Source organism: Ictidomys tridecemlineatus, chromosome 5 (assembly GCF_052094955.1).
Source record: "Ictidomys tridecemlineatus isolate mIctTri1 chromosome 5, mIctTri1.hap1, whole genome shotgun sequence".
Classification (NCBI taxonomy): domain Eukaryota; kingdom Metazoa; phylum Chordata; class Mammalia; order Rodentia; family Sciuridae; genus Ictidomys; species Ictidomys tridecemlineatus.
Window position 1 is genome coordinate 46,995,556 of NC_135481.1, and position 60,948 is coordinate 47,056,503.

Below are 60,948 nucleotides of genomic sequence, written 5' to 3' on the forward strand. Positions count from 1 at the left end.
TTCACTGTGGTTTTGATTTGTCTTTGGCTGATGGTTAGTATTGTTAAGCATCTTTTCATATACTTGTTGGCCATTTGTATATATTTTCTCAAAAAATATCTATTCTTTTCAGAGATTTTAATTGGGTTACATGTTTTCTGTTTTTCACATATAGTTGCTTGTGTTCAGTACATACTTTAGATATTAACAACTTATCAGATGCAAAGCTTGAAAATATTTTCTTGAATTATATAGCTTATCTTTTCATATTGTTTCTTGATTCATTGTGAATTGCTGCTTAATTATATATAGTGTCAATAGTTTATTTCAATACTTTTTTGTCTGTATTTTGGTTCATAGCCATGAATATATTGCCAAGAATAATGTCAAGGAACTTTATTTACTCATAGGTGATTTTTTATTTCTGTTGTTATTAGTATTTAATGCATTTTGGTTGACTTTGGGGTATAGTGTAAGAAAAAATTTCACTTTCAACTTTTTTGCACGTGAATTTCTATGTCCCAACACCATTTATTGAAATAGAATACTTTCTTGTGCTCTTGTCTAAGATGAGTTGACTGTACACTCATGAGCTTATATCTGGGCTCTCCATTCTTATTATATTTGTTTATGGGCCTGTTTTTATGTCAGTACTGTGCTGTTCAGATTTCTAATGCTTTGGAATATAATTTGGAATCACAAAATGCAATGCTTCCACCTTTGCTCATTTTCAGGTTTGCTTTATTTATTCTGTCTTTTAGTGGTTCCATTCAATTTTAGGATTGTAAGTTGTCTATCTGTAAAAAATGTCACTGGAACTCTGAATGGGATTTTATTGAATCTGTAGATATGGGTGGGAGGTAGTGTGATATTTTAACAATATGATTTTTTCCAATTATGAATATAGGATAACTTCAAATTACTTGTGTTTTTTCCCATTTCCTTATACACTGCTTTATAGTTTATCATGTATTCATCTTTAACTTCCTTCCCTCATGACTGAACACAAACAAATATGTTACCATTTCTATTTTTGTATATACTTAGTTTATGTATGTTTTTAAAAAATGTTTTTCTTACAAAATAATAACAAACTAGTGGAAATTTAGACAATATATCAAACAATACTGAATGAAGATTTTCATCATTGAGTTGGATTCTTCCGTGCAAATTCAGCATCACATGTATATTTTCTGTGTTCAATGTACAAACTGTTATTGTGCTCTCTCCTCTGACAGTGGGGAGAGGTCTCTATTCTGGAAGTATTAGACAGAACTCTGACCTTGGTTAGGAATTTCTCCAAGTGCCATGTTTTTAACCTGTTTTTTGATAGTGTGATATTTACGGAGAATTAAAAAAATTGTCATAACAACTGTTTTTTAAGACAATTGTCTTTTGTCTGGGGAGGGGGTTGGTGGTAGAGGTGTTCAGGTGTTTTCATTTATGAATAAAAATGTATGTGTTTTTCTCTTATGCTTCTTTCATTTCAGTTATTGCTTTTGCTCATAAAACTTTGTTTACTATTTTCTTTCTTTTTTATTGTTCTTTTTAGGTATACATGAGGACTCATTTTGACATAAAAATAGAAGCACAGAATTTAATTTGCTCTAAATCAGTCTCCAGTATTTCCCCCAACCACCACCACAAAAAAAACACTTCTTTTTCTGTTTTCAGTTTTAATCAGACCATTCCTGTATTTTTTTCCTCAATGGATCATCAGAAAATAATCTCTAATGAATGTACAATTCATCAGAAATTCATTGCAAGATAACAAGATCAACCTTAAGGGAATTGTCCAGAGATTTTAGTTCTTACATTTGCTATTCATTGAGGTGGAAGTACAACATTTACTTTTTGTGTTATTCAGACGATTTGTGTTCCCTCTTTGGATACATAGGATTATATTTGTATGTCCTCTCTAGTCGCAAGTTGCTGCCACTAACTGACATTTTCTTGAAATTTTAAGGTATCCTGAATCACTATTCTTGCAAGTAGGATCAAAAGACAAGCATAAGAAAAGAAAATAATCTACCAAAAAATACATATTGACTCTTTCACTCCAATGTTCTTTTAGTGGTTCCATTCAATTTTAGGATTGTAAATTGTCTATTTGTAAAAAATGTCACTGGCTTTCACCATGGTAACCATGGCTATCATAAGACTTGTTAAAAAGATAAAACACAATTTTCTGTAGTTGCTATATTTTCTCTCATATACAAATGTGATATAGACAGAGGAATAAATGCATAGTTGGGAATAAGTCTGTGCGTATTCACAGAAGAGAAACTTCATAGAATTGTGTTTTATTAAGTAGAATTAGTAGTGCAATAGTATTCAAATGCTGTTACATTAATTCTCCAGAAATCAATAATGTGTAACATCAAATATTATAGATGACATGTTATAGTCCATTTACCTTAAGGAACAATTCATTGTGTTTCTGGAATGTGTAAACAGCTTTGGAATAACAAAGTTCTCTGAAATCCAGGTATTTAAGGGTAGAAAGATGCAAGTAAGATGTGGTATTGTGGACTTAAAGGCAACATTTTCCTCCTTTTTCAAAAGATATGGAAAATTATACATGTTTATTAGGAACCATGTGATAACTTCTTGATAAAATGAACTTCTACATACCTTTTGAAGGTGAGTCATTGAGTTTAATCAACATTTATAGAAAAATTCAACCCATCCAATTATTTTGCTGATACTATGTTAAAATATTATTGAATATTTGGTTATTATAATCTGGCTTTGTGTTTCTTGCCTTACTCTCTATGGATCCAGGAAGTTCATCTTAAAAAGAGATCCTACATTTCTCCCTTAGAATTCCCCAAATCTCTTCAGAGAGCCCTCATAGTTGTCTCCACTTCTTTGTTGTTTGGATTACAGATGACTGGATTCAACAGAGCTCAGAACTTCTTCACACTGATGCAGAAGGAGCATGGTACAGCAGACCCAAGCTGGCCAGTGTGAGGTGAGGCTGGAGTCCTCCATACTGTTGCTCTTTTTCCTCTTGAACATCCACCCACCTGTGAGCAGACTTCTATTCTCCTCACTTTCCAGGAAAGCCTTTCTGAAAAAGATGAAGTTTAATGATATGACTGTCTCTGTCCATGACCTGCTGCAACTGGAACTTACTGTACCAGAGGAGGCTTGCAAGTCCCTTGAGGGGCAAAGGCAAGGAGGAATGTTCTGGGTCTTAGTGGACCTGTCACATTCTAAAAGGGCCACTTATCATAGATTGAGCAAGAAAGGTGCATGAGTACAAATGACAATTCTTCCACATTTAAGTTTTCTTGACTTCTGCCTTAATTCCCCTGTTATATTCCATTTGTCTTTCTACAAATGCATTGTGTGAGTAAGCCTTTTTGAACAATCCCTGCAATTAGATGTTGTCTGCATTGCAGCTGTCTTTATACTCATGCAGAACAACAATTACCTGGTTATGGTGGAGGATGGCCCCTGTGCATAAACTCAGTTCTGGATCTCACCGTAATCAATTAATACAGATAACATGGGCAGAGTACTACTGTGCAGCAGAGGATGACTCAGTGTGTGTGTGTGTGTGTGTGTGTGTGTGTGTGAGTGTGTGTGTGAGTGTGTGTGTGTTTGTGTGTGTGTGTGTTGCATCAGAACATTCAGTAAGTACAATGACTAATGACACAGAAAAGAGAGATAAGATTGAAAGCCATGAATTCTCCACTTTATATGGATTAAAGTAAAGAGAAAAATAGGACCGAGAATGAACTTTGCTTAAAAAGCTGGCTTCTCTTTCCCTCTAGATCTGTTTCATAATCAGTAAAGCAAGGTGGTTGCATTTAGTCTCTGAGTTTCTTAGTAGGCCCCAAATTTAATGGGCTCTTGATATGGTTCTATTGTTCTCTTTTATGAATCTACACTTTTAGGCACATTTGGAGATTTTATTAATTATTTGCCTATTTGATTGAAATTTTGATGAAATTTTTTGTCAGATACAGTTTGTATGACAGATAGTTGAAAAATAAAGAGACAACATACAGAATGGGAAATATTTGTAAACTATGCATCTGACTATGAGGATTCATATCTATAATACATAAGAACTCAAAAACTCAACAGAAAAAAAATGAAACAAAACAAGTAAGTTGACTTTGAATGGGCAGTATATGCCAGCAACCTTGGGGCATGCCTGTTATCTCAGCAACTTGAAAGAAGAGTCAGGACAATGAGAATCAGAAGTTAAAGAACAGCCTGGACAACTTAGTGAGACTCTGTTACACACACACACACACACACACACACACACACACACACAAAATGTGGATAGATATTGTAGCTCTGTAGTATCTGTAGTTTGATGTTCCTGGATTTAATCATTAGAATCACCAATTAAAAAAATTACACAACTAGGCAATTGATCTAAATAGACATTTCTCAGTAAATAAAAGACATACAAAGGTTCAACATTACTAATCATAAGGAAAATGTAAATAAAACAACAATAAAATATTTTCTTGCTCCAGTAAATAGAAGAAGACTAAAGTTATCTAATGCTGTTGAGGATGTGTCAAAGAGAATCATTGTAAATTTTTGATGGAGATGCAAATTATTACAATTACTTTAGAAAATGAGTTGGAAATTTCTGAAAAAATGTTGAAAATACAAGTACCATATTGTTCAGTAATCGCATTCCTGGTTATATGTCCAAATGAAATAAAGTCAGTGTGTTGAAGAAACATCTGCATGCCAATGTTCATTGAAGCACTGTTACCTTGTGTTAGACCTTGTTTTATTAAATGTAACACCAAAATTACATCTGAAAAAATAAAAGTTAAGCAGATTATTCTAACTTCAACAAAATACAAAGCTTCAAAATACATAATTTAGAATATAAAGATAGCCCCCAGTTTGGGAGAAAATTTTTCAAGTTATGCATTACTAAAATTATGACAAGATATACATCATGTTATGAAGGTGGATATATCATAATTGCAATGATGAGAAGATGACTAAATTGAAAGTGGCTCAGAAGTTTAAAATATTTCTTCAAAGAGGACTCTTCAGTTTGCAAGAAATACATAAAATGGGGATCAGCACATCAGTCATTAGGGAAATGCCCATGAAAATCACAATAAAATGCCACTCTGCACTGACTGAGATGGCAAAAGTTAAAAAGACAGAAGAAAACTAGTGTTGGCAAAATACAGGGAAACAGAAATTCCTGTACATTGTGAAAATTGAGTTTTGAGAATAATTGGTCATAGTCTTTCTGAGAATGGTCAGACAATTCCTCAAAATGCTGCATAGAAAATTAACATAAAATCTAGTTATTTCATTCCAAAATACATGTTTTAAGGAAGTGAAAACATATGTTCCTATTCACAAAAAACTTGTTCATGCATTATTTATGACATCACTGAAGCAGACTCATTAAATGTCCATCAAAGGTGAGGGGAAAAGAAAAGTGGTTACATTGTCTTTGAATTGAATGTTATTCAATTACAAAAAGGGTTGGTTTGCAGCATGAGGAAAATTCCTGCTAAAAGTTTGAGTCACTAGTGTTCTTCAGAAGATTGGAAGAAGGCAAATCCAACAACTTCTGTAATAAAAACACTACCCTAGAATTTCTATGCAAATTTATAATATATTAATTTCACCTCAGGAAAAAAGTTTTAGGAAGAAATGTAAATGTAGGAAGATTGTCTACATGTGTGTATGTATGTATCTGAGAACACTGAAATTTTTGAGAGAAAAGTATTAACTAGTATTAACTCTGAAAGCCAGCAAGATAAGTTATCATTTTCCGTTGACTATAGTCTTTTACTTGGAAAAACTTTATTATTAACTTTTTATCTAATAAAATGAAGAAATGAATATAGTTAACTTTATAAACAGGTTTTAGAACTTGATTATGTTCCCACTCCCAATAAAGATATTTTTCTAGTTCTGTAAATACAAACAAAAAATCAAAGTGCTAATTATTTATTTGGGTACATAGCTTCTTCAATAACCTTTGCTATGGCTCTGTGGAAATTTCACAATTCTGAACAGTTTTCTCAGGGCCTCTTTCATCTCTTTATTTCGTAAACTATAGATCAAGGGGTTGAAGAGTGGAGTTAACATGGAGTAGAACAAAGTCACAATTTTCTGCATCCCTGCTGGATTTTCTGCTGTGGGGCTCACATACACAACCATGAGGGAGCCATAGAATAGGGATACTACAGCCAGATGGGAGCCACATGTGGAGAAAGCCTTTCTCTGGCCTTCTGCTGAAGGGACCCTGAGTACAGCTCTGATCACCAAGGTGTAGGAACTGCTAATATAGAGGAAGGTGGAGAAAATGAGGACTGAGTTATAGATGGCACAGATAATTTCAGTTCCAGGAGCTGGTTCACAGGACAGCTTTATAAGTGGTCCTGGGTCACATAGAAAGTGATCAATTTTATTTGCACAACAAAATGGGAGTTAAGAAACTAGGTAAACAGGCAAGAGGAAACACAAGAAGCCACACACCCAGCATCCAGCTCCCATTCTGAAGCAGTTTTGAACAGTTATGATGGTGGAATAGTGCAGGGGTTTGCAAATTGCAAGGTACCTGTCAAAGGCCATGACAGACAAGAAGAAAGTCTCAGTGGTGCCCATGGAGAAGAAGAAATAGAACTGCAGGAAGCATCCAGAGAAAGAAATGTCATGGCTCTCAGAGAGAAAATTGGCTAGCATATTGGGGACAGTAGAGTTGATATAACAGATCTCCAGGAAGGAAAAGTTGGCCAGCAGGATGTACATTGGCGTTTGTAGTCGATAGTCCCACCATACTGCACAGATAATGCACAGGTTTCCAATTAGGGTTGAGATGTATGTTCCAGAAAAGATTGAAAAAAGGAGGATCTGAATCTTCCAGGTGTAAGGGAAGCCCAAGAGGATGAAATTACTCACAGAGCTGGAACAATTATTTACATTCAAATTTGTATTTGTTCCTAAAGCTGCAAAGATAAAAGATTTCCATGTGAGAAGTGATCTTACATAATGTGACTTTTTAAGACAGATTTCTTGAGTGGGGTCACATTGATATTCCTTTCAAAAATAACAGGTTATTCATGCAGAGATATTTACATGATTTTTCAGATACTCATATAGTCCTACCCTAGACACACCAAACCCAATTTGAAAAGAGGAAGAGAGGGTCTGAAGTCAAAGGAAGTTTACCACCCATATGTTGGTTTTGACCAAAACAAAACAATACAAAACAGTAGATACAATTTTAGGTCAAGTGGTGAATGAAAGGAGAAAATAAATATACTAAAGAGATAAATCATTTTTTGTCACATACAATGATATTACATTGATTGATGTTCAATATTCTTTGCTCTATTTGTGAGAGGAATACTTGCTCCCACACTGATTTGAGGATAATATCTCAGTGTATCTATAGAATTAAAATATATGCATTGGATAATTCATTTTAGCTTTGCTGTGTTAAGTTAAAGATTTTCTTTCTCTGTACATTTCAGACTGCAATTTAATTAATAATTGAGGTGAAAAATATTGAATGATTAATAGAATTTTGACATTCATCTCATTGGTAAAAAATATATTTTCTTAAACTATTTTATATAATAAGTAAAAATATTATTTTTAACAAATATGGTTATGGTAACACATAACTTCATACATTGCAAAGATAATAAGAAGGAATGGATAAACAAATTAAATCTAAAAATTTCTTGCAGAAAAATGGGCATGTCTGCTATTTGTAGTTCAAAGAGTGGGAAGTCCCACAATGTCATTTCAGGTCTAATCATAAATATTATTTGCTAATATTTATCTTAATTTGTTCTCCAAATAATAATTAGAATTCTTTGTAATATCATAATCATCATAATTTAATCCTCTAAATAAAATTAATATAAATATATGAGATATATCATATTTTGTCAGCCTCTTGAATACTTTGTAATTGGAATGGAGGGTGAGTGATCAACTTTAATCTGGTTTGTATAGCAAAATGTAAATAGTCAATGCTGATAGTAGAGAGAATTAGTTTTCAAAGTGAGGTCCAGGAATGGTTCGTGTTCTTTGAGAGTCTTTCAGGGAAAATAGATCAAAATTATTATTATTTTACATCAAAATTAGTTTTATAATAATGTTAAAATAATATTTGGTTTTCCATTTTGCATTTTTTCTTTATTATTAAATTGGAGTTTTCAAGGCTAATGATACATGATATCACAAGAGACCAACCAGAGAAGTAGATATGATACAAAAATCTTTACTGTATTAAGACAAAAACAGTAATGATATTGGCAAAAAAGGTGTAAATTGAAACTCTTCTCAGTAATTTGGATGAAGTCACTTTTACATAAAATAGTCATCATTTTTCTCTATATATGCCTAATTAATTACTGCTGTTATTTTAAAATTAATTTATAAGCAAATATTCCCAAGGTTTAATTTCCAAATAATAAATATTATTGGCAATAACTCACATAAATGCAAGTTCTGTGGTGTCCTTGAGAGTTTTTAAGTTATAAGCATGTCCTAAAATCAAATATTGGATAACAACATTCCTAGAAAAATCTTACTCTCTAAAGAATAATTAAATGCTCTTCCTAGTCATCATAGCAAACAGTATCTGGGGTAAGAGTTTCATGTAGTCCTTTGCTTGTTTTCATTTTTCCTTTATTATTTTTTATTGACATTCCCTATTTCAGCAGTATTATAAATGGGTTTCATATGCAAATAGCAATTTTAGAAAGGTAATCTTTTGGAGATAAAGCATATGCCAATTTAAATTCCCCATTCAATATTTCAGAAAGTTAAGACTTTAACATACAAAAAATTAACCAACCAATAAAATAATAATATTATTCTAGTTGTATCATATTGCTTCATTTTAGTTTTACCATAGCGTAGAGACATGGAAGTTAAATGAAAATAAATTGACTCATTCTTAAAATATTCACCATGTGTCTATTAATTCCAACCCTGGAACTCAGAAATGTAGATTTTTTAAAAGTTTTTTAATAGTTCTGTAATTTGAAAAGCAATTTTTTTTCATATCAGGAATCAAACCCACAAGCATTTAACCACTAAGCCAAATCCCCAGCCCTTTTTGTATGTGGAAATAATTTTCCTGAACTAATTATTTTATCCAATTTTCAAAGCAACCATTTATAATGCAGACTGATGCTCTCCATGAGTGAAGAAGAGACTGCAATTCAATACCAGTCAATGAAGCCCTCGGCATTTCAATATTCTATTTGCTGATGATTTTGAATTTTCATTAACTCCACTTCGTTTTACATGTTTGAAGATCTGTCTCTATCCTTGTGCCCACATATTTCTATTTGCTTTATTGGTCTTTCTCTAAGGGTCATGTATAGTTTTGTTTGTACCATTCTATATTTTTTTGTCTTATATTTCGTTCAACTGTGACTCTATTTTCTCCAGATTTCAAACAGCATCTGCCTGGAATCTGTTTCTATAAATTATAATTAAAAAACTAAGAATATGTTAAAAGATTGGACTAATATCAATCAGTATCTCAATGCAGAAAAAGCTACTGATCATCTGAAAGATTTCTCCAAAAAAAAAAAAAAACTCAAACCACGTTCTGTAATAACATTGTCCTTCATAAAATCTCAACTCTATTCTATATGATGTTGTTCTTCCTTAATTTTACAGTTGAGATAAAAAAGTAAGATAGATACTGAAATCAAATATGAATAACTTACAAATATATGTAAAATTCATTATGTTCACAAAGGCTGTTCCTCTAAATTTGCAATCAAAATGTGAATAAAATGTCCTTGTTTATTAGTCCCTAAAATTATCAGAAAGTCAAGGGGTTCATGCAATGTTGTTTTATATTTTAGTAAAGGAAGATATGTCCACACTCATTTTAGGAGCCTTTCCATATTTAGGGTACAAACCCTGTCATATATAGTAGAATACAAAAGGTGATATGAGAAGAGCTTCAGCAAATTTAACTCTGAGATAAAACCATGGCTTTTATGTGGAAGAAGTGATGATCTTATAATTCACATACTATGTGGTAGAACATAAAACTAGAGTAGAGTGGAAGAAGGGCTGAAATCCGGTGGATTATACCTTACCTGAAAAGACAAGATGGGAATCATAGACACCTGTATGACTGAATGCCATCTTCCACTTCAGAGTTCAAATTCTGATCTCAGATCTCAGAGAAATAAAGTCATGCTTCAAGCATTACTGTGGGAACATGGGAACTGCTGTAGAGGCTTTTTGGAGAACATTATGAGATTAATAAATTAAGTATGAGGTGTTTGGGTCTGCTAATGTCCGTTGAAAAGACTACAGACAACTTGACAATTGAAAAGAGAATGATGATCTCCCATTGTCTAGGAAGAATGAAATGAACCAGTAAAATATGAACTGGTCATCTCTGGGGAGTGGCTCTGTAGAGAGGGAACTTACAACAGTATTTTTATGGAGCATGGTGTTATGTTCAGCACTTTCCTCAGCATGCTGACATATATCAAATATCTTTACTTACCTCTTATTCTTTTTCAAGGATTTTTCACGTAGCTTATGAAAAGAAATAGAATCAAATAAATTATTTGGCTGGGTGTAAGTTTGGTTTTAGTAGAAGGAAAGCACTCTTTTTCTGGTGAAAAAGGGAAAATTGTGATTCCAGCAATGAGATTTGTTGCCCAGCTTGGAAAAATGTCCACAAGTTGCAGGTTATCCGAGAGAGGTTACATTCCAGTGTACTACTCAACCTTATTAAAGACTCATTTCTATGTCATTTGGTGTTAATTACCTTGTATACACACCACTACAAGATGACCACTGTCTCTTTGGGACATGCTTTCATTAGCTGTTTTTTTAATGACAAATACATTTATGAAAATTTCCCAAGCATCTAAATATATAGTTAATATACAGATAATTCCTCAACTTATGATGAGGTTATACCCTGATAAGCCCACTATAAGTTGAAAACAAAGTAAAAAAAGCACAATATGCCAAGTCTACACAACATAGCTTACTCTAGCCTATTTCAAAATTTGCTCAGCACTCTTATATAACTCTACAATTGGGTAAAATTATCCAACAAAAGCCTGCTTTATTATAAAATGTTGAATATTTAATGTAATTATTTGAGTACTGCAAGAGATAAACAGAGTCACAGTACGTGTACTTTCATATGATGTCAAAGTTGGGTCAGGGAGTATTTGCATTTTAATGGGTCTGTAGTATAGCAATACTTTCCTACAGATTTATAGCAGTTTATTTAATAATTCCTTAATTGTTTAACTATTAGCTATGATTACCAGAGTTAAAATGTTTATAAATACATTAACTCATATCTCTTGTAGAATATCCCTAAATAGTAGAATTTGATCAAATAGGATTTATTTCTTTATTTTTTTACGTTATCCAACATTTTACCATTTTCAATAGCATATATGACTATAATTTTGGTTACTTATTACTAGAAAAATATAGGAAGATTTTAATAGATATAGAAGTAGCATTAAATAAAATTAATTCAGATAAAATTCAGAATGAACCAAAAACAAAAGGCAATTTCTGAATTTGTTAAATGCTTGCATTTTCAAAAACAATTGGCAAAATCATACTTCAGTAGTAAAACACATACAACAGAAATGCTTTTAATTAAATTAAAGAGAAATAAAAAAGTCACAATTACAATCAGTGTTTCTATTCCAAGTGATTCACTACCCTTAAAGAACTGGGTTCAATCCTCAACACCACATAAAAATAAAGAAATAAAATAAAGGTACAAAAAAATAGAAAGATTATATTTCCATGACCTGCAGACTTTGTAAAGTGAACGTAGCTTGTTGGTCAATCAAGTGGAGGACAATTTTTAAAATTCCACTTTTTGGGGGCTGGAGATGTGGCTCAATTGGTAGAGTGTTTGTCGGGTATATGCAGGGCGCTGGGTTCGATTCTCAGCACCACATAGATATAAGATAAAGATGTTGTGTCCACCGAAAACTAAGACGTAAATATTAAAAAAATTCTCTCTCTCTCTCCATCAAAAAAATTTCACTTTTTTTCAAAATGTATTTTATATGTCAATAATACATAAGACTTTTACATATTTATACAGTGTAGTGTGATATTGATTACTATATGTAATTATGGGATCACAATTACTAGCTCACTCATCATCTTAAACATTTATTATTTCTTTCAAAATCTCAGTTATTTTGAAATATGAATCTAATTATTGTCAACCATTTACCCTACCTTGGTATAGGAGATTAGAAGTTATTTCTACTATCTAATCACACTCCTGTACCCATTAATCATCCAAGCTCCATCCCCTTCTCCCCAATATTCTTCCCAGTCTCAGGTAATCACTGTTCTACTCTCTACATTTAGGGGATTATTTTTTTTAAGTTTCTACATGTAAGTGATAATATGCAGAGCCTGTCTTTCTGTGCATAACTTAATTCACATAACAGAATGTCTTTATTCATTTTCAGAGTGAATAATAATTCATTATGTATAAATATCACATTTTGAATTCCATTCATCTATTGATGGATCCCTAACTGACAACATTTCTTGGATAAAGTGAATAGTACTGCAATAAACATGGAAATAGAGACATGTCTTCAAGATACTGATTTTCTTTCTTTTGCTTTTTTTTTTTGAGAGAGAGAGAGAGAGAGAGAGAGAGAGAGAATTTTTTAATATTTATTTTTTAGTTTTCGGCGGACACAACATTTTTGTTTGTATGTGGTGCTGAGGATCGAACCCGGGCTGCATGCATGCCAGGCGAGCACGCTACCACTTGAGCCACATCCTCAGCCCCTACTGATTTTCTTTCTATTGAATATATACCCAGTAGTGGAATTGTTGTATCAAATTATCTATCTTGTTTCTTGAGAAATTTCTGTACTGATCTCCATAATAGCTATACTTATTTTTAGTCTCAGCAATAACATATGAGAATTCCCCTTTCTCTGCATCCTCACCAGCATTGTTTTTTGTCTTTGTGATAGTAGAAATTCTAATTTGAGTAAGACAATATCTCAGTTGAGACAATATCTGATATGTTTCTGATTTGCATTTTCCTATTGAGATGGCAATATGATTTTCATCTGTTATTTTTAATGTGTTGTAGTTCATTGGTTAATTTGCACATTCAGAGCCATCATTATATCTCAGGGATAGATTTTAGGTGACCATGTGTAGTTGAACTCAATTTGCTAGTATATTTTGAAGATATTTTCATATATATTCCTCAGAAATATTGGCCAATTGATCTCAAATTGAAACCTCCTATAATTTTGTGTCTTTTTACCAGTATCTTTTAAACTCCTTTTTTTCACCCAACTTCCCCAGCCTCTGGTAACCAAAATTCTACTATTTGTATGAGACCAATGTTTTCAGATTCTGCATATGAGTAAGATCAAGCAGTATTAATCTTTCTATACCTGGCTTATTTGACAAAACACAGTATCCTCTAGGTTTATCCAAGTTGCTGTGAACAACAAAATATCTTTTCTATTTTTATAACTGGAAGATATTCCATTGTGTATATGTAACACATTTTCTTTATACATTTATGTTTGATAGACACAAGTTGATTTTATCTCTTGGCTATTGTGAGTAGTGCTGCTATAAATGTGTGTGTGTGTGTGTGTGTGTGTATGAACGCAGCATTTGTGTGTGTGTGTGTGTGTGTGTATAGACACCTCTTTACATACTCATTTCCTTTATTTTAAATATATACCAGTTATTAGGCTTACTGAATGATGTGACAGTTCCATTTTTAATTTTTGAGGCACCATCATACTGTTTTTCATAATGGCTATACTAACTTACATCCCCACCAACAGTTTAAAATGATTTCTCCATATCTTCTCCACTAGTTTATCTTTTTTTTTCTTTTTGATAATAGTTATTTTAACAGGAGTGAGGTGATATCTTTTTGTCATTTAGATTTGAATCTTTCTGATGATTATCAATGTGTTACCTTCATATTAAAGTGATACAAAGTGTAATGGTGCTTTTAAAATACTAAAACATCATTTAAGTGTTCTCAATTTGACTATCTACTTACTTTTACCAGTAAGTTTTTAACTTTAAATTTTGTTACTCCTTTGAATAGACTGAGATACTATGCACTGTGTTACTTTGAACATAACCTGAATAACACAGTCATAAAAGATGTGAGGAGGTAAACACTGAAAAAAAAAACCTAAAAAACAAAAAACAAAACAAAAAACCTTAGAAGTTTTGTTTTCTAATCTGAATAGTCATGGCATTCATCATTTAGAAAATAATCATAATCATCATCTGCATAACTTATGTGGAACGAAGTATTAGGAACATTGGTGTTTTCCTTTTCCAAGTAATTCTTTTTGGTATTTTAATTTATTATTTGGTATACAAAGAGAGCTTTCTTGTGAGGATACATTAAAATGAGTAGTAAAATATCTTGTGATTTTCTCATGGAGACATCCATACACTTGTATTTCTAAACTTGAATGTACAACTTAAGAAATCTTTTATTCTAATCATTGACAAAATATAACTTTAAAAATTATATTACATATCTAATTATATTAGATATAACTCAAATATCATAAAAATTTCACATTAATCATGATATGTTCTATAGAAATATTGAACATTTTGATATTTTGAAAGCATATTGATCAACTACTTTAATGTTGTAATTCTCAATGAATCCAATAATCAGAAAAAAAGGAAAGTATTTTGGATGTCTTAGACATTCTCATTGGATCAAATAATCAGTAAAAAAAAAAAGGAAGCAATTTGGAGTAGACAATGGGCCACAAATCTCCTGATAATTTTTCTGAGAAACCAGTGGTCATTATCCTATTGAGCTATGGTAGATGCAAAGTATATAGATTTTTTAATGTTTTTTTTTTCTTTTGGTATCAGGAATTGAACTCAGGGACACTTAACCACTGATCCACAGCCCCAGCCCTTTTTTGTATTTAATTTAGATTTAGATTTGCAGGAGTAGTTGTGAAAGTAGATGCACCATCAGTATCACCATCTCAAGCCCAGCAATGAAATGGGAAAAGAAGATCTGGGACATGCAGCCTGCAAAGGAAATGGTCTTCTCCCTGAGAAAGTCTGCAATCATCTTTGGAGTGGTGTTTGAAGAAAGCCACATATCAACAAAAGGCAGGTTGGCCAGAAGGAAGTACATGGGGGAATGCAGATGAGTGTCATCATGATTAAGGTCATGATGACAACATTTCCAGACATTATCCTTTTCATTCTAATATATTGATGCTGAATTGTTTAGGGCCTCACTAAGTTGCTGAGGCTGACTTGGAACTCACAATACTCTTGCCTCAGTCTCTGGAGCTGCAGGGGTTACAGGCATAGGCTAACACTACTGGCTCATGTGTGTGGGCTTTGACAGCAAGTGATTGTGTGATCTGTTGTTTATCATTACCTGAATCCCACCACATTCTTCATAGTGTAAATTGAGATGCAAAAAATGGAATTTTATCATCAAGTAGAAATGGCACTCAAGAAATCAAGTTTTCTAACACCACATGAATAAAGAAATTGCATTAGCTGATGGAGCATCTACTTTTACAACTACTTCTGATTTTTTTCTCTCCTTCAGTGTACAACTCTGGCTACATGGAAAGTTCTTTTTTTATATATTTATTTTTTGGTTGTAGTTGGACACAATACCTTTATTTTACTTATTTATTTTTATGTGGTGCTGAGGATCAAACTCAGGACCTTTCATTTGCTAGGCGAGCGCTCTACCACTGAGCCACAATCCCAGCCCAGGAGAGTTCTTTATAACCAGTGGACTGGCAAGTAAAAATTTCAACCTGAATATACTGATGATTTTTCATGATAGCAAATTAGAAGAAGTAAAAAAGAAAGGTCTAATTTTTATAATGTCAATTAAATGAAGTATTCTGGTGAAATATTGGTATTGCTTAATATAACTATAGTCCTAAAGGGCAGTTATGAGGAGAAATTGTCCCACTAGAAAGAATGGAAGCAGTACACTGAGTTTTCACCTTTGCTGCACCTGGGTTGTTGTTGTCTTCCTCCTCCTCTTCCTCCTCTTCCCTCTCCTTCTCCTCTTCCTCTTGCTCCTCCTCCACTATTTTTTTTTTGTGGCTAGAAGCATACCTATATTGTTTCATGAGATTTTACTTGTTTGGCTAGATCATTGGGGTTAATAATGAATATAATTGACATATTAATGACAATAAGGCTTGGGAATAATTCTGATGACAAACTTGTGAAAATAGGAACAGACTGTGATAATGAATTGTTTCATTTTTTTATTGTTGGTTGTTCAAAATATTACATAGTAGAGGATAGGAAAGGCAGAAGAATACAAGACACTAGTATGGCAATATGTAAATCAATGGAAGTGTAACTGATGTGATTCTGCAATCTGTATACGGGGTAAAGATGGGAGTTCATAACCCACTTGAATCAAAATGTGAAATATGATATATCAAGAAGAATCTCATATGTATGATTGATAGACAGTATTCACTACAGGGGAAGCTTTAATAATTAGATGGAGAGAAATACTTCAGTTTCATTATTAATCATGTGTACCATGGTCCCTGGATTCAGAGAGATTGCATTTCAGGGGATAAAATAAACATAATTGTAATAATTTAAAGAATACATTTTGTTCTTGAGTTCTGAAATAACCAAAGGATATAGCATTAGATTTTATTTATTTTTTACTTTTATTGAGTTAATGAAACACAAGAAAGAGTAATTTTCATGGTTATTTCTTACGTCTCTTATCCTTTTCTCTCTCTCTCTCTCTCTCTCTCTCTCTCTCTCTCTCTCTCTCTCTCTCTCTTTCTCTCTCTATCTCTCTCAATTTGCCACTGGTATTTAGATATGAATCTAAGGAAAAATAATATCCCATTGCCTATTGACAAATGGCACATGAAAGTTTTGAGGGAGCCATTAAAATACAGAAACACTTCTTCTCCAAATGAAATTAGATAAAATTCAAGAGAAATTTGATAAGATACTAACCTGTGGGACAGATTTACACCTTTGAAAAACAAATACAAATTTAGTTCATCATCTAACATATTTAAAAACATAGGATGGCTGATTGGATAACTCTCTGATAATTAAGGACTTTTAGTTTTCTGGGCATTAATTATTTCCTTTGAAATCCACATAGTAGTTTCCAAATCTCTTAATGGCATTTTTCATCTCTTTATTTCTCAGTGTATAAATGGCTGGATTGAGGAAAGGTGTAAAAACGGAGTAAAACACAGCAAGAAATTTGTCCATCCATGTGATGTTGAGTGGCCACACATAGATGAATATGCAGGGCCCAAAGAAGAGTACCACCACAGTGATGTGAGCAGTGCAGGTGGACAGGGCCTTGGATGCACCAGTTTTAGAGTTTTGGCATACTGTAACAAGAATATATGTATAGGATATCAGCAAGAGGATAAAGCTTGTTATGGCTACAACCCCACAGTCAGCATTCATTAAAACTTTCAACTTATGGGAATCCATGCAGGCTAGATCAATTACCAGTGGTCTATCGCAGAAAAAGCTATCTATTTCCCTAGGGCCACAAAATGGCAGCTCCACAATCACAACAATCTGACTAATGGCATGCACAAAGCCCACAGTCCAGGCTGTCACCACCAGCCCAATGCACCTGTGCAGGTTCATAATGGTCGAGTAGTGCAGTGGTTTACAGATGGCCACATAGCGGTCATAGGCCATTATCACCAGTATCACCATCTCAAGTCCACCAATGAAATGGGAAAAGAAGATCTGGGACATGCATCCTGCAAAGGAAATGGTCTTCTTCTCCCTGAGAAAGTCTGCAATCATCTTTGGAGTGGTGTTTGAAGAAAGCCACATATCAACAAAAGACAGGTTGGCCAGAAAGAAGTACATAGGGGAATGCAGATGAGGATCAATGATGATTAAGGTCATGATGACAACATTTCCAGACACAATGATCAGGTAAAGTATCAAAAATATCACGAAGAGTAAGACTTGAATATCCCATGAGTGGCCAAGTCCCAGAAGCACAAATTCTGACATTACAGACTGATTTCCTCCATCCATTTTATTCACTTTATCTTCTGAGTTCACCTAAAGAATAGGGTATCAGTTGGTAGGATGAGTAATGATGGATTTTTACAATTTGTAAAATTTTATATTCATTTTGGAATTTAGCATCAATATATTAGAATGAAAAGGATAATTTTGAAAAGGAATCTGGGCCAGTTATCCATGGAATTATGTCCAAAAGAGAAACTAAATGTCTAATACTTTTTTTTTAAAGAAGCAGAACCAAAGATGGTTTTTTTGTGTGTGCAAATAATTGAGAGGGTACACTCACAAGAAGCAGTGAAGAAAGCAGGACAGCAAGACGAAAAACTAAAATACTTGTGGTCTTACCCCAAATCTAACTATAGTCCACTATTCTAATAAGGAGATCTGAGTGAGATTCAATAAATACCCTTACAGTGAATGAAGAAAGTTAACCATCTGCTTAGGAAAATGAATGTAAATTAATACTGAAATATAGTATGAATGACAGTACAATATTGAGTTTATCAGTACTATGCATACTGATTTCCAAACCCACTACTAAACCTCTTCTAATAAGGTATCATAAAACTGAAACTCTAACCCTTTAAAATGTATGTCAAAAGAGCTTTAAGGAGGAAAATTATCTAGAAAGTCATTTGATAAATATCTTGACATAAAGATTTGGATGTAAAACTAGCATATAACTTATCATTAATTAAATCCCATCTGTGATCTAACAGAGATAATTTAGTAAACTACATGGATTAGAAAAAACTATCAGTGCAAAGTCATGTGGACAGAGATTAAAGTGGATGGCAACTGAAATTAGATTCAGACTTTATAAACTTTGAATGGATGCTCCTTATAACTTAAACATATCAATAGAAAATACTGATCTACTGTTTTATGGATGGATGCTGAGAAATTCCTAGACAATGAAATATTACGATTTCCTGAACAACACAGACACAACATTATCTATTTACTTGTTTTCCCTTTGACTATGTATCCATCACTGATCTGTGTTTTCTAACAGGAAAATGTATTATGTTCATGTGTAAGAAAAGAACATCTTTGAGTGTTAATGCTTAGTGAATATAAGGTAAATGTGTCAGTGAACACTGATTATTTATCTTTAAAGGTACCAATAATGTTGCTTATAACTATCTTTATGCAAATACAAAGTTCTTGTGAAGATTGCTGTTAGTAAGACAGTTGTCTAATTTTTCCTTTTGTAATTTTTTTCTCTTGGTATTGTTTCAGTTTGTGTGTGTCACATCATTTTATATATTTTGAAATCTCTAGGGTGGTGCCAAGGAAAAGATGAATGATCAAAACTCTTATAGTATCATGAACACTATTTCCCTTAACCTTATGTAAGAACTTGAAAGCATAAATTATAAATGACAAGAAATACAATTCTCCTAAAGAAATTAGTCACACCTATGTTTATTGTGGATAACAGAACATAAAATAGACTCATAATTTACAAATAAACACAATTACCATGACAGATATTTACCTAATTTTTAAGAAAAATATCCTGATGTTATTCTCAATAAATTTATGATCCCTGAGAAACTTGAACAATCTGAACTTATTTTTCTAAATTTCTTTTTCTTATCAGTGCAAACTTTCCCAAAGTTTTCAAAAACTAGTCTTGTACTTGTTGAACAAAAGACAAGGAAGAGAGCTTACATTAAAACAAGACTCCAATTACATTTGAGAGAGGAATTTCTTCAAAGGTGAACATGTATATTCTCAGGGACCAATTAAGCCATAATAAGCCATTCTTCCCTTTATGTTTTGAAATTAATAGTATTTCATATTATAAATAGGCAAATTATCTTTATCTGTTAATATTAATCAGCATTAATATATAATAGAACTTGGATACTTTATTATAACAGATTCAGAATTTTTACCTGAAACACAGGGAGAATTCTCATAAAATTGGTACTTTTCCTTCTGGAATCAATCAATTGAAACATTAGGGACATTGTATCACTCTTTTAGGAGTTCAAAAATAGACAAAAATGTTTCCCTTATAGATATAATGTCCTTCAATAAATATCACTTCCTATAATATTAACTCTGAAATTCTGTGAGGTACTCAGCATTTAATTTTTACAAAACGAACTTAGACCAGAAAATTTAATAAACTGCTTGAGGTAAATGTCAGATGTGATGCAAAGGGGTTGGGTTCCAGATCTTCCCATAGTACATCATGCCTTCCTTTTCCTACATGTATGATTTTTAATCTTATTTCTGTTGTAACGTCATTTATTTCTCAATATTATATATATAAAATATTATATATACACATACATATATATGTATGTGTATATACATATATGTAAACTTCTTGCTCTATTTCAAAAGTTTTCTTTCGGGCAATACTGACTTAGAAAGCATCTCTGAGACAAGTGTATTACAGTGGCTTGTAAACTGTTTTTGATGATAGAAATTCCAATAGAAATAAGAAAGGAAAAGGAGAAAAAAATTGTGAATCATTTTCTGAAAATGTCAGAAGCTCAACAAGTCATTCTTACTCAAATCATAGAGGGCATTTGTGAAACAGAATAATAGAAATATTTTTTAAATTATCTTAAAATAATCAGAAATTTGAAATAACTTACTAAATATTAATTATCCCCTCTCAGATTAGATTGTCTTTCTGATCATTCTTCTCTTCTGAAACATGTTTAAGGTGACATCAACGTTGTATAGCGACAGTATCTTTGGAAGTTCTTTTCCTCAGCCTGACATATATTTATTTACCTTCTGAAGTGGTCCCTTGGGCTTAATTTTCCTGTTCTACATCTGAACAGATCAGAACAGAACATAGAAATAATTTTCCTTGGACGTCTCTTGGGAACTTCTTTGTTAAGAATTTTTACTTGTTGCACATTCTGAAAATTTATAACAGGAAGTCAAGAAAATCTCATATAAGTTAACCCAGTGTTAAAAGTTAGTGGTTTTTAAAAATTATTATTTATCTAACTATAAGTGTTAAGAATACTTGTTTGGCAATCTTAATTGCTTATTTTATCTTTATCTACAGATATACTACACTGAAATTAATGTTTTAGTTTCTGTTTAGTACAAATCATAGCCTATGAGGTGAGATATATGCCCACCAACAAAAACCCCTCATATGGATCTGCATGTCATAGTCATCCAAATAGGTGGTTAGCCTTCGTCAGCTTATTGATTTGTTTCCATGTTATCTGTGACTAATTGAGGTCCTGAATGGTTTTGTACAAAATCTTGAGTTATTAAAATACTTTTATTTTTTATGAGAATATGAATGTTAGTTTAAAATACTTTTATTGAATTTTGACATCTCAGATTTTAATATGATTTTTTGGGGTGCAATTGAAATGTAATAAACAGCTCATGTTTAAGTGTGCAGTTTAACAAGTTTGACACATGTATACAGCCATAAAAAGATCATCACAGTAAAGATAAAGAATATGGGGGACTCAAAGATATTGGATTTGTGTGAGGAAGCATTTCTCTTAACTTGGTTACCCAAAACTCAAAGCAGCTGAAATATTACTTCTCCCTGATATAGATGGAGTGTCCTTATACACATCACAGTCATCCAAGTAAGGAAGTAATCTTTTTCAACTGACTGATTATCTTCCATGATATCTGTGATTGACTGAGATCCTGAACATTTATTCACTGGATATTAAATTATTAAGATATCTTTTGATTTTTTTGTAAATATATTGATGTTAGTTTAAAATCCTTTTACTGTTTTGACATCTTAGATGAGATCATTGGGTACATTGGCACATCACAAACTACCCATATTTAAGTGTTTGACTTGATAAGTTTTGACACCTGAACACAGCCATGAATAGATCATCATAGGATAAGTAACTTATGCTCATCCCCAAAGTTCCCTTGTACCTTGATAATCACTCCTTCCCTTCTCTATTTACAACCACAATCTGTATGTATTTGCTATTTGTATTTTCCAGAGTTTTAATTGAATAGACTCCAGTTTATTTAATCTCTTTTTGGTCTGATCTCTTTTCACGTTTTTAGTTTCAAATGCATGACTTTGTTGAACCAATTCTGTATTTGTTTTCATTGCTGAGCAGTATTGCATCCTATCTCAATGCCACATTGAGGGGCCAGTTCATTTGTTGCAGGACATTTTGCTAGATAAATCTAGAATGTGCATTTATAGAAAATTTGTATGACTTAAATACTTTTAAATTCATTATGAGTTAGCTTATGATCCCGAATATGAATCAACTTGGCAAATATTTTGTGTGTATTTAAAAAATGTAGCATGCTGATATTTTGTGTCTAAGCACTCTATAGGTATTAATTACATCACATTGTTTGATATTGTTATTCATGTCTTGCTTACGTCTGAATTTTTGTCTACTATCAATAACTGAGAAAGAGATATAAAGTCTGCTTATAATTTTTGTGTAATTCTTATTGCAATTCTCTCAGTCTTTATTTTTAAAATTCTCTTATTGAGGATATAAATCAATAAAATCATTATATCATCCTGAGTAATTAACCACTTCCTCATTACAAAATGCTCTTCTTTATCTCTGGTAGTACTTTGAATCATATTTTGCTTTTTTTTTAAAAGAGTTACTAATGAATAATAAGAATTGTAATGCATTCCACTGTTGTCATGTATTTAAAAAAAGAGTTACTAATGTTTTCTTTTGGTTTGTATCAGCATTGTGTACATATTTCTATCCTTTCATTCAAAAATTTTAGGACTATTTTTAGAGCAATTTCAGGTTCTCAGAAAATGATTAGAAATTTCAAATTGTCATGCATAACACACACACAATTATTCAGTTTCTTCACTTTCAACATCCAAACCTCCAGGTGAAGTTTGAACATAGATAAACACACCTTAACACATCATCACTTAAAGTCTATAGTTTAGATTACAGTTCACTTGGGTGTTGTGCACTCCATGCGTTTGGACAAATAATCACATCTATCCACACCATTATAGTACACTACCAAGTAGTTCTACTGCATTAGAAATTGTCTGTGTTCTGCTCATTCCTTATTTTCTTTCCTCCTTTCCTAAAACCTCCTGGAAGACACTTTAAACTGTCTCAATGTTTGTCTTTTTCAGAATTGCAGAAACTCAAACTCTACATAAGCTTTTCAGATGAGGGTTTTTGCTTACTAATGTGCATTTTTGGTTCCTCTGTGCCTTCTAGTGGTGTTTTTTGTATTTTTGACTGACTAATAGTTAAGTTTCTGTAATAGTTTATCATCCATTCACAAACTGAAGCCCATTGTAGTTCCTCCATTTTACAGAAAATGTGAAGAAAGCTCTTGTAAATATGCATGTGTCAGTGTTTTGATTTTGACTCTGCTAATAGTTACATAGTAGTATCTTTTTGTTGTTTTATTTCCCAGTTCTCTATTGATCTGAAGTTGAACCTCTTCTGTACACCAATTTACACTTTTTGCATGTTGTCATATGACATTTCTGTTTATATTTTGGGCAATACTTAAATTATTTCTCTTTTTGTTGACTTTTAAATGTTCTTGGTGCATTATGGATGACAATCCTTTATTAGATGTGTCTTTTGCAAATACTCTCTGCCAGTTTGACCTGTCTTCTCATTCTTTTCACATTGACTCAAAAAGAAGAGCATATTAGTTTTAATAGAATTCAGTTTGCAAATTTTATATTTCAAAAATTGTGACTGACTCTAACAAGACATTTCCATACCTAATGTCATCTAGATTTACTCCTGTGTCATCATAAAGAATTTCAAGTTGTCATTTACCTTATGCCTCTTTAAGTTTTCTGAGTTAATTTTGAGTTAAGGTGTATTGTCTGTGTTCATGCATGTTGTGTCTATTTTGTGCATGGTCTAGTTGTTCCAGCCCCATTTATAGGAAAGATTGAATTTTCTCCTTTGCATTGTCTTTGCTCTTTTATAAAAGATCAGTTATATTTGTGGATCTGTTTATGGTCTCTGTTCTGTTCCATTAACCTATATGTCTGTTCTTTTTCCAAAGCCTCATCTTGATTACAGCACCATTCCAGTTAAGTCTTGAAATCAAGTAGTGTCAGTCCTTTGACTTTTTTTAAGCTTATTTGTGTCTTCATACTTAACCTATGCTTCTGTTAGATAGTTTACAGTTGGGCCTACATCCATGATGGTTACTAGGTTATAGTTTTCTAACATTTTGTTGTCATTTCCTACTTTGTTATCAGAGTAAATTTGATATCATCAAATGAGTTATCTTGGAAGAGTTTGTGAAAAATTAGTATTGTTCTTCTTGTAATGTGTGATAGGAATCTCTAGTGAAGCTCTCAGGTCCTGAAATTTTTCTTGTGGGTGGTTTTAATATTCTAATACAGTATCATTAGTGGGTTTTTAAATATTTATTTATTAGTTTTATGTGGACACAATATCTTTATTTTAGTTTTTACGTGGTGCTGAGAATCGAACCCAGGGCCTCAAGCATGCTATGCAAGCGCGCTACCACTTGAGCCACATCCTCAGCCCATCTTTACTGGTTTTGTCCCTTTATTTTTATATTATTTCTGTCTTTCTAGGTATTTTATATTCCACCAACTTTTTTATAAATTATTAGTATATAGTACTACACCAGATGGCTGGATTTCTTTTTTTTTTTTAAGAAAACTGTTAATAATGTTTCTGTTGTGATCTCAATCTTTTCATAATACCTGACTCGGGTTTTCCATGTCTTTCTCCATATAAAGGCAGCTCACAGAACCAGGAAGCTTCTGGAATTTCCTCTCTGCCATGCTCACCTGGGTGGATCTCCACAATATGGCACCAAAGCCATGAAGGGAGAAGGAAGCCACCATTTATCACACCCTGCCATGGCCCCACCTAGAAAAGAGTCTGATTTGAAATGTTGGAGCTCAGAGGGAGAAGGGGAGACATCCATTTCCAAGGCCAACCTTCCCGTGGTGGAAAGAAATTGAATAACACACAGCTGCAGAAATACTAGCCTCTATTAAAAAAACCCATATATATATATATTCCTATTTTTACTTTGATCTTGTCTATTTTCCTTAGCAATTGTTTCTTAATTTGTTCTATATCTTGTCATTTCCAGGGGCATTAAATGTTGTTTTCTGTGTGCATATCTAAAAATTGTGTCCAGTTTTATTGCTGTTTTTCTGGGGAAGTATTTTTCCAAGCTTTTCACTCAGTCATTCTGAATGCCCTACATCTAGATGATTGCTTTTTGTTCCTCAGAGTAATCTAGATGTAGATAAATCACAGTTTGTGTTGCCATTTTAATTTTTCAAGTGTTTTCCACTATAAATGTTGTATTGTGAACACTTACAAGGCTTTGATGTGAATCATTAAATCAAATAATTGGTTTATTTTAGAACATGACAGCATTGGGTATCTGTGCCTGTGATTCTGGACTGATATGATCCCCTATTTTTTACAGGTTGAATGCCATATAGTTAAAACTTACTGTCCAGTTACTCGAATGAAGCTTTCTTCAAAATCATTCTCTCCCCTGTTGCAACTGTTCTTCTTATTTCATTACAGTACGATGAAGATATGTCTGGGAAACATGAATGGTGTGACTCTACTTTGTGTTCAACCAGAGATAGGAAAAATTGTGCTCTACATGTATACTGTGAATTCAAATGCATTCTCCTGTCATATATAACAAACTAAATTTTAAAAAACTACATTGAGATTTCATCTCACTTCAGTCAGAATGGCAATTATCAAGAATACAAATAAAAATAAATGTTGGCAAGGATATGTGGGGAAAGGTACATTACTGGTGAGACTGCAAATTGGTACAAGTACTATGGAAAGCAGAATGGCGACTCCTTGAAAAAATTGGAATGGAACCGTTAGTTGGCCCAGCTATCCCACAACCCAGCATATACTCAAAGGACTTAAAAGCAGCTTGCACTGATGCAACCACATCAATGTTTATAGCAGCTCAAGTTATAATAGCTAAGGTATGGATCTAACCTAGATGTCCATCAACAGATGAATGGATAAAGAAAATGGGATATATATAACAATGGAATATTACTCAGTCTAGAGAAGAATGAAATGATGCCATTTGTCATTAAATCGATGGATCTGGAAAATATCATGGTAAGTGAAATAAGCCAATTGCAAAACCAAAGGCCCAATGTTTTTCTGATATGCAGATTCTAATACACAATAAGGGATGGAGGAGATCAGAAATTCATTGGATTAGACAAAGGGGAATAAAGGGAAGGTAGGGGAGATGGGAATAGAAAAGACAGTAGAACGAATTGCAGGTAATGTCCCTATGTTTTTTCATAACATTCATACAGAAACATTTCTGTATGAATACATGACCAGTGTAACACCACATCATGTACAATCACCAGAATGGGATTCTGTATGTGGATGTTAATTCACAATGTGGGGTGAGGGGTGGGGAGTAGGGAAGAACAGAGTTACTTTAGATTATGGACAAGGGATTGAAGGGAGGGGAGGGGCTATGAGGGTAGGAAGGATAGTAGAATGAAATAGACATTATTACCTTATATACATATATGACTGCCTGAACAATGTGATTCTGCAACATGTACAATCAGAAAAATGGGAAATTATAATCTATATATGTATGATATATATCAAACTGCATAAATATATTCTACTGTAATGTACAACTAATTTTGAACAAATTTAATTTAAAAACAATGTACAGTACAGTTAGAATTATTTATGGTTTCCATATATACATAATACGATTATAATATACATTCTTTGTTGTACATGTGCAGAACACATTGTTCAGGCAGTATTAAAATGTAAATGTCTAAAAATATCATCTTTATACTGTTAGCTCCCCTCCTTCAACCTTGTCCATATCTAAAGTAACTCTGTTCTTCCTTCTCCATATCTACTGGGATGCCATTTCCCTAGGGCTTTGATCTCAGCTGATTTTCAAAGAAGAAAAGAGTTGATAAAATCCCTCATGACTGTAAACAAATATGTTACCATTTCTATGTTTATATCCTTAACTAATAGTATGCTCTAAAAAGATCTGTTTTTATTACAATGAAATAACAAACAGTAGAACTTCAGGTCATGTAGCAAACAATATTGCTGGAAGATTTTGATCATTAAGTGGGATACTTCTGTGCAAATTCAGCATTATCACACAGGTGTATGTTTTGTGCAGTCTGTGTACAAACTGTCATTGTGTCTTCTCTGGCAGTGGGGAGAAGTCTCCATTCTGGGAGTGTTAAACAGAACTCTGCCCTTGGTTGTGCACAAGGGAGTTCTCCAAGTGCCATGGCTTCTATCTTACTATTGTGTGATAGTTGTGGAGAATCCAGAAAGTCTGCGACCACAGGTTATAAAGACATTTGTCTTTTGTCTGGGAGGGTACTGGTGGTGGTGCAGAGGTATTTGCATGTATGGATTAAAAAAAAAAGTATGTGCTTTCCTCTTATACTGCTTTCACTTCAGTTACTGATCTTGCTCATAAAATTATGTTTACTTTTTCTTTCTTTTTAAAATCTTTATTGATTCTTTTTAGTTATACATAGTATTAGGATTCACTTTGATATAACCATAAAAACATAAAATATAATTTAGTCCCCCATATTCTTCCCCATAAAAAGGGAAAACTTTATTTTCTTTTTAAATTCAGAACTCCTTCTTTTTTATTGGTTCTTTTAGTTATGTATGACAGTAGAATCCATTTTGATAAAATTATACAAGCATAGAATATATCTTATTCTAACTCAGACCCCATTCTTTTAGGTTGGCAAAATGTGGGATTCACTTAGGTGTTTTCCTATATGTAGGTAAGAAAATTATTCTAAAGCCTTTCTTATTCCTATCCTCTCCCTTACTTTTTGCCTCTTTGTCTAATCTACTGAATTTCCCTTTTTCCCTTTCTCCCTTTATTGTGGTTTAGCTCCCACATATCAGCAAAAACTTTTGATTTTTATGGATTGGCTTATTTCAGTTAACATTTTGGTTTCCAGTTCCATCCATTTACTGACAAATGTTATAAAGGTCTTCTTCTTTATGGCTGAGTAATACTCCATTCTGTATATATACCATATTCCCTTTATCCCTTCATCTGTTGATGGGCATCTAGGTTGGTTCCTTAGTTTAGCTATTATGAATTATGCTGCTATATATATTGATATGGCTGCATCACAACAGTGATGATATAAAGCCTTTGGATATATATCAAGGAGTAGGAAATCTGGGTCAAATTGGGCTTCCATTACTAGTTTTTTGAGGAGTCTCTATGCTGTTTTCCACATATGTTGCACCAATTTGTAATCCCATCAAAACATATGAGTGATCCCTTTTCCTCACATCCTTCTTAACATGTGTTGTTACTTATAATCTTGATACTTGTCATTCTGGGTGGAGTGAGATGAAATCTCAATGTAGTTTTAATTTGCACTTCTCTAATTGCTAGAGATATAGAGCATTTTTCATATGTTTGTTGACAATTCATATTTCTTCATTTGAAAAGTATCTGTTCAGTTATTTTTGCCCATTTATTGATTGGGTTATTTGTGTTTTTGGTGTTAAGCTTTTTGAGTTATTTTTATATATTGAAAATTAATGTCCTATCTGAATTACATGTGGCAAAGATTTTCTCCCATTCTGAAAGTTCTCTCTTCACACTCTTGAATGTTTTCTTTGCTGTAAGAAGATTTATGGTTTGATGTCATCCAATTTATTGATTTTTTTTTTATTTTACTTCTTGTGCTTTAGGAATCTTGTTAAGGAAGTCTGTTCCTGAGCCAATATAGTAAAGTGTTAGGCCTATATTTTCTACTAGTATGTGCAGGATTTATGGTCCAAGTCCTATGTATTTGATCCAAAAAAGACACCAGTTAGTTCATAAATGAATTCAGAAAAGTAGCAGTATGAAAAATTAACACTCATAAGTCAACTGTATTTCTATATAACAATGATGAACCAGCTGAAAGAGATGTTAGGAAAACTATCCATTCACAATAGTCTCAAAAAAGTCAAATACTTAGGAATCAATTAAAAAAAGACATGAAGAATCTCTAAAATATAAACTAAGAACACAAAAGAAAAGAAAAATTGAGGAAGACTTTTGATGATAGAAAGACCTTCCATGTTTTTGGATTTGCAGAATCAATATTGTCAAATGGCCATACTACGAATAAAACTATACAGATTCAATGATATTACCCTCAAAAATTCCAATGATGTTCTTCTTAGAAATAGAAAAAGCTGTCATGAAGTTCATTTGGAAAAATAAGAGACGTAGAATAGCTAAATAAATCTTTACTGAGAAAAATGGAGAAGGAGGCATCACAATACCAGACCTTAAACTATGCAACAGAGCTACGGTAACCAAACCACCATGGTATTGGCAACAAAATAGGCAAGAAGACCAATGGAACAGAATAGAATACACAGAGACAAACCCACATAAAAACAGTTACCTCATACCATCCATCAAATGGTGCTGGGAAAACAGGAAATCCATATGTCACAGAATGAAAGTTAACCCCTATCTCTCAGCCTGCACAAAAATCAGCTTAAGGTGATCACAACAATTTCTTTATTTTCCCTCAGTGAATCATCAGAAAGCAGACTCTCAGGAATTTGCTATTTCTCAAAAGCGCATTCTGAGGTAACATGATCAACATTGAGATTGTCCAAAGATTTTAGTTTGTAGATTGGCTATTCATTGAAGTGAAAGTATTTGATTTTTGTGTTATTGAGATAATTTGTCTTACCTGATTGGATGAACAAGGTTATATTCCCGTGTTCTCTCTAGCCACAAGTTGCTGCCACTGATTTTTTTCCTCATATTTCAATGTCTCCTGGACCATTAAATTCTACTCATGTGGTTAAGATCAAAGGACACACAGAAGAGGATAAAATAATGTATCCTAAATATGTTATCTACCTTCCCTTCCTCACCAGATTTCTACTATGCTTATAATAAGACTTGCCATAAAATACAAAACACAGTTTTATGTAGTTTCTATATTTTTCTCATACACAAATGTGATATAGACAGAAGAAATAAATGCAGAGTTGAAAATAAGTCTGTGCATTTTTACAGCAAGAGGAACATCAGAGAATTATGATTTATTAAGTGAAATTAGTAGTGCAATAATATTCAAATGTTGTTACATAAGTTCCCTAGAAATCAACAACTTGTGTGATATAATTTAGTATAGATGATAACATATTATAGTCCAATTACCTTAAGCAAAAATTCAGTGTATTTCTGGAATGTGTAATCTTAGCTTTGGAATAGGGCCAAAGTTCTTTGAAATCAAAATATTTGAGGGTAGAAGGATGGGAGTAAGATTTGATTCTAATGGACTTAAAGGCATTTTTTTCTCCTTTTCAAGTGACATGAAAAATCATACATGTTTATTAGGAACCATGTGATAACTTCTTGATAAAATGAACCTCTACATACCTTTTGAAGGTGAGTCATTGAGTTTAAACAACATTTATAGAAAAATTCAACCCATCTAATTATTTTGCTGATACTATGTTAAAATATTGAATATTTGGTTATTATAATCTGGCTTTGTGTTTCTTACCTTACTCTATATGGATCCAGGAAGTTCATCTTAAAAAGGGATCCTACATTTCCCCCTCAGAATTCCCCAAATCTCTTCCGAGAGCCCTCATGGTTGTCTCCACTTCTTTCTTGTTTGGATTACAGATGACTGTATTCAACAGAGCTCAGGATGCTGTAGGATACAGAAGTGAACTTCTTCACACTGATGCAGAAGAAGCATGGTACAGCAGACCTAAGCTGGGCAGTGTGAGGTGAGGCTTGAGTCCACCATACTGCTGCTCTTTTTCCTCTTGAATATCCACCCACCTGTGAGCAGACTTCTATTCTCCTCACTTTCCAGGAAAGCCTTTCTGAAAAAGATGAAGTTTCCTGATAAGACTGTCTCTGTCCATGACCTGTTGCAACTGGAACTTACTGTCCCAGGGGAGGCTTGCAAGGCTCTTGAGTGGCAAAGGCAAGGAGGAATGTTCTGGGTCTTAGTAGCCCTGTCACATTCTAAAGGGGCCACTTATCATAGATTGAGCAAGAAAGGTGCATGAGTACAAGTGAAAATTCTTCCCACACTTAAGTGTCTTGAGTTCTGCCTTAATTCCCCTATTATATCACCTGTCTTTGTACAATTGCATTGTGTGAATAAACCTTTTTGAACAATCCCTGGTATTACATGTTGTCTGCATTGCAGCTGTCTTCATACTCATGCAGAACAACAATTACCTGGTGATGGTGGAGGATGGCCCCTGTGCAGAAACTCAGCTCTGGATCTCATCGTAATCAATGAATACAGACAACATGGGTAGACTACTACTGTGCAGCAGAGGATGACTCAGTGTGTGTGTGTGTGTGTGTGTGTGTGTGTGAGAGAGAGAGAGAGAGAGAGAGAGAGAGAGAGAGAGAGAGAGAGAGAGAGAAGAGAGATGCATCAGAACACTCAGTAAGTACAATGAATAATTACACAGGAAAGAGAAATAAGATTGAAAGCTATCCACTGTATAAGGATTAAGGTTAAGAGAAGAATAAGCAGGACTAGGACTGAGAACCAATTTTGCTTACAAAAGTTGACTCATCTTTTCTTCTAGATCTGTTAATAAGCAGTAAAGCTAGGTGGTTTCATTTGGTCTCTGAGTTCCTTAGTAGACCCCAAAATGGGCCTCTTGATAATGATTATTGTTCTCATTTATGGATCTACTCTTTTACCCACATTTGGAGATTTTATTAGTTATTTGCCAATTTGATTGTAATTTTGACAAACATAAATGTCAGAGCTTGTATGACAGCTAGTTGAAAAGTAAAGAGAAAACATACAGAATGGGAAACATTATTTATAAACTATGCATCTGACAATGAGGATTCATATCTGTATTACATAAGGAACTCAAAAACTCAATAGAAAAAGAAATAAAATAAAACAAATAAGTTGACTTTGCAATAGGCAGTATATGCCAGCAACCTTGGGGCATGCCTGTAATCTCAGCAACTTAGAAAAAGAGTCAGGACAATGAGAATCAGAAGTTGAAGAACAACCTGAACAACTTAGTGAGACTCTGTTACACACACACACATAAAAAAAAAATGAGGACAGGTATGTAGCTCTGTAGTGTCTGCAGTAGAGTGTTACTGAATTTAATCCCCAGCACCACATACACACACACACACACACACACACACACACAAACACACACACACATACACATTAGTTTTTAGACAAGTAGGAAATTGACCTGAATAGACATTTTCTAAAAAAGAAAAAAGAAAATGAAAAGACATAAAAATGGTCAAAAGGTATACGAAAAACTACTCAACATCACTAATCAAAGAAAATGCAAAACAAATCACAATAAAATATTATCTTGCTTCAGTAAATAGGGCTATTATTAAAAAGACTAAAATTAACTAGTGCTGTAATGTTGTGCCAAAGAGAACCATTGCCAACTTTTGGTGGAGATGCAAATTACTACAACTATTTTAGAAAATAAGGTAAAAATTTCTGAAAAAAAGACTTAAAATACAAGTACCATATTTTTCAGTAATCCCACTCCTTGTTACATGTTCAAATAACATGAAATCAGTGTGTCGAAGAAAAAAAAAACAAGTTTGTCGAAGAAACATCTGCACACCCATGTTCACCTAAGCACTATACCTAGTATTAGAACTTGTTTTATTAAATGTAATACCAAAAGTACACCTGACAAACAAAACTAAGTAGATTAGATGAACTTCAACAAAATTCAAAGCTTCAAAATACATTATTTAGAATATAAAGATAGCTCCCAGTTTGGGAGAAAATTTTTCAAATTGTGCATTAGTAAAAAAATGTGACAAAACATACATCATTTATGAAAGTGGATTTATCATAATTGTAATGATGAGAAGATGATAACTAAATGAAACAGGCTCAGAAAATTTCTACAAAGAGGACTTTTCAGTTTGCAAGAAGTACTTAAAATGGTGATCAGCACATCAGGACTTAGGGAAAAGCCAATAAAAACCACAAGGAAAGTCCATTTGGCAGGGACTGAGATGGCAAAAGTTAAAAATACAGAAGATAACTAGGGTTGTCAAAGACACAGGGAAACAGAAATTCCTGTACATTGTGAACATTGCGTTTTTGAGAATAATAGGGCATAGTTTTTCTGAGAATGGTTTGAAAATTCCTCAAAATGCTGCATAGAAAATTAACATAAAATCTAGTTATTTTATTTCAAAATATACATTCTGGGAAATGAACACATATGTTCATGTTCAGAAAACCAGTTCATCAATTATTCATGATATTAATGAAGCAGAATCATTAAATGTCCAACAAAAGGTGAAGGGAAAAGAAAAGTGGTTGCATAGTCATTGAATTGAATGTTTTTCAATTTCAGAAAGACTTGGTTTACAGCATGAGGAAAGTTCATGCTTAAAGTTTGAATCACATGTGTTCTTCAGAATGTTGGCAAAAGGCAAATCCAACTTCTGTTAAAAGAAAACATTACCTTAGAATTGCTATGCAAATTTATCATATATTAATTTCAACCCAAGATAAAGTTTTAGGAAGAACTGTAAATGTAGGATAGATTTTCTACTACATGTGTATATGTGCATCTGAGAACTATGAAATTTCTGAGACAAAAATATGAACTATGAAAATAACTCTGAAAGCAAGCCAGATAAGCTATCATTTTGCTTTGAATATTAATCTTTTATTTGGAAGAACTTTATTATCAATTTTTTATCTAATAAAATGAACAAAGGATTATAAGTAACTTTATAAACATTATAATAAACTTGAATGTTTCTCATCCTCTATAAGAAATTTTTCTACTTCCATAAATACAACAAAAATCAAAGTGTTAATTATTTATCTGTGCACACAGCTTCTTCAATAACCTTTGCCATGGCTGTTAGGAAACATCACAGTGCTGAACAGTTTTCTGAGGGCCTCCTTCATGTCCTTATTCCGTAAACTATAGATCAAGGGGTTGAAGAGTGGAGTTAACATGGAGTAGAACAAAGTCACAATTTTCTGCATCCCTGCTGGATTTCCTGCTGTGGGGCTCACATACACAACCATGAGGGAGCCATAGAATAGGGATACTACAGCCAGATGGGAGCCACATGTGGAGAAAGCCTTTCTCTGGCCTTCTGCTGAAGGGACCCTGAGTACAGCTCTGATCACCAAGGTGTAGGAACTGCTAATATAGAGGAAGGTGGAGAAAATGAGGACTGAGTTATAGATGGCACAGATAATTTCAGTTCCAGGAGCTGGTTCACAGGACAGCTTTATAAGTGGTCCTGGGTCACATAGAAAGTGATCAATTTTATTTGTACAACAAAACGGGAGCTGAGAAACTAGGTAAACAGGCAAGAGGAAACACAAGAAGCCACACACCCAGCAGCCAGCTCCGATTCTGAAGGAGTTTTGAACAGTCATGATTGTAGGGTAGTGCAGGGGTTTGCAAATTGCAAGGTACCTGTCAAAGGCCATGACAGACAAGAAGAAAGTCTCAGTGGTGCCCATGGAAAAGAAGAAGTAGAACTGGAGGAAGCATCCAGAGAAAGAAATGTCATGGCTCTCAGAGAGAAAATTGGCTAGCATATTGGGGACAGTAGAGTTGATATAACAGATCTCCAGGAAGGAAAAGTTGGCCAGCAGGATGTACATTGGCGTTTGTAGTCGATAGTTCCACCATACAGCACAGATAATGCACAGGTTTCCAATTAGGGTTAAGATGTATGTTCCAGAAAAGATTGAAAAAAGGAGGATCTGAACCTTCCAGGTGTAAGGGAAGCCCAAGAGGATGAAATTACTCACAGAGCTGGAGCAATTATTTACATTCAAATTTTTATTTGTTCCTAAAGCTGCAAAGATAAAAAAATTTCCATGTGAGAATTGATCTTATATAAGGTGACTTTTTAAGACAGATTCCTTCAGTGGGGTCACATTGGTATTCCTTTCAAAAATAACAGATTATTCATGCAGAGATATTTACATGATTTTCAGATACTCATAGCCCTACCCTAGACACACCAAACCCAATTTGAAAAGAGGAAGAGAGAGTCTGGAGCCAAAGGAAGTGTACCACCTATGTTTTGGTTTTGACAAAAACAAAAGAAAACTAAATGAAACAAAACAAAATATTCAATATTAGGTCATGTGGTGAATGAAAGGAGACAATAAATAAAGAGATATGTCATTATTTGTGACATACAAAGATATTACATTGATTGTGTTCAATATTCTTTGCTCTATTTGTGAGAGTAATACAAGCTTTCATACTGATTTAAGGAGAGCATCTTGATGAGTAATAGAATTAAAATAGACATGTAGGATAATTCATTTTAGCTTTGTTGTGTTAGGTTAAGACATTTCTTTCTTTGTACATTTGAGACTGCAATTTAAGTAAATATTGAGATGAAAAAATTTGAATGCTTAATAGGAGTTTCCACACATAAATTAATCTCATTAGTAAAAATGTATTCTTTTGAAATACTATGCATTATAAATAAAAATACTATTTGTTAAAGAAATATGGTTATTATTACATATTACTTGAAATATGGCGGGATAATTAGAACGATCTGGTTAAAAGAATTTGAGTCTGAAAATTTATTCTGAAAAATGAGCATTCAAGGTGGATGATATCCCATAATTTTCATTTCAGATCTAACCATAAATATTATTTGCTAATATTTTATCTCAATTTGTTATCCAATGTAATAATTGGGATGATTTGTAAAACCATCATCATCAATGAACCCTTTAAAATTAATATAAATATATGAGATATATGTAGTCAACCTCTTCAATACTTTGTAATTGGAATGAAGGGTGAGTGATCAACTCTCTTGTGGCTTTGGTATGGAAAGAGGTAAATAATCAATCATTATTACTTGATATTAGAGAGTCATGGTGGTCCACAAATGATTGGTGGTCTTTGAAGGAAAAATATTTCGAAACTAATTTCATAATAATGTTAAGACAACATTTAATTTTTCATTTTTCTTTTTTATTTATTATAACATTAGAGTTTTCAAGGCTTTGTTGTGAGTAGTATCACAGTATATCAACCAGATAAATAGGTAGGATTCAATAATTTTTATTGTATTAAGACAAATAGTAATTATATTGGCAAAAAGTTGTAAATTGCAACTCTTCTTAGTAAATTTGATGAAGTTATTTTTACATAGACCTCACATGCATAATTACTTTACATATGTTTAATTACTTAGTGCTACTATTTAAAATTAATTTATAAACAAATATTTTTTCAGGTTTAATTCCTAAATAATAAATATTATTGGCTATAATTTACATAAATAAAAGTTATGTGGGGTCCATTATAGTATGGAAGATTTTAAAGAGGTCCTGATACCAAGTATTTGATAACTATTCTCAATAAAACTATCCTTCAAAGAATAATTAAATGCCTTTCTTAGTCATTCATAGAAAAATAATATATGTTGGATAAGAGTCTCATGTAGTCCTTGGCATGTATTCATTATTCTTCTGGTATGTTTTATTGAAATGACTTTATTTGAATAGTATTATGAAAGGGTTTCATATGCAAATAATAATTTTATTTTGGAAAAGTAAACATTAGGGCAAAAAGCATATGTCAATTTAAATTCCCCATTCAATATTTTAGAATGTTAAAACCTTAACTTTCAAAACACTAACCAGGCAACAAAATAATAAAGCTATTCTATTTGTATCATTTTGCCTTTGGTACCAGGTCTTGAAGTCAGGAACATTTAGCCACTGAGCTACATGCACAGCCTGTTTTATATGTGGAAAGAATTTTTCTAAACTGGTTATTTTATCCAAATTTAAAGTAATCCTATATAATACAAGCTGATGCTTTTGATGAGTGAAGAACACACTGCAATTCAATGCCAGTCCAGTAAGCCCTCAACATTTCAATACCTTTGCTGATGATTTTGAATTTTCATTCACTCTACTTCTTTCTCTGTGTTTCTGTATCTATCTCTATTCTTGTGCCCACAAATTTCCATTTGCTTCATTGGTCTTCTTTCTCTAAGGGTCTTGTGTATATGTGTTTGAAGCCTTCAATAATTTTTTGTTTTATATTTTATTAAACTGTGACTATATTGTCTCCAGATTGCAAACAGCATCTGCCTAGTGTCTGTTTCTACAAACTATAATTAAAAGATAAAGAATATGATAGAAGAATGGACTAACATCAATGAATGTCCAAATGCAGAAAGAGCCACTGATCATCTGATAGATTTTATTAAGAAACTCAAACCAAATTCTGTAATAACATTGTTCTTCATAAAATCTCACCTCTATTCTATATGATGTTGTTTTTCATTAATTTTACAGTTGAGATAAGATAGTAAGAGAGATATTGAAATCAAATATATATATATCATTTACAAAAATATGTAAAATTTTGTTATGTTCACAAAGGCTATTCCTCTAAATTTGCAATCAAAATGTGAATAAAATTTCCTTGCCTGGTAGTCTCTAAAATAATCAGAAAGTCACAGGGTCCATGCAATATGTTGCTTAAAATTTTAGTAAAGGAAGATATTCCACACTTGTTTTAGGAATCCTTCATAGTTAGGGTACACACTCTATTCTATGGAGTAGAACACAAAAGTTAATGTGACAAGATCTCCAGCAAATTTAGCTCTCAGAAAAAACCTTGGCTTTGATTCTGAAGAAGCAGTGCTTTTTTAATTCACATACTGTGTGACAGAATATAAAACTAGAGCAGAGTGGAAGAAGGGTGGATCATTGATCATTACCTGAAGAAATAAGATGGGAATCATAGACACCTGTTTGATTGAATGCCATCTTCCACATCAGAATTCAAATTCCAGTCTCAGATCTCAGAGAAATGAAGTCATGTTTCAGGCATTACTGTGGGAACTCGTGAGGCTTTTTGGAGGAAGAACATTATGAGATTAATAAATTAAGTATGAGGCATTTGTGTCTACTAATGTAAGTTGAAAAGACAACAGGCAACTTGACATTTGGAAAGAGAATCATGATTTCTCATTGTCTAGGCAGAAAGAAATGAACCAGTGAAATAAGGAGCCTTTGTGCTGGCCATCTCTAGGGAGGGGGTCTGTAGAGAAGGAACATATAACAATATTTTAAAAAGCATAGTGTCATGTTCAGGACTTTATTAATTATGCTGAAATGTATTGAACATCTTTACTTACCTCTTATTCATTTCAAGGATTTTTCACTTGGTGTTTTTAAGTAGAAAAAAATACTCTTCTTTCTGATGATAAAGGGAAAATTGTGGCTCTAGCTGGGAGAATTGGTTCAAAGCTTGGAAAAATGTCTACAGGGTGTAGGTTAACACAGAAGTAATGTTGCAGTATGCACACCTTATGAAAGACGCATTTCTGTGTAATTTGGTGTAAATCACCACTGCATTACACCTTGTCACATTGAGAGACAATTTCATTGGTTGTTTTTTAAAATAAGACATTTATGACAATTTTTCAAGAATCTAAATATGTTGTTAATATACAGTTAGCTCTTCAACTTATGCTAAGGTTATACCCTGATAATTCAACTGATATGATAAAAACAAAGTTAAAAAATATATACAATATGCCTAACCTACCCAAATTGCTTACACTACTCTACTTTTATTCTACAGCTGGGTAAAATCATTCAATAAATGCCCATAATGTTACAAAATGTTGAGTGTTTAATGTAATTCATTGAGTACTGCAAGAGATAAACAGAATAGCTGTATGTATATATTTTCGTACGATGGCAAAGTTGAAACATCATTAAATTGAACCATCCATAAGGGATTATCTGTATTTTAATGGCTCTCTAGTATAGCACTACCTTTGTACAGATATACAATTATTTATTTAATAATTCCCTAATTGTTTAGCTATTAGCTAAAATGGTTCTAAATACATTAACTAAGATCTATAGTAGAATATCATTAAATGATAAAATATGATCAAGTGAGATTTATTCCTTTATTTTAAATTATCCAGCATCACACCACTTTTCATTAGCATATATGAATATAACTTTCAGTCACTTATTATTAGAAAAAATATAGGGAGATTTTAATAGATATAGAAGTAGCATTAGATAAAATTAATTGCTTACATTTCTACTTTAGTAAACTGAGAATTCTAAATCTGGAGATTGAAAAGATTATTGTCCACTCTCCTTCCCTCTTTGTTAAATCTCTTCCTTGACAATTCTTCACTATTTTTAAATCAGCTTTCATCTCCTTTTCATACTCTGAACTTCCCAGGGTGGTACAAAGGTAAGCAGGTGAGGAATGAAAAACAGTACTGCCTCTCAAACTGTTCCCTTAACTTACTCTGAGCACTCAGAAGTACATATTAAGCACAGAAAGAAAGAATCATTCCTAAAGCAATTTGACAAAGCCTATATTTGCTGTGGAAAGGGGGACTTATATGATGAGTCTCAAGTTACAAGTAAGCATATAATCTATAATAATTACCTGATTTAAAGATGATATCCTGATATCATAGCAGATCGGCCTATGCCCCTGAGATATGTGAAATATCTGATATTTGTTTCTGAATTGAATTTTCTATCATTGCAAACCTTTCCAGAATAAATTTTTAGTAGTTCTTTCCTCACGTTTTGGAATAAGTGACATAGAAGATAGATAATAACAAAAGCAGAATATCAATGGTAATTGCTATAACATTAATATATAGTTGCAAGGGAACAATTTAACATTAAGAAATCATCTTGATATTTTGTTTGATGTTTTTCTTTTTTTATTGTGTGTGTGTGTCTGGTTCTAGGGATTGAACTCAGGGCCTTCTAAATGCAAGCAAGCACTATACCAACTGACCTATATCTTCTGCTCTCATCCTGATTTTTATCAGTTTTTAAAACTATTACTATTTAATAATTGTGGAAATTATATTATTTAATGCTATATTTAGGATACCTAATTAAACAGTCATTTGCTTTTTAATTGTTAAGATCTGGTCTGAAATATCGCTCCTACTTGTTGAACTGTAACATTGATTTTAATCTATTTCTGTTTCTATTTCCTCATCTGACAAAAAAAAAAAAAGAATACTCAATCTATAGGAATGCTGTAAGAATGAACTACAAAATAACTACAAAACTTTTGGTAAAGTAAAACTTAATAATATTAATTAATTCCCATCTTTAAGTTGTACAGTTTTCAAAGCTTTTTGGCAATAATTTTAACATATAACCAAGTTTTAGTCAGCTTTTTTTTTTGCTGCTATGACTAAAACATCTGACTAGAACAATTTGAAGGGAGGAAAATTTATTTAAGGGCTCACAATTTCAGAGATCTTAGTCCATAGAAGGCCAGCTCCATTCTTCAAGGCTGGAGATGAGGCAGAACATCATAGAGGAAGAGTGTGGCAGAAGGAAACAGCTTACATGGTGATAAGGAAACAGAGAGAGAAAGAGAGAGATCTTCACTTGTGAGACAAATAAATACCCCAAAGCCACATCCTAATTCCCACCTCCTCCAACCACACCCTACCACTTCAGTTGCCATGCAGTTAAACTCCATCAGGGGATTAATTCACTGATTGGGTTAAGACTCTCACAACCCAATCATTTCTCTGCTGAATCTTCTTGCATTATCTCACAAAGGAGCTTTAGGGAGACACCTTATGTCCAAAACATAACAGATAATTACACATATATCTTACATGCCTCTGTTTAATATGTATTGTATTCTTTTATCCACTCATCTTTTCAAGGACACTTAGATTATTTCCATAAATTGACTACTATTAACCATGGGGATCAATGTTGCACTGAACATGAGAATGCAGTTATCTCTTTGAATACTAATTTCATGTGCTTTGTGTATATAGGCTGGTATGGCTGGAACATATTGTTATTCAATTTAAATGTTCAATTCGATTTAAAGTTCTGTTTTATGCACTAAATGTACCAATTTACATTCCCACCAATTTTGTTTAAAAGAGTCTCCTTTCTATTTAATCTGGTCAACATTTTTTAAATTATTTTTAATATTTTTGTAAAAATCCTTCTAAGAGATGTAAAATGAAGTTTCTCTGTGGTTTTGATTTGTCTTTGCCTGATGGTTAGCATTGTTAAGCATCTTTTCATATAACTGTTGGCCATTTGTATATATTTTTTCAAAAAATATCTATTCGATTCTTTTCATAGCTTTCAATTGGGTTACATGTTTTCTGTTTTTCACATATAGTTGCTTGTGTTCAGTACATACTTCGGATATTAACAACTTATCAGATGCAAGGTTTGAAAATATTTTCTTGAATTATATAGCTTATCTTTTCATATTGTTTCTTGCTTCATTGTGAATAAGCTGCTTAATTATATATAGACTCAATAGTTTATTTCAATGCTTTTTTGTCTGTATTTTGGTTTATAGCCATAAATATATTGCAAGAATAATGTCAAGGAACTTTATTTACTCAGGTGATTTTTTATTTCTGTTGTTATCAGTGTTTAATGCATTTTGGTTGACTTTGGGGTATAGTGTAAGAAAAAATTTCATTTTCAACTTTTTTGCATGTGAATTTCTATGTCCCAACACCATTTATTGAAATAGAATACTTTCTTCATCGTGTATTCTTGTGCTCTTGTCTGAGTTGACTGTACACTCATGAGCTTATATCTGGGCTCTCCATTCTTATTTTATTTGTTTATGGGCCTGTTTTTATGTCAGTACTGTGCTGTTTAGATTTCTAGTGCTTTGGAATATAATTTGGAATCACAAAATGCGATGCTTCCACCTTTGCTCATTTTCAGGTTTGCTTTATTTATTCAGTCTTTTAGTGGTTCCATTCAATTTTAGGATTGTAAGTTGTCTATCTGTAAAAAATGTCACTGGAACTCTGAATGGGATTTTATTGAATCTGTAGATATGGGTGGGAGGTAGTGTGATATTTTAACAATATGATTTTTTTCCAATTATGAATATAGGATAACTTCAAATTACTTGTGTTTTTTCCCATTTCCTTATACACTGCTTTATAGTTTATCATGTATTGATCTTTAACTTCCTTCCCTCATGACTGAACACAAACAAATATGTTACCATTTCTATTTTTGTATATACTTAGTTTATGTGTGTTTTTAAAAAATGTTTTTCTTACAAAATAATAACAAACTAGTGGAAATTTAGACAATATAGGAAACAATACTGAATGAAGATTTTCATCATTGAGTTGGATTCATCCGTGCAAATTCAGCATCACATGTATATTTTCTGTGTTCAATGTACAAACTGTTATTGTGCTCTCTCCTCTGACAGTGGGGAGAGGTCTCTATTCTGGAAGTATTAGACAGAACTCTGACCTTGGTTAGGAATTTCTCCAAGTGCCATGTTTTTAACCTGTTTTTTGATAGTGTGATATTTACGGAGAATTAAAAAAATTGTCATAACAACTGTTTTTTAAGACAATTGTCTTTTGTCTGGGGAGGGGGTTGGTGGTAGAGGTGTTCAGGTGTTTTCATTTATGAATAAAAATGTGTTTTTCTCTTATGCTTCTTTCATTTCAGTTATTGCTTTTGCTCATAAAACTTTGTTTACTATTTTCTTTCTTTTTTATTGTTCTTTTTAGGTATACATGAGGACTCATTTTGACATAAAAATAGAAGCACAGAATTTAATTTGCTCTAAATCAGTCTCCAGTATTTCCCCTGACCACCACCACAAAAAAAAAAAAACGCTTCTTTTTCTGTTTTCAGTTTTAATCAGACTATTCCTGTATTTTTTTCCTCAATGGATCATCAGAAAATAATCTCTAATGAATGTACAATTCATCAGAAATTCATTGTAAGATAACAAGATCAACATTAAGGGAATTGTCCAGAGATTTTAGTTCTTACATTTGCTATTCATTGATGTGAAAGTACAACATTTACTTTTTGTGTTATTCAGACGATTTGTGTTCCCTCTTTGGATACATAGGATTATATTCGTATGTTCTCTCTAGTCGCAAGTTGCTGCCACTAACTGACATTTTCTTGAAATTTTAAGGTATCCTGAATCACTATTCTTGCAAGTAGGATCAAAAGACAAGCATAAGAAAGGAAAATAATCTTCCAAAAAATACATATTGACTCCTTCACTCCAATGTTCTTTTAGTGGTTCCATTCAATTTTAGGATTGTAAATTGTCTATTTGTAAAAAATGTCACTGGCCTTCACCATGGTAACTATGGCTATCATAAGACTTGTTAAAAAGATAAAACACAATTTTCTGTAGTTGCTATATTTTCTCTCATATACAAATGTGATATAGACAGAGGAATAAATGCATAGTTGGGAATAAGTCTGTGCATATTCACAGAAGAGAAACTTCATAGAATTGTGTTTTATTAAGTAGAATTAGTAGTGCAATAGTATTCAAATGCTGTTACATTAATTCTCCAGAAATCAATAATGTGTAACATCAAATATTATAGATGACATGTTATAGTCCATTTACCTTAAGGAACAATTCATTGTGTTTCTGGAATGTGTAAACAGCTTTGGAATAACAAAGTTCTCTGAAATCCAGGTATTTAAGGGTAGAAAGATGCAAGTAAGATGTGGTTGTGGACTTAAAGGCAACTTTTTCTCCTTTTTCAAAAGATATGGAAAATTATACATGTTTATTAGGAACCATGTGATAACTTCTTGATAAAATGAACTTCTACATACCTTTTGAAGGTGAGTCATTGAGTTTAAACAACATTTATAGAAAAATTCAACCCATCCAATTATTTTGCTGATACTATGTTAAAATATTATTGAATATTTGGTTATTATAATCTGGCTTTGTGTTTCTTGCCTTACTCTCTATGGATCCAGGAAGTTCATCTTAAAAAGAGATCCTACATTTCTCCCTTAGAATTCCCCAAATCTCTTCAGAGAGCCCTCATAGTTGTCTCCACTTCTTTGTTGTTTGGATTACAGATGACTGGATTCAACAGAGCTCAGAACTTCTTCACACTGATGCAGAAGGAGCATGGTACAGCAGACCCAAGCTGGCCAGTGTGAGGTGAGGCTGGAGTCCTCCATACTGTTGCTCTTTTTCCTCTTGAACATCCACCCACCTGTGAGCAGACTTCTATTCTCCTCACTTTCCAGGAAAGCCTTTCTGAAAAAGATGAAGTTTAATGATATGACTGTCTCTGTCCATGACCTGCTGCAACTGGAACTTACTGTACCAGAGGAGGCTTGCAAGTCCCTTGAGGGGCAAAGGCAAGGAGGAATGTTCTGGGTCTTAGTGGACCTGTCACATTCTAAAAGGGCCACTTATCATAGATTGAGCAAGAAAGGTGCATGAGTACAAATGACAATTCTTCCACATTTAAGTTTTCTTGACTTCTGCCTTAATTCCCCTGTTATATTCCATTTGTCTTTCTACAAATGCATTGTGTGAGTAAGCCTTTTTGAACAATCCCTGCAATTAGGTGTTGTCTGCATTGCAGCTGTCTTTATACTCATGCAGAACAACAATTACCTGGTTATGGTGGAGGATGGCCCCTGTGCATAAACTCAGTTCTGGATCTCACCGTAATCAATTAATACAGATAACATGGGCAGAGTACTACTGTGCAGCAGAGGATGACTCAGTGTGTGTGTGTGTGTGTGTGTGTGTGTGTGTGTGTGTGTGTGAGTGTGTGTGTGTGTGAGTGTGTGTGTGTTTGTGTGTGTGTGTGTGTGTTGCATCAGAACATTCAGTAAGTACAATGACTAATGACACAGAAAAGAGAGATAAGATTGAAAGCCATGAATTCTCCACTTTATATGGATTAAAGTAAAGAGAAAAATAGGACCAAGAATGAACTTTGCTTAAAAAGCTGGCTTCTCTTTCCCTCTAGATCTGTTTCATAATCAGTAAAGCAAGGTGGTTGCATTTAGTCTCTGAGTTTCTTAGTAGGCCCCAAATTTAATGGGCTCTTGATAATGGTTCTATTGTTCTCTTTTATGAATCTACACTTTTAGCCACATTTGGAGATTTTATTAATTATTTGCCTATTTGATTGAAATTTTGATGAAATTTTTTGTCAGATACAGTTTGTATGACAGATAGTTGAAAAATAAAGAGACAACATACAGAATGGGAAATATTATTTGTAAACTATGCATCTGACTATGAGGATTCATATCTATAATACATAAGAACTCAAAAACTCAACAGAAAAAAATGAAACAAAACAAGTAAGTTGACTTTGAATGGGCAGTATATGCCAGCAACCTTGGGGGCATGCCTGTTATCTCAGCAACTTGAAAGAAGAGTCAGGACAATGAGAATCAGAAGTTGAAGAACCGCCTGGACAACTTAGTGAGACTCTGTTACACACACACACACACACACACACACACACACACAAAATGGGGATAGATATTGTAGCTCTGTAGTATCTGTAGTTTGATGTTCCTGGATTTAATCATTAGAATCACCAATTAAAAAAATTACACAACTAGGCAATTGATCTAAATAGACATTTCTCAGTAAATAAAAGACATACAAAGGTTCAACATTACTAATCATAAGGAAAATGTAAATAAAACAACAATAAAATATTTTCTTGCTCCAGTAAATAGAAGAAGACTAAAGTTATCTAATGCTGTTGAGGATGTGTCAAAGAGAACCATTGTAAATTTTTGATGGAGATGCAAATTATTACAATTACTTTAGAAAATGAGTTGGAAATTTCTGAAAAAATGTTGAAAATACAAGTACCATATTGTTCAGTAATCGCATTCCTGGTTATATGTCCAAATGAAATAAAGTCAGTGTGTTGAAGAAACATCTGCATGCCAATGTTCATTGAAGCACTGTTACCTTGTGTTAGACCTTGTTTTATTAAATGTAACACCAAAATTACATCTGAAAAAATAAAAGTTAAGCAGATTATTCTAACTTCAACAAAATACAAAGCTTCAAAATACATAATTTAGAATATAAAGATAGCCCCCAGTTTGGGAGAAAATTTTTCAAGTTATACATTACTAAAATAATGACAAGATATACATCATGTTATGAAGGTGGATATATCATAATTGCAATGATGAGAAGATGACTAAATTGAAAGAGGCTCAGAAGTTTAAAATATTTCTTCAAAGAGGACTCTTCAGTTTGCAAGAAATACATAAAATGGGGATCAGCACATCAGTCATTAGGGAAATGCCCATGAAAATCACAATAAAATGCCACTCTGCACTGACTGAGATGGCAAAAGTTAAAAAGACACAAGAAAACTAGTGTTGGCAAAATACAGGGAAACAGAAATTCCTGTACATTGTGAAAATTGAGTTTTGAGAATAATTGGTCATAGTGTTTCTGAGAATGGTCAGACAATTCCTCAAAATGCTGCATAGAAAATTAACATAAAATCTAGTTATTTCATTCCAAAATACATGTTTTAAGGAAGTGAAAACATATGTTCCTATTCACAAAAAAACTTGTTCATGCTTTATTTATGACATCACTGAAGCAGACTCATTAAATGTCTATCAAAGGTGAGGGGAAAAGAAAAGTGGTTACATTGTCTTTGAATTGAATGTTATTCAATTACAAAAAGGGTTGGTTTGCAGCATGAGGAAAATTCCTGCTAAAAGTTTGAGTCACTAGTGTTCTTCAGAAGATTGGAAGAAGGCAAATCCAACAACTTCTGTAATAAAAACACTACCCTAGAATTTCTATGCAAATTTATAATATATTAATTTCACCTCAGGAAAAAGTTTTAGGAAGAAATGTAAATGTAGGAAGATTGTCTACATGTGTGTATGTGTGTATCTGAGAACACTGAAATTTTTGAGAGAAAAGTATTAACTAGTATTAACTCTGAAAGCCAGCAAGATAAGTTATCATTTTCCGTTGACTATAGTCTTTTACTTGGAAAAACTTTATTATTAACTTTTTATCTAATAAAATGAAGAAATGAATATAGTTAACTTTATAAACAGGTTTTAGAACTTGATTATGTTCCCACTCCCAATAAAGATATTTTTCTAGTTCTGTAAATACAAACAAAAAATCAAAGTGCTAATTATTTATTTGGGTACATAGCTTCTTCAACAACCTTTGCTATGGCTCTGTGGAAATTTCACAATTCTGAACAGTTTTCTCAGGGCCTCTTTCATCTCTTTATTTCGTAAACTATAGATCAAGGGGTTGAAGAGTGGAGTTAACATGGAGTAGAACAAAGTCACAATTTTCTGCATCCCTGCTGGATTTTCTGCTGTGGGGCTCACATACACAACCATGAGGGAGCCATAGAAGAGGGATACTACAGCCAGATGGGAGCCACATGTGGAGAAAGCCTTTCTCTGGCCTTCTGCTGAAGGGACCCTGAGTACAGCTCTGATCACCAAGGTATAGGAACTGGTAATGAAGAGGAAGGTGGAGAAAATGAGGACTGAGTTATAGATGGCACAGATAATTTCAGTTCCAGGAGCTGGTTCACAGGACAGCTTTATAAGTGGTCCTGGGTCACATAGAAAGTGATCAATTTTATTTGCACAACAAAATGGGAGTTGAGAAACTAGGTAAACAGGCAAGAGGAAACACAAGAAGCCACACACCCAGCATCCAGCTCCCATTCTGAAGCAGTTTTGAACAGTTATGATGGTGGAATAGTGCAGGGGTTTGCAAATTGCAAGGTACCTGTCAAAGGCCATGACAGACAAGAAGAAAGTCTCAGTGGTGCCCATGGAAAAGAAGAAATAGAACTGCAGGAAGCATCCAGAGAAAGAAATGTCATGGCTCTCAGAGAGAAAATTGGCTAGCATATTGGGGACAGTAGAGTTGATATAACAGATCTCCAGGAAGGAAAAGTTGGCCAGCAGGATGTACATTGGCGTTTTTAGTCGATAGTCCCACCATACTGCACAGATAATGCACAGGTTTCCAATTAGGGTTGAGATGTATGTTCCAGAAAAGATTGAAAAAAGGAGGATCTGAATCTTCCAGGTGTAAGGGAAGCCCAAGAGGATGAAATTACTCACAGAGCTGGAGCAATTATTTACATTCAAATTTTTATTTGTTCCTAAAGCTGCAAAGATAAAAGATTTCCATGTGAGAAGTGATCTTACATAATGTGACTTTTTAAGACAGATTTCTTGAGTGGGGTCACATTGGTATTCCTTTCAAAAATAACAGATTATTCATGCAGAGATATTTACATGATTTTTCAGATACTCATAGTCCTACCCTAGACACACCAAACCCAATTTGAAAAGAGGAAGAGAGGGTCTGAAGTCAAAGGAAGTTTACCACCCATATGTTGGTTTTGACCAAAACAAAACAATACAAAACAGTAGATACAATTTTAGGTCAAGTGGTGAATGAAAGGAGAAAATAAATATACTAAAGAGATAAATCATTTTTTGTCACATACAATGATATTACATTGATTGATGTTCAATATTCTTTGCTCTATTTGTGAGAGGAATACTTGCTCCCATACTGATTTGAGGATAATATCTCAGTGTATCTATAGAATTAAAATATATGCATTGGATAATTCATTTTAGCTTTGTTGTGTTAAGTTAAAGATTTTCTTTCTCTGTACATTTCAGACCGCAATTTAATTAATAATTGAGGTGAAAAATATTGAATGATTAATAGAATTTTGACATTCATCTCATTGGTAAAAAATATATTTTCTTAAACTATTTTATATAATAAGTAAAAATATTATTTTTAACAAATATGGTTATGGTAACACATAACTTCATACATTGCAAAGATAATAAGAAGGAATGGATAAACAAATTAAATCTAAAAATTTCTTGCAGAAAAATGGGCATGTCTGCTATTTGTAGTTCAAAGAGTGGGAAGTCCCACAATGTCATTTCAGGTCTAATCATAAATATTATTTGCTAATATTTATCTTAATTTGTTCTCCAAATAATAATTAGAATTCTTTGTAATATCATAATCATCATAATTTAATCCTCTAAATAAAATGAATATAAATATATGAGATATATCATATTTTGTCAGCCTCTTGAATACTTTGTAATTGGAATGGAGGGTGAGTGATCAACTTTAATCTGGTTTGTATAGCAAAATGTAAATAGTCAATGCTGATAGTAGAGAGAATTAGTTTTCAAAGTGTGGTCCAGGAATGGTTCGTGGTCTTTGAGAGTCTTTCAGGGAAAATAGATCAAAATTATTATTATTTTACATCAAAATTAGTTTTATAATAATGTTAAAATAATATTTGGTTTTCCATTTTGCATTTTTTCTTTATTATTAAATTGGAGTTTTCAAGGCTAATGATACATGATATCACAAGAGACCAACCAGAGAAGTAGATATGATACAAAAATCTTTACTGTATTAAGACAAAAACAGTAATGATATTGGCAAAAAAGTTGTAAATTGAAACTCTTCTCAGTAATTTGGATGAAGTCACTTTTACATAAAATAGTCATCATTTTTCTCTATATATGCCTAATTAATTACTGCTGTTATTTTAAAATTAATTTATAAGCAAATATTCCCAAGGTTTAATTTCCAAATAATAAATATTATTGGCAATAACTCACATAAATGCAAGTTCTGTGGTGTCCTTGAGAGTTTTTAAGTTATAAGCATGTCCTAAAATCAAATATTGGATAACAACATTCCTAGAAAAATCTTACCCTCTAAAGAATAATTAAATGCTCTTCCTAGTCATCATAGCAAACAGTATCTGGGGTAAGAGTTTCATGTAGTCCTTTGCTTGTTTTCATTTTTCCTTTATTATTTTTTATTGACATTCCCTATTTGAGCAGTATTATAAATGGGTTTCATATGCAAATAGCAATTTTAGAAAGGTAATCTTTTGGAGATAAAGCATATGCCAATTTAAATTCCCCATTCAATATTTCAGAATGTTAAGACTTTAACATACAAAAAATTAACCAACCAATAAAATAATAATATTATTCTAGTTGTATCATATTGCTTCATTTTAGTTTTACCATAGCATAGAGACATGGAAGTTAAATGAAAATAAATTGACTCATTCTTAAAATATTCACCATGTGTCTATTAATTCCAACCCTGGAACTCAGAAATGTAGATTTTTTAAAAGTTTTTTAATAGTTCTGTAATTTGAAAAGCAATTTTTTTTCATATCAGGAATCAAACCCACAAGCATTTAACCACTAAGCCAAATCCCCAGCCCTTTTTGTATGTGGAAATAATTTTCCTGAACTAATTATTTTATCCAATTTTCAAAGCAACCATTTATAATGCAGACTGATGCTCTTTATGAGTGAAGAAGAGACTGCAATTCAATACCAGTCAATGAAGCCCTCGATATTTCAATATTCTATTTGCTGATGATTTTGAATTTTCATTAACTCCACTTCGTTTTACATGTTTGAAGATCTGTCTCTATCCTTGTGCCCACATATTTCTATTTGCTTTATTGGTCTTTCTCTAAGGGTCATGTATAGTTTTGTTTGTACCATTCCATATTTTTTTTGTCTTATATTTCGTTCAACTGTGACTCTATTTTCTCCAGATTTCAAACAGCATCTGCCTGGAATCTGTTTCTATAAATTATAATTAAAAAACTAAGAATATGTTAAAAGATTGGACTAATATCAATCAGTATCTCAATGCAGAAAAAGCTACTGATCATCTGAAAGATTTCTCCAAAAAAAAAAAACTCAAACCACGTTCTGTAATAACATTGTCCTTCATAAAATCTCAACTCTATTCTATATGATGTTGTTCTTCCTTAATTTTACAGTTGAGATAAAAAAGTAAGATAGATACTGAAATCAAATATGAATAACTTACAAATATATGTAAAATTCATTATGTTCACAAAGGCTGTTCCTCTAAATTTTCAATCAAAATGTGAATAAAATGTCCTTGTTTATTAGTCCCTAAAATTATCAGAAAGTCAAGGGGTTCATGCAATGTTGTTTTATATTTTAGTAAAGGAAGATATGTCCACACTCATTTTAGGAGCCTTTCCATATTTAGGGTACAAACCCTGTCATATATAGTAGAATACAAAAGGTGATGTGAGAAGAGCATCAAGAAATTTAACTCTGAGATAAAACCATGGCTTTTATGTGGAAGAAGTGATGATCTTATAATTCACATACTATGTGGTAGAACATAAAACTAGAGTAGAGTGGAAGAAGGGCTGAAATCCGGTGGATTATACCTTACCTGAAAAGACAAGATGGGAATCATAGACACCTGTATGACTGAATGCCATCTTCCACTTCAGAGTTCAAATTCTGATCTCAGATCTCAGAGAAATAAAGTCATGCTTCAAGCATTACTGTGGGAACATGGGAACTGCTGTAGAGGCTTTTTGGAGAACATTATGAGATTAATTAATTAAGTATGAGGTGTTTGGTCTGCTAATGTCAGTTGAAAAGACAACACGCAACTTGACAATTGAAAAGAGAATGATGATCTCCCATTGTCTAGGCAGAATGAAATGAACCAGTAAAATATGAACTGGTCATCTCTGGGGAGTGGCTCTGTAGAGAGGGAACTTACAACAGTATTTTTATGGAGCATGGTGTTATGTTCAGCACTTTCCTCAGCATGCTGAAATATATCAAATATCTTTACTTACCTCTTATTCTTTTTCAAGGATTTTTCACGTAGCTTATGAAAAGAAATAGAATCAAATAAATTATTTGGCTGGGTGTAAGTTTGGTTTTAGTAGAAGGAAAGCACTCTTTTTCTGGTGAAAAAGGGAAAATTTTGATTCCAGCAATGAGATTTGTTGCCCAGCTTGGAAAAATGTCCACAAGTTGCAGGTTATTCGAGAGAGGTTACATTCCAGTGTACTACTCAACCTTATTAAAGACTCATTTCTATGTCATTTGGTGTTAATTACCTTGTATACACACCACTACAAGATGACCACTGTCTCTTTGGGACATGCTTTCATTAGCTGTTTTTTTAATGACAAATACATTTATGAAAATTTCCCAAGCATCTAAATATATAGTTAATATACAGATAATTCTTCAACTTATGATGAGGTTATACCCTGATAAGCCCACTATAAGTTGAAAACAAAGTAAAAAAAGCACAATATGCCAAGTCTACTCAACATAGCTTACTCTAGCCTATTTCAAAATTTGCTCAGCACTCTTATATAACTCTACAATTGGGTAAAATTATCCAATAAAAGCCTGTTTTATTATAAAATGTTGAATATTTAATGTAATTAATTGAGTACTGCAAGAGATAAACAGAGTCACAGTACTTGTACTTTCATATGATGTCAAAGTTGGGTTAGGGAGTATTTGCATGTTAATGGCTCTGTAGTACAGCACTACTTTCCTACAGATTTATAGCAGTTTATTTAATAATTCCTTAATTGTTTAACTATTAGCTATGATTACCAAAGTGTTTCTAAATACATTAACTCATATCTCTTGTAGAATATCCCTAAATAGTAGAATTTGATCAAATAGGATTTATTTCTTTATTTTTTACATTATCCAACATTTTACCATTTTCAATAGCATATATCACTATAATTTTGGTTATTTATTACTAGAAAAATATAGGAAGATTTTAATAGATATAGAAGTAGCATTAAATAAAATTAATTCAGATAAAATTCAGAATGAACCAAAAACAAAAGGCAATTTCTGAATTTGTTAAATGCTTGCATTTTCAAAAACAATTGGCAAAATCATACTTCAGTAGTAAAACACATACAACAGAAATGCTTTTAATTAAATTAAAGAGAAATAAAAAAGATCACAATTACAATCAGTGTTTCTATTCCAAGTGATTCACTACCCTTAAAGAACTGGGTTCAATCCTCAGCACCACATAAAAATAAAGAAATAAAATAAAGGTACAAAAAAAATAGAAAGATTATATTTCCATGACCTGCAGACTTTGTAAAGTGAACGTAACTTGTTGGTCAATCAAGTGGAGGACAATTTTTAAAATTCCACTTTTTGGGGGCTGGGGATGTGGCTAAATTGGTAGAGCGTTTGTCTGGTATGTGCAGGGCGCTGGGTTCGATTCTCAGCACCACATAGATATAAGATAAAGATGTTGTGTCCACCGAAAACTAAAACGTAAATATTAAAAAAGTTCTCTCTCTCTCTCCCTCAAAAAAATTCCACTTTTTTTCAAAATGTATTTTATATGTCAATAATACATAAGACTTTTACATATTTATACAGTGTAGTGTGATATTGATTACTATATGTAATTATGGGATCACAATTACTAGCTCACTCATCATCTTAAACATTTATTATTTCTTTCAAAATCTCAGTTATTTTGAAATATGAATCTAATTATTGTCAACCATTTACCCTACCTTGCTATAGGAGATTAGAAGTTATTTCTACTATCTAATCACACTCCTGTACCCATTAATCATCCAAGCTCCATCCCCTTCTCCCCAATATTCTTCCCAGTCTCAGGTAATCACTGTTCTACTCTCTGCATTTAGGGGATTATGTTTATTTAAGTTTCTACATATAAATGATAATATGCAGAGCCTGTCTTTCTGTGCATAACTTAATTCACATAACAGAATGTCTTTATTCTTTTTTAGAGTTAAATAATAATTCATTTTGTATAAATACCACATTTTGAAGTCCATTCATCTATTGATGGATCCCTAACTGACAACATTTCTTGGATAAAGTGAATAGTACTGCAATAAACATGGAAATAGAGACATGTCTTCAAGATACTGATTTTCTTTTTTTTTCTTTTTTTTTTTTTGAGAGAGAGAGAGAGAGAGAGAGAGAGAGAGAATTTTTTAATATTTATTTTTTAGTTTTCGGCGGACACAACATTTTTGTTTGTATGTGGTGCTGAGGATTGAACCCGGGCTGCATGCATGCCAGGCGAGCACGCTACCACTTGAGCCACATCCTCAGCCCCTACTGATTTTCTTTCTATTGAATATATACCCAGTAGTGGAATTGTTGTATCAAATTATCTATCTTGTTTCTTGAGAAATTTCTGTACTGATCTCCATAATAGCTATACTTATTTTTAGTCTCAGCAATAACATATGAGAATTCCCCTTTCTCTGCATCCTCACCAGCATTGTTTTTTGTCTTTGTGATAGTAGAAATTCTAATTTGAGTAAGACAATATCTCAGTTGAGACAATATCTGATATGTTTCTGATTTGCATTTTCCTATTGAGATGGCAATATGATTTTCATCTGTTATTGTGTTAATGTGTTGTCGTTCATTGGTTAATTTGCACATTCAGAGCCATCATTATATCTCAAGGATAGATTTTACGTGACCATGTGTAGTTGAACTCAATTTGCTAGTATATTTTGAAGATATTTCCATATATATTCTTCAGAAATATTGGCCAATTGATCTCAAATTGAAACCTCCTATAATTTTGTGTCTTTTTACCAGTATCTTTTAAACCCCTTTTATTCACCCAACTTCTCCAGCCTCTGGTAACCAAAATTCTAGTATTTGTATGAGACCAATGTTTTTAGATTCTGCATATGAGTAAGATGATGCAGTATTAATCTTTCTATACCTGGCTTATTTGACAAAACACAGTATCCTCTAGGTTTATCCAAGTTGCTGTGAACAACAAAATTTCTTTTCTATTTTTATAACTGGAAGATATTCCATTGTGTATATGTAACACATTTTCTTTATACATTTATGTTTGATAGACACAAGTTGATTTTATCTCTTGGCTATTGTGAGTAGTGCTGCTATAAATGTGTGTGTGTGTATGAACGCAGCATTTGTGTGTGTGTGTGTGTGTGTGTGTATGTATAGACACCTCTTAACATACTCATTTCCTTTCTTTTAAATATATACCAGTTATTAGGCTTACTGAATGATGTGACAGTTCCATTTTTAATTTTTGAGGCACCATCATACTGTTTTTCATAATGGCTATACTAACTTACATCCCCACCAACAGTTTACAATGATTTCTCCATATCTTCTCCACTCGTTTATCTTTTTTTTTTCTTTTTGATAGTAGTTATTTTAACAGGAGTGAGGTGATATCTTTTTGTCATTTAGATTTGCATCTTTCTGATGATTAGCAATGTGTTACCTTCATATTAAAGTGATACAAAGTGTAATGGTGCTTTTAAAATACTATAACATTATTTAAGTGTTCTCAATTTGACTATCTACTTACTTTTACCAGTAAGTTTTTAACTTTAAATTTTGTTACTCCTTTGAGTAGACTAAGATACTATGCACTGTGTTACTTTGAACATAACCTGAATAACACAGTCATAAAAGATGTGAGGAGGTAAAAACTGAAAAAAAAAACCCAAAAACCAAACAAACAAAAAAACCTTAGAAGTTTTGTTTTATAATCTGAATAGTCATGGCATTCATCATTTAGAAAACAATCACAATCATCATCTGCATCACTTATGTGGAACGAAGTATTAGGAACATTGGTGTTTTCCTTTTCCAAATAATTCTTTTTGGTATTTTAATTTATTATTTGGTATACAAAGAGCGCTTTCTTGTGAGGATACATTAAAATGAGTAGTAAAATATCTTGTGATTTTCTCATGGAGACATCCATACACTTGTATTTCTAAACTTGAGAGTACAAGTTAAGAAATCTTTTATTCTAATCATTAACAAAATATAATATTAAAAATTATGTTACATATATAATTATATTAGATATAACTCAAATATCATAAAAAATTCACATTAATCATGATATGTTCTACAGAAATATTGAACATTTTGATATTTTGAAAGCATATTGATCCACTACTTTAATGTTGTAATTCTCACTGAATCCAATAATCAGAAAAAAAGGAAAGTATTTTGGATGTCTTAGACATTCTCATTGGATCAAATAATCAGTAAAAAAAAGGAAGCAATTTGGAGTAGACAATGGGCCACAAATCTCCTAATAATTTTTCTGAGAAACCAGTGGTCATTATCCTATTGAGCTATGGTAGATGCAAAGTATATAGATTTTTTAATGTTTTTTTTTTCTTTTGGTATCAGGAATTGAACTCAGGGACACTTAACCACTGATCCACAGCCCCAGCCCTTTTTTGTATTTAATTTAGATTTAGATTTGCAGGAGTAGTTGTGAAAGTAGATGCACCATCAGTATCACCATCTCAAGCCCAGCAATGAAATGGGAAAAGAAGATCTGGGACATGCAGGCTGCAAAGGAAATGGTCTTCTCCCTGAAAAAGTCTGCAATCATCTTTGGAGTGGTGTTTGAAGAAAGCCACATATCAACAAAAGACAGGTTGGCCAGAAGGAAGTACATGGGGGAATGCAGATGAGTGTCATCATGATTAAGGTCATGATGACAACATTTCCAGACATTATCCTTTTCATTCTAATATATTGATGCTGAATTGTTTAGGGCCTCACTAAGTTGCTGAGGCTGACTTGGAACTCACAAACCTCTCGCCTCAGTTTCTGGAGCTGCAGGGGTTACAGGCATAGGCTAACACTACTGACTCATGTGTGTAGGCTTTGACAGCAAGTGATTGTGTGATCTGTTGTTTATCATTACCTGAATCCCACCACATTCTTCATAGTGTAAATTGAGATGCAAAAATGGAATTTTATCATCAAGTAGAAATGGCACTCAAGAAATCAAGTTTTGTAACACCACATGAATAAAGAAATTGCATTAGCTGATGGTGCATCTACTTTTACAACTACTCCTGATTTTTTTCTCTCCTTCAGTGTACAACTCTGGCTACATGGAAAGTTCTTTTTTTATATATTTATTTTTTGGTTGTAGTTGGACACAATATCTTTATTTTACTTATTTATTTTTATGTGGTGCTGAGGATCAAACTCAGGACCTTTCATGTGCTAGGTGAGCGCTCTACCACTGAGCCACAATCCCAGCCCAGAAGAGTTCTTTATAACCAGTGAACTGGCAAGTAAAAATTTCAACCTAAATATACTGATGATTTTGCATGATAGGAAATTAGAAGAAGTAAAAAAGAAAGGTTGAATTTTTATAATGTCAATTAAATGAAGTATTCTGGTGAAATATTGGTATTGCTTAATGTAACTATAGTCCTAAAGGGCAGTTATGAGGAGAAATTTTCCCACTAGAAAGAATGGAAGCAGTACACTGAGTTTTCACCTTTGCTACACCTGCACTGTTGTCCTCCTTCCCCTCTTCCTCCTCTTCCCTCTCCTTCTCCTCCTCCTCTTACTCCTCCTCCACTATTTTTTTTGTATGTGGCTGGAAGCATACCTGTATTGTTTCATGAGATTTTACTAGTTTGGCTAGATCATTGGGGTTAATAATGAATATAATTGACAGATTAATGACAATAAAGCTTGGGAATAATTCTGATGACAAACTTGTGAGAATGGAACAGATTGTGATAATGAAGTGTCTCATTTGTATGATTGATAGACAGTATTCACTACAGGGGAAGCTTTAGTAATTAGATGGAGAGAAATACTTCAGTTTCATTATTAATCATGTATACCATGGTCCCTGGATTCAGGGAGATTGCATTTCAGGGGATAAAATAAATATAATTGTAATAATTTAAAGAATACATTTTGTTCTCCCATTCTGAAATAACCAAAGGAAATAACATTAGATTTTATTTATTTTTTACTTTTATTGAGTTAATGAAACACAAGAAAGAGTAATCTTCATGGTTATTTCTTACATAGCTTATCCTTTCTCTCTCTCTCTCTCTCTCTCTCTCTCTCTCTCTCTCTCTCTCTCTCTCTCTCTCTCCCCCTCTCTCCCTCTCTCTTTTTCTCTCTATCTCTCTCAATTTGCCACTGGTATTTAGATATGAATCTAAGGAAAAATAATGTCCGATTGCCTATTGACAAATGGCACATGAAAGTTTTGAGGGAGCCATTAAAATACAGAAACACTTCTTCTCCAAACAAAATTAGATAAAATTCAAGAGAAATTTGATAAGATACTACCCTGTGGGACAGATTTACACCTTTGAAAAACAAATACAAATTTAGTTCATCATCTAACATATTTAAAACATAGGATGGCTGATTGGATAACTCTCTGATAATTAAGGACTTTTAGTTTTCTAGGCATTAATTATTTCCTTTGAAATCCACATAGTAGTTTCCAAATCTCTTAATGGCATTTTTCATCTCTTTATTTCTCAGTGTATAAATGGCTGGATTGAGGAAAGGTGTAAAAACGGAGTAAAACACAGCAAGAAATTTGTCCATCCATGTGATGTTGAGTGGCCACACATAGATGAATATGCAGGGCCCAAAGAAGAGTACCACCACAGTGATGTGAGCAGTGCAGGTGGACAGGGCCTTGGATGCACCAGTTTTAGAGTTTTGGCATACTGTAACAAGAATATATGTATAGGATATCAGCAAGAGGATAAAGCATGTTATGGCTACAACCCCACAGTCAACATTCATTAAAACTTTCAACTTATGGGAATCCATGCAGGCTAGATCAATTACCAGTGGTCTATCGCAGAAAAAGCTATCTATTTCCCTAGGGCCACAAAATGGCAGCTCCACAATCACAACAATCTGACTCATGGCATGCACAAAGCCCACAGTCCAGGCAATCACCACCAGCCCAATGCACCTGTGCAGGCTCATAATGGTCGAGTAGTGCAGTGGTTTACAGATGGCCACATAGCGGTCATAGGCCATTATCACCAGTATCACCATCTCAAGCCCAGCAATGAAATGGGAAAAGAAGATCTGGGACATGCAGCCTGCAAAGGAAATAGTCTTCTTCTCCCTGAGAAAGTCTGCAATCATCTTTGGAGTGGTGTTTGAAGAAAGCCACATATCAACAAAAGACAGGTTGGCCAGAAAGAAGTACATGGGGGAATGCAGATGAGGATCAATGATGATTAAGGTCATGATGACAACATTTCCAGACACAATGGTCAGGTAAAGCACCAAAAATATCACGAAGAGTAAGACTTGAATATCCCATGAGTGGCCAAGTCCCAGAAGCACAAATTCTGACGTTACAGACTGATTTCCTCCATCCATTTTATTCACTTTATCTTCTGAGTTCACCTAAAGAATAGGGTATCAGTTGGTAGGATGAGTACGATGGATTTTTGCAATTTGTAAAATTTTATATTCATTTTGGAATTTAGCATCAATATATTAGAATGAAAAGGATAATTTTGAAAAGGAATCTGGGCCAGTTATCAAAGGCATTATGTCCAAAGGAGAAACTAAATGTCTAATACTTTTTTTTTTTCAAGAAGTAGAACCAAAGATTTTTTTTGTGTGTGCAAGTAATTGAGAGGGTACACTCACAAGAAGCAGTGAAGAAAGGAGAACAGCAAGACGAAAAACTAAAATACTTGTGGTCGTACCCCAAATCTAACTATAGTCCACTATTCTAATAAGGAGATCTGAGTGAGATTCAATAAATACCCTTACAGTGAATGAAGAAAGTTAACCATCTGCTTAGGAAAATAAATGTAAATTAATATTGAAATATAGTATGAATGACAGTGCAATATTTAGTTTATCTGTACTATGCATACTGATTTCCAAACCCACTACTAAACCTCTTCTAATAAGGTATCATAAAACTGAAACTCTCACCCTTTAAAATGTATGTCAAAAGAGCTTTAAGGAGGAAAATTATCTGTAAAATCATTTGATAAATATCTTGACATAAAGATTTGGATGTAAAACTAGCATATAACTTATCATTAATTAAATCCCATCTGTGATCTAACAGAGATAATTTAGTAAACTACATGGATTAGAAACAACTATCAGTGCAAAGTCATGTGGACAGAGATTAAAGTGTTTGGCAACTGAAATTCGATTCAGACTTTAAAAACTTTGAATGGATGCTCCTTATAACTTAAACATATCAATAGAAAATACTGATCTACTGTTTTATGGATGAATGCTGAGAAATTCCTAGACATTAAAATATTACGATTTCCTGAACAACACAGACACAAACATTATCTATTTACTTGTTTTCCCTTTGACTATGTATCCATCACTGATCTGTGTTTTCTAACAGGAAAATATATTATGTTCATGTGTAAGAAAAGAACATCTTTGAGTGTTAATGCTTAGTGAACATAAGGTAAATGTGTCAGTGAACACTGATTATTCATCTTTAAAGGTACCAATAATGTTGCTTATAACTATCTTTATGCAAATACAAAGTTCTTGTGAAGATTGCTGTTTTGAAGATAATTGTCTAATTTTTCCTTTTATAATTTTTTTCTCTTGGTATTGTTTCAGTTTGTGTGTGTCACATCCTTTTATATATTTTGAAATCTCTAGGGTGGTGCCAAGGAAAAGATGAATGATCAAAACTCCTACAGTATCATGAACACTATTTCCCTTAACCTTATGTAAGAACTTGAAAGCATAAATTATAAATGACAAGAAATACAATTCTCCAAAAGAAATTAGTCACACCTATGTTTATTGTGGATAATAGAACATAGAATAGACTCATAATTTACAAATAAACACAATTACCATGACAGATATTTACCTAATTTTTAAGAAAAATATCCTGATGTTATTCTCAATAAATTTATGATCCCTGAGAAACTTGAACAATCTGAACTTATTTTTCTAAATTTCTTTTTCTTATCAGTGCAAACTTTCCCAAAGTTTTCAAAAGCTAGTCTTGTACCTGTTGAACAAAAGACAAGGAAGAGAGCTTACATTAAAACAAGACTCCAATTACATTTGAGAGAGGAATTTCTTCAAAGGTGAACATATATATTCTCAGGGAACAATTAAACCATAATAAGCCATTCTTCCCTTTATGTTTTGAAATTAATAATATTTCATATTATAAATAGGCAAATTATCTTTCTCTATTAATATTAATCAGCATTAATATTTAAAAGACTTGGACACTTTATTATAATAGATTCAGAATTTTTACCTGAAACACAGGGAGA

At 32.8% G+C, this 60,948-nt stretch overlaps 4 protein-coding genes and 1 pseudogene across 4 annotated transcripts; all 5 read right to left on the reverse strand.

Moving 5' to 3' along the window:
* Nucleotides 1-1,123: 1,123 nt before the first annotated feature.
* Nucleotides 1,124-10,122, reverse strand: LOC144377633 (olfactory receptor 11H6-like; annotated as a pseudogene).
* A 7,005-nt stretch (nt 10,123-17,127) lies between these two features.
* Nucleotides 17,128-18,069, reverse strand: LOC144377531 (olfactory receptor 4K14-like). The gene has a single exon (XM_078048974.1). It carries the CDS (start codon nt 18,064-18,066, stop codon nt 17,128-17,130), a length of 939 nt encoding a protein of 312 aa, XP_077905100.1. The 5' UTR covers nt 18,067-18,069.
* Nucleotides 18,070-33,961: 15,892 nt separating this feature from the next.
* Nucleotides 33,962-37,903, reverse strand: LOC144377634 (olfactory receptor 11H6-like). The gene is made up of 2 exons (XM_078049033.1): nt 37,855-37,903; nt 33,962-34,941 (listed from the first exon to the last, which is right to left on the reverse strand). Exons 1-2 carry the CDS (start codon nt 37,901-37,903, stop codon nt 33,962-33,964), a joined length of 1,029 nt encoding a protein of 342 aa, XP_077905159.1.
* Nucleotides 37,904-42,274: 4,371 nt separating this feature from the next.
* On the reverse strand, nt 42,275-51,285 carry LOC144377635 (olfactory receptor 11H6-like). The gene is made up of 3 exons (XM_078049034.1): nt 51,237-51,285; nt 47,168-48,108; nt 42,275-42,451 (listed from the first exon to the last, which is right to left on the reverse strand). The coding sequence occupies exons 1-3, from the start codon at nt 51,283-51,285 to the stop codon at nt 42,275-42,277; spliced, it is 1,167 nt and encodes a 388-aa protein (XP_077905160.1).
* A 6,814-nt stretch (nt 51,286-58,099) lies between these two features.
* Nucleotides 58,100-59,041, reverse strand: LOC144377532 (olfactory receptor 4K3-like). Its single transcript, XM_078048975.1, has one exon. The coding sequence runs from the start codon at nt 59,036-59,038 to the stop codon at nt 58,100-58,102; it is 939 nt and encodes a 312-aa protein (XP_077905101.1). The 5' UTR covers nt 59,039-59,041.
* Between the last annotated feature and the right edge of the window lie 1,907 nt (nt 59,042-60,948).

Excerpts from the sequence above, each read along its gene's own strand:
- LOC144377531 (XM_078048974.1), bottom strand. The coding sequence starts at position 18,066 with ATGGATGGAGGAAATCAGTCTGTAATGTCAGAATTTGTGCTTCTGGGA.
- LOC144377634 (XM_078049033.1), bottom strand. The coding sequence starts at position 37,903 with ATGGCATTCAATCAAACAGGTGTCTATGATTCCCATCTTATTTCTTCA. Across the intron at positions 34,942-37,854 it reads TTCCCATCTTATTTCTTCAG|CTTTAGGAACAAATAAAAAT; the intron begins GTAATGATCAAT and ends TTATCTTTGCAG.
- LOC144377635 (XM_078049034.1), bottom strand. The coding sequence starts at position 51,285 with ATGGCATTCAGTCATACAGGTGTCTATGATTCCCATCTTGTCTTTTCA. Across the intron at positions 48,109-51,236 it reads TTCCCATCTTGTCTTTTCAG|CTTTAGGAACAAATAAAAAT; the intron begins GTAAGGTATAAT and ends TTATCTTTGCAG. Across the intron at positions 42,452-47,167 it reads CCCTGAGAAAACTGTTCAGA|AGGTTAAAAACATGGCACTT; the intron begins ATTGTGAAATTT and ends CTATCAAAAAAC.
- LOC144377532 (XM_078048975.1), bottom strand. The coding sequence starts at position 59,038 with ATGGATGGAGGAAATCAGTCTGTAACGTCAGAATTTGTGCTTCTGGGA.